The following is a 71,465-nucleotide window of genomic DNA, read 5'->3' as shown; positions in this document are numbered from 1 at the left end:
ACGTGAAATACAGCCTGGGATAATTACAGTAAAGAGTCAGGCATGAATGTTTATTTCATTCCCAATCGTACTAATGCATATTAGAAGGAAATGCATTCCTGTGGCCAACTCACTGAAGTCGTTGTTTCTAGGTAGATGAAGATGTCAAGCCCAGTTGCTAGAACAGCTGGTTTCCCGACTTGTAAAGGCTTCTCATGTCTTTTCAGGTGGTCCGACGGTCGCATTAGCATACCGGACAGATGATACAGCGTTCTCGCTTCCCTTTCACGGAATATTAAAAGAGAAAGACTGAGAAATGCAGCGACGGTCAGTGTTTATGTCTACCTCTGCCACTCCAGCGCAATTAATCATTCAACCAAACCATCCTCAAGTGACAGTAAAACCTGTTCTTGGTAAGGACTACATCACCGCGCATTTCATATGCTGCCTGTCATCACAAATTCCTGAGGCTGAATATCTTTGTCTTTTCCGATGCCATCGGTATCCTCTTTCACACAGTCATCAGAAAGACGCCTCACATTTACATTGCCGCGTGTATATTGCTGCACCTTAACGGCATGGGGGGAAGAAATATGCCATGTGCAGTATCACTGCCTTATATTAAAAAAGATACGTAATGTTTTAAAACCCATTGGAACCATTCAAAACTATCGGGTGATGAAGACAGGCCAGACCGTCTAGCCGTTGATATCAAAAGCAAAGAAGCCTCCATGCGTTGTCAACATCAGGAGTGGCGGATGGACCGTGTTTGCTCTGAATCGCAGGGCAACACGAGGGCCAGGCGTGATTGACACGAGGGTGGCACGTTGCCCGTGGCTGTTAGTGCTGGAGCAGCTGACGTGCGACGTATTACGTGTGACGTGAACAAACTGTGGCCGATGTGGGCCCGACATTTGGCTGCAGCTCGTGGTGCTGACTCCGGTGGCAGCACGCCCGCCATTGTTGGTCTGTGAACCTGTCACGACCGCACATAATTTGCAATACACGTGTGCATCACAGAGACGCGTCAGGAAGAATGATAACTCCAGAAGCACTTGCTCACATTTACATCTGTTTTTGGCATTGCCTTATGAAATGAATTGACAGAAATCGTCGACAATCACTTCAACCCGTTCCTTTTCCGGGAGCAAACGCGACGTTTTCTCGTCGTTTGGAGGGCTGGGGTTTGGCTAAACAAGCTCACCCTGTTCACTTATTCCACAAGAAAGACATCCGCATGTGAGAGGCACCATTTTAAATTGTAGACAGACTGTGACTGTGACTGTGAACTGAAAACTGGAGTCTGTGATTGTAAACTGACACTATAGACGACTGTCCATGCAGGCCAGTCCCCTTCGAGCGGAGGCCGCCTGGTTCCGTTCAGCGCGCGTGGCCCCGGTGTCAGGCTTCTTATCCGAGGTGATCGAGAGCCCATGTCACCGAAGCTCTGCTACCACCGTAAAACCGCCTCCACGAACGTGCAGGCTACCAGGATTTATCACCCGTTCGTTTTTAATTAGCTCGTGGTCAGCCGGGAGTCTGGCCATTCATGAAGCCCCACAGCGGTGACTGAGGCGCGGTGTCAGTCGGGATTCGGCAGCGCAGGCGAGATGGTCCAGACGGGCGCGGTCGCCGTCTCGTGGTTCGGCCGGAACTACGCCCATTAAGGCGGCGAACCTTGTTGTTTCGTCTCCCAGAAAGGTGTTTGGTTATTTCGCTGGTCAAAGACAGTCAGCCGGTAGCTGGCCACGGGATGGCCAGGCTGGCCTGGTGTGGCCGTGTGATAGGCTTATTTGATACGTTAAAATATTTATGCTAGTGTTGGAGCCTGGGTAATTGTAGGAACCAATGCCTGGCGAAGACCTCCGTCTCCCCTGCAAAACACTGTCAAATGTTAAATAAGACGATCGCTGAACATTAGTTCGTGCGATCCATGTGCGCATGGACACTGTTTAGATGGCATGCTTGCAATGTTGTAAATCTCCCAGACTCTACTCTGCTCGAGTATGCGTATGTTTACGCGCGTCAGGCTATGTACGCTATGGGGAGCATAACAGCACTGTCCTGCCGCATATACACAACATAGTAGTTTCAGTTCTTCAAGCATGACGCCGCTCTGGCACCAGCTGTATCATGCGAGAATACAGCTTCGCTCCCCGCCAGCGGCACGCCATGTCTTTATGCTTAATCCTGGCTAAGTCTTGACCTGGCTCACTTATTTAACAACTCTGTGGAAGCTCAGTTCCCTATGACCGCTGGCCTCGTAACAGCCGTCACACTTCCTCGGGCTAAAATCGGGGCTGTTTTCTTTTGCACGGTTTAGGAACTTGATAGTGTAGAAAAGCTAACGTGCAAGCAGCAGCCACGCACAAAAATAGCCTGAACAAGCGGGTACATATCGGTTGCAGTGCCATGGACGACAGTCGTTTTGAGAGCTTGTGCACCCTGGCACCTGCGTCTAGTCGGGCCTCGTTCCGTGATATCACCAGTCGGGGGTCGTAGATCGGGTTGAATGAGCCCGAGAACGTGGTGCTGCAAGTGGTTTGCACAGGCTGCAGGGAGGAAATCCACATTTTTGTGGAGGTTGAAAGCTGGCTATGGGAACTTCTTCCTGACTGCGGTGGGGCGATCATGGGCCGTTCCTGCTCTTTCTAGAAATTGCTAGCCGTATTTGATCAGAGTCCAAGTGCTTTCAAGTAAGATGGCTTTTCGTGTCCATCACATGGTGCCTGGGTTGCCGGAAATGTCACGGCTGGCATTAATTCAAAAAAATACCTTTAGTCTCGGTGATCTACAATTCCAGAGTTAGTACTTGGAAGATATTTGACACGATAAGAGTGATTTACGGTGCATTAGTTTCATTGCAATTCTTGTTTCGGAGGTGTAGTGGTTAGAGAGCGGGTCTTGACTATGAACGAGTGACAGACACATTGAGACCGGGGCACGACAGCCGTCTATGTCCACTTATCACTGGCGGCGACTCCAGCCCCAGTGCTGTTCCAGCAAGCAGTTGATGTGGTCAAATTTCCACAAAGAAACTGTTGAGCGAGATAGGCGAGCGTAAAACATACGACATGCTTGGTTTCCTCAGGCGTAAAGAAGAACACAGAGCCGTGCGACACAGAGCCGTGCAGTGCGCCACGGGTGCCTCGCTGCAGATGGTGGCACCGCTCCAGGCTGGCGTTGCATGTAGAGACCGCGACCCGTGGGCGTAGCCGGTGGCACCGGAGTGCCGCGGCTCGGAGCACGTGCGGACATCGGTGCACGTGTTCCGCGGAAGTGAACAAAAAAGAGAAATCCACCGTGGACGTGCGGGCTGCAGAAGATGCCCCCCCCCCCCCCCCGCCCACTCCACCCCACCCGACCACGCCGGGTGACTCAGGCGCCCTGCTACGGCCCTGGTCGTAGGACGCGTTGCAGAGTTCAAGCGCGGCACCGGAGTACGACCGTAGGGGATGGGTCGGGCCACCGTGTCACGTAGCTGGTCATAGGCGCACGGCTCTTGCGTCGCGTGTGGCCCTTGAGTAGAGCTCATCGACTGAAAGGCCCGCTGTCTGGTCTTGCGCCTCCACCGTTCGGATTACTGCGTGATTCAAATTGGCCTAATCTTACGTGCCCTCGCGAGTAGGCTTAAGCCTCTGCAAGGGCATCGCAGTTTTGTCAGCATCGGGTAGTGATCGAGCAAGATCTGTGGAGCCCATCCGAACATCTGCACTCAGGGAGGGGAAGGACGGCACCTGAACATGCTCCATCACCGCCTCAAGCCTTACAAATCGGCGTAGAAACGAAGGAAGGCATCAGCTGCCTGCTGCCGGCAGCTGGTGCCTCCGGAGCGGGGGCCGAGCCCGGGGCTGCGCTCCTGCAGCGGCTTGAGAGGGCTGCTGGAGCCCGACGGCTGCTGCAGGGGCTGGGATAGGGACAGGGGCCGGCGCGGGGGCCGAGCCCGTGGCTGCGCTCCGTCAGCGGCCGGAGAGGGCTGCTGGAGCCCGACGGCTGCTGCAGGGGCTGAGATAGGGGCAGGGGCCGGCGCGGGGGCCGAGCACATGGCTGCGCTCCGTCACCGGCCGGAGAGGGCTGCTGGAGCCCGACGGCTGCTGCAGGGGCTGAGATAGGGGCAGGGGCCGGCGCGGGGGCCGAGCATGTGGCTGCGCCCCGTCAGCGGCCGGAGAGGGCTGCTGGAGCCCAACGGCTGCTGCAGGGGCTGGGATAGGGACAGGGGCCGGCGCGGGGGCCGAGCCCGTGGCTGTGCTCCGTCAGCGGCCGGAGAGGGCTGCTGGAGCCCGACGGCTGCTGGTCCGCCGGCGCCGGGGACACAGCGTGATCCGCCGGCTGTAGAGCTCCCTGCAGACCGGCTGGCCCTGCTCGGCCCAGCCAGCGGGCTTCCAGACCTGCCGCTGACAGTGGCACCGCCATCACCACCGCCTCGCTGCAGATTGTGGTTTCGTCGGGCTTTATGGCTGTGTTCAGCGTACTTGTCTGGAGATAGTCGGTGACGAAGAACGTAAGGCTTGCTGACGCTTCCACTTACTTTCGCAGGTTGCGTTCGTGATATCAGCAACGCCGCGGTCATTTGTTTTGCTTTCGCTTGGATGTCGTCCATCCCAAAGTTCGGATGCTGTAACGATCACAGTTTTGGGTTCGGTATGTGCGCCAATGACATGATGATGAGAGGAGTGAATGAAGCGCAATGCAAATGAAGTGATATGTCGGCTTCGAAACGTAAGCAAACGAGAAAAATGGATGGCGCAGAATGCACATCGGCGACTCATCGTAGAAGGTCAGAATAATTGCGTCCTCCTGTGGACGAAAGATGGACCTGATACATGGCGTGAATATTTCGCACGTGGCCATAATGCGTGGATATCGGACACAATCAGGCGTGGACGTGGCCATGGTGCTCTCAGCCGCCACCTCAGTGTACGCTCGACTGCTTTGTCTGGCTGGTTAGGTCGACTCCAAGGCAGCCGCGCCCAGCAACCCTAGCTGAACCTTGAAACCGTCTGAGACTCGCAGGTAAAGCCGCGGCATGCTTGCCATGCTCGCGCGAACTGTCAGCATAGTTCTCCGTTTGGCCGCCAGGGACGGCCCTGCGGGCGGCGACGGCTTGTCTGGTAGCGAGGTCTCACCGCCCCTCCACCAAAATAACGCCGCCATTAAATACACCGGAGATTTATGTGTATGGGAAAGCATTTTGATTGCAGCTCGAGTAATGTGACCACATGCAAATGCTCTCGGAGCGGGCCGGTGTCGTGTCCGCGCACATACCCGGGTAAGTGCTGTATGGATTCCGAGCGAGCTTGCGCCAATACGCCGGCGAGCGCTACCAGTTTTTTCCTCGTCGCGTCTCCGCGCGATGACGCATGCGCACTGCCGTCGGCCGGCAGAGGCTGTAGCCGGCGGCGGCGCCGGCCAGCAGCCTGGGAAACGTGGATCGCCGCCACTTACCTGCCTTGTGACGGCGCCGTTGGGAATTATGACCGCCGACCGTTCGTGCATTTACACGATAATTAAACTTAATTCATGCCCGTATCAATTGTTGGCGGTGTTTGGGTCCGGCCGGCGGGCTGACGAATAATTGGCCAGTCGTCTCGGGGCCGCGCCATTGTTTCAGTGGCAAATTCGGCGCGCTCAGGAGGCGCCGCGACACTAAACGGCCGGCGCAGACGGTTTATGACGGGCCGGTGCTGGGGCGGGAGCTGCTCGGAGGTGGCGACGGTGGGAAGGCGCTGGTAGCTGGCCAGGCCCGCTCGGACCGGGCGCCGACTCCGTGTGAGGGGGACGCGGGAGCGCAGACGGCAGCAGGTTAAAACGGCTTACAGGCTCAAGGAGGCTGCAAGAGAGATGTGAGAGGGACGTGAGATCAAGACGGATCTAGCCGAGATGCAGCGTTTCTTTGGCAGACATCTGAGCTGTTTCGTGACGGAGACCCGGAGGCCGACGGATTTGCCTCTGGTATGCCTGCTAGGGATCACATGAAATACCAAAAGTGACTATACCCAGTGCCAGGTTAGCTGGCAACATCGTATCATTATTTACTTCATGCTACATAGAGATTTGAATCCACTTATCAACAGTCACAAGATGCACATGCAGCAAGTAAGACCATGGCATCTTACCTGTTTGCACGACATGCTTTGCTCAAACAACAGATAAAGGACGATAAGCGTTATGCAACCATTCTGCAATGCATCACATCCTAATCTGTTGCAATGCATCTGGAATACCCGACGTAGCCTAGCCTAGCCAAAGGTAACGAGAAGCCTCTTTTTGTGCAGCGCGATGTCCCCCTAACGTATGCACGAATGATGCACATCCCCGCAACCCACAAGCCATGGGGCAGCTGCCCACTAGGGTCGCTCGCGGCCAGACAGAACAGAACCGCCCGCGGCAGACGCCGCCGGGCCCACGTTGCCAGCCAAGTGCCGGCCGCCTGCGGTAGACGCCGCCGAGCCCACATTGTCAGCCAAGCGCCGGCAGCCCGCGGTAGACGCCGCCGAGTCCACGTTGTCAGCCAAGCGCCGGCCGCCCGCGGCAGACGCCACCGGGCCCACGTTGTCAGCCAAGCGCCGGCCGACTACGGTAGACGCCGCCGGGACCACGTTGTCAGCCAAGCGCCGGCCAGCTACGGTAGACGCCGCCGGGACCACGTTGTCAGCCAAGTGCCGGCCGACTACGGTAGACGCCGCCGGACCCACGATGTCAGCCAAGCGCCGGTCGACTCAAGAATGCTCCTGAGCCAACTGCGGCGCGTCTGAGCCAACTACCGGCCCGCTATCTGCCGGATTATTCGGCGGTAGATTGTATCGGGTACTCGAGCCGCCAATTTTTGTGTGGCCATTGCACAACAGTGGCGGCGGCATAAAGCATATCTTCAGCCGCTGGCGTCGTGACACATGCTCAGCCTAAGTGCACTCGACGTGAGAGGAGTCAGCTGCATCTATTTCCCGTGTAAACTTGCCACGCCGTCAGGGACCTGATCCAGACGACATCATCAGCAGCTTTGTCCGTGCGCCAATACCGTTGGCCAGCCAGTCTCAATGACGTCGGTAGTGGCTCAATCCTCTTGACACCGCTAGCGATTTTGTCCTCCGATTCCATGGATCGCCCGTCCGATTACCATCTGATTCCACCCGTGACGTCATGGACCCAATCCCCCGCGCCATGCCGAGGACTTATCCGTGTTCCGACACCACCTTAGATTCGATCCATCGGGCGCCGTTAGAGTTATCATTCATCAGCTATCACCGAAGCCGTGGTCTACCAAGCGCCATAATTCGCCTACCCACAACCAATATCGCTAACCATCAGATCCCTTCAGCGCCGCCACACCATGGAATAGATAAATCATTGGAAGGGATTCGATATAAATGCAGTGGAAGGAGCCCGATGCATTCCACATGTCGACTGAAGGACCAGGCTCCTTCCATGCAGTGACTACGAAGGACAAAGTCCCGCTCTCCGCCACAAACAAGCACACACGCACAGCCTCTCGCCAATTCGGTCGCTGCACTATTGAGTGTCAACTGGGGCACAAACTTTTCCGAGCGGAATGATCTTGCTGGATTTTCCGTGCGTGAGGGCCTCTGCATGTTTGGTCTTATCGTCGATCCATGCCGATTTGACAAGTGCAACATGGTCTGGCCGACATCCGGCTGCGAAGCATTGTGGGGGTGAGCCTGCACTAAGATTTCTTGTTTCCTAACTTAGCCGTACACATGAGCTCTGGTTCAGCTCAGCCGTCCGGTAGTCCTGGCATGCCGCTGGTGGGTCGGCAGGTCTGTGGACCCCAGCTGCGGCTGCCAGCCTCTCCCACCCCCGCTGTCTCCGGGGCGTTTTTACGCGGCGCGCACGCGCTTTTTCACCTGCTCCAACACCTGGTAAATACCCAATAAATAAGCGGAGCGTAAAAGGTCCGGACGGGCTCTCCGGCAATTAACGGTCGGATATCGGTCATATAAATCTTGGAAATGCCAAACATGCATCGGCTGAAGACGATCTCGGACCTATTCTGGGAATCTGTGCAACATTACAGCGAATGACGTCATTTGAGCGGGGTACAGAGATTCACAGGCTCAAAGCATGAGGTACGCGTGACGAGGCCATCTTACAATGCACAGCTAGTGCTGCCCATGCGAGCAAGCTGCCTAGATGTGTTGCACTTGCATTATGTATGCATTCTATCGCCTTTATATGTGAGCTAACACCCATCATGTAATGCATATTCAGAAGTTATCATGCTACAGGTATATGCTCGACTTCCAAGCATTGCTTGTTAGAGAGACGATAAGGGCGAGCCGATCTCATTTTCCCCAGTGGCATTTCAGAGTATGCTCTTTCGAAGCGCCTTGGAGGTCTCTCCTCTGCACCAGACGCCATATGACAGTTGTATTTAATTCTGTTCGGACATAATTCTACGTGAGCTGACCCGATGTGTCTTGTATATGTATCGTAAACAGCAATGCTCCGTAACTTATAACTTCTGACTGCAACAACTGCGCGTGATCGTCAAGTGCCAACTTGGGACAGCCTGCTTCGCCTACTGCGATATCGGTTGTCCAGATATGCGGCTTAACCTTATCTTGGGACAGTTGATTCGGTCTTGAAACAGATGGACGGAAACCGGAACCCAGAATTATTGTGAAATCTAACTGATGTGCTCTACTCACTCAGATAGCTTAGTGGATCTTGCGACCCACCACGTCGCTCATTCTGAATGACTCGCCCCACTATTTACTTTAATTTGTGGTATCGCTGGTTTCATATTGGTGCCATGTACCGCCAACGAACATTTACCGCTTCACAGTTGCTTTTAACAGACCGGTCTTAAAGAAAATAATTAAATAAGTTCTTTGCACCTAACCTTTGGAACCCTTAATGTTGACGGAAATGTAAAAGCGAATTAGTTTTAGTTCAGTGCGGCAACGGACATCAAATGATACCGTTGCATTCGCAGTATGCATAGTTTCCAGATCCGATGGATTCGAAAGAACGCGCTCCCCTCGCGGACTTAGTGCTGGGCTTTGGAGAATGCCCTACCCCTCGCGAACCTAGTGCTGGACTCTGAACGGCACCCTCCCCTCGCGGATCCAGCGATGGGCTTTGAAGAATGCTCTACCCCTCGCGAACCTAGTGCTGGACTCTGAACGGCACCCTCCCCTCGTGGATCCAGCGATGGGCTTCGGAGAATGCCCTACCCCTCGCGAACCTAGTGCTGGACTCTGAACGGCACCCTCCGCTCGCGGATCCAGCGATGGGCTTTGAAGAATGCTTTACCCCTCGCCAGCCTTGTGCTGGACTCTGAACAGCGCCCTCCCCTCGCGGATCCAGCGCTGGGCTTTGGAGAATTCCTTACCCCTCGCCAGCCCTGTGCTGGACTCTGAACAGCGCCCTCCCCTCGCGGATCCAGCGCTGGGCTTTGGAGAATGCCTTACCCCTCGCCAGCCCTGTGCTGGAGACTGAACAGCGCCTTCCCCTCGCGGATGCGGCGCAGCCGTTTTCACCGACCGGCCAGACGATGGCCAGGACGACCGACGCTGGCCAGCCAATCCTATGCTGCCGGAAGGTTGCTGTATCAAGCTGTTTTCATTACTTTTCTGGCTCGAGCCAGCGGCGTGTTTTTGTAGAAAGGTTTGGATTGCTGTTCCGCGGTGCTTGCAATGCGTGCGGCGGTGTTCCCGAGTTAGGCAACGCGCGAGTAATTGAAATGGGCTTACGAGTGGAAAATGTTCGTAAAAATACCAAACGCAGCCTAACCCAACGCCCTGATTTGAAGCGGCGATATATAATCAGCCCTTTCCGCGAGCGCAAATGACGTCATTTATGTCGGCCGGCCCGGTTCGTCACTGGACGGCCCTTGCACCGTTGGCAGCAGCCGAAGGTGGTGGGGTGCGTGGATGAGGCGTCAGTCAGAAATACCGCGAAATGTGAGCGGCTGCCGAGCAGCAGGCAGACAAATATACAGGCCCGGGGTGGGCGCATCACAAAGGAGGATCTGTTCGGAGACGACTCGCGAGCCTCCCACAATCTAGTTCTGTTCTCGCGCCGCGGAGCTGGCAAGTGGAGGTCATGACGGCCATGGTAATGTGGTGCTGGGACGATGTCTGACGGGAATTTACCTTGAAAATTTCCGTACGGAGGTGACAATTTTCGGTATATTGGCTATCTTTCGCGGGCTTGATTATGGTCTGATAGCCGTTATCAGTATCTTCTGAAGCAGGGTGACAATCGTGCCTTCCTGGCTGCTGCCTGTGGGGATCTGGTGTGAGCTAATCCGGGCTGCTCGGAAATGCAACGCTGTGTATTAGCCGTGTTGACCTGCAATGTATGATATGAAAATACATGGAACAGATGCAAATGTTAAACACGCGTTCACTTTGAAAATAATAAAACATCGTGATAAAAGACGGCGCACAAATCCCTGCTGATCAGGAGCAAATCAGTCATATATATATATATATATATATATATATATATATATATATATATATATATATATATTGTAGTGAGAGGAGATAAGCACCTCAAGTTTTATGACTTCTAGAATGCAGGGAACATTGCGATCGATGTAACAGATCTTCGGTGCCAACTTAAGCAAGCGACAAATCTGTTATATGCCGCCCTGGCCCCGGTATACCACAAGACAAATTTAGTAGGTTCCCACGGGACCCGTTAAAAAGCCAATACTGTTCAGAAATAGTGTAGCGACGACAGCATGTGGATCGCAACGACCGATGCTTTCCGTGCTTTTAACTCAAGCTTTTTTCTTGTTGCCAATCCCAATCCTCGAAGTGGATGTCTTTGGTTCTTACGCTACTTTCCAACGTAGAACAAACTTGCTCAGATTCGTGACCGCTGCCTTAAGAGAGGTCTCCTCATCGGAATGCTTTTACCGGATTAATCTCGCCAGCACAGGGCTGGACACAAAACCCCGGCCATTTCTCGGAGACCTCCCCTGAACCGTTCCAAGCATCGCCATGGCACTTTTGCCCAGGAAGTCTAAATTCCTCTTACATGTGTCCGGACGTTTCAAGCTCCTTTCAGTTCAGGTCGTGGCCTATGACCTTGATCTGAAAGCTCGCGAAATTACGGTAAATCTGCGCTTCCCGCCGCTCTGTTATTCTCCACGCGCCGCATATTCTTCTTCAACAGTTTCTTACCGTATTTAGTTGGCACATCATGCACGCCAATGATTCCGGTGAGTTTGCATAAGGCCACTGCAGGTTAATGTCACGTCAAAGATGCATCAGGCCAATTTCTGGAACCAGATGACTACCAAACTTGTTATATCAATAGCGGGAGTAAATGACGCATTTCAAAGATTACCTCGAGAACTTGTAACATCAACGTTACGGCAGGTCAAATCTTCAAGATCACCCAGAGAAGTGTGAAAACCTTACACAATGTACTTCTACAGAAGTGTAGCTGTGTATGATTCTTACACGCTCAGGGTCACCCAAAGTTAACGTAACGGTTTCGTATAACAATCTCTGTTGACCTCGTGTTGCCCCTGGGAGGCCAAAGACAGTACGCCCTGACTTACACCAACTTTAGTTTGCGCTCGTGTTTTTAAACTGTGTGGATACGATAAAAACGTGATTTGACGTCTTGTGACACAATCTAACAGATCAGTTGTAAGATAAACTGAACACTAGTTTGTTATAGTAGCCGTAGATGACATACCAAGCTGTTCGCTCATCGCCAGCACGTTGGACGCAAAACTGTCAGGGGTGTCGTACCCCACCCCACCCATACTATGCCAAAAGTGGTAGGACCCTTGACATCGGCGAGGGTTAAATGAGGGTCAAAACTGTTTGCCTCGGTTGCAATTGAGTCACTTCCAGTCATCAACTCTATTCTCAAGACACTGTGAATGTTTTGGTTGTCCTTCGCAGATCGATCTCGTGCTAAGTGGGAACGCTGTGAACGGCGACACCTAACACCAGTCAGGGCCCCATCTGTCATCCGCTGGAACGTGCGAGAAAAGTGATCTGCGCTGTGATATGGGAGGGACCACCTTGAGTTAGGATGTCAGCGGTATTCTCTTATCACATTGGACGTAGTTTTCCTGCACGATTCAAAATTATCTTCCCCGAAGTCTGTGTAAATCAACGAGTTATCCAAAGTGCAACCGCACTCTGCAGCATCCTCTTCCAATAACTGAAAGTGCGCTGTTTCGGATCATTTTGTGTTGCTGTACAATTAGTATTCCAAAGCCTAACAAGTATGCGGCAGTGAGGAAGAACCATCCCAATCTACATGCATTGCAATCAGCATGCACCGGGATATATCCTATCGATTACCTGCCGTTACATACCGAGCCAAGCCGACTATCACATAAGTCACGCTAGCCTGCACCCTCATCGCGCATTTATCCTGTCATTTCTGGGAAAAGCCGCTGAAGCTCACAACTCAACCTTTGGCAGCCTCTGAAACGCCCTAAAACCAAAATCCCACCATCGCTCCCGCACCCGTCCTCGGGAGCCAGTCCCCAAACCGCCCGGCGCGTGCGCAGAACATTGTTGCCACGCGCGCGCTGCGTTCGCCGGGCGTCGGTCGGCAGCCGGAGCGCAGCCGCGTCGCCGCCGACGGGCGTCGGCGTCGACGCGCCGACGAGTGACGCCGGCGGCCGTCGCCATCAGTGTTTGGACGGCGCGGCCGCCGCGGCCCGGCGTGCCCTCCGCTCACAGTTTGGCCGCGCCCGTATTTGTGGCGCGAACGGCGCGAATGGCGCGAACGACACGCGGCCGCCGCTGTGTTGGATCACCGAGCGACGGCTGTCCGGTTTACACGGCGGCCAGCACGTGTTCCGACGGGCGCCGGCCGCCCCGCTGACTGACCCCGGAGCCCGGGTGTCAGCCTGTCAGCGCCCCGCACGCCCCTGTTTATTTCCCCGCCAACGAGGCGGAGAGCGACGTAAATGGCCGCTCCGGATGGGGGCCGCCGCTGCTGAGGACATGGCAGAGTGAGGGGGGTTGGGGGTCAGACTGAGACCCCGCCCAGGTGCTCCACCTCCAGCTGCCGCTGCTGAGGACATGGCAGAGTTGGGGGGTTGGGAGTCAGACTGAGACCCCGCCCAGGTGCTCCGCCTCCAGCCGCCACCGCTGAGGACACGGCAGAGTTGGGGGTCGGGGGTCAGGCCTGAGACCCCGCCCAGGTGCTCCGCCTCCAGCCGCCGCCGCTGAGGACTCGTCAGAGTTGGGGGGTTGGGGGTCAGGCTGAGCCCCCGCCCAGGTGCTCCGCCTCCAGCCGCCGCCGCCGCAGACGCGGTAGGGTTAGGGGGTTTGAGGCGGACAGACTGAGACCCCACTCAGGTGCTCCGCCTCCAGCTGTGGACGCGGCAGGGTTAGGGGGGCATACTTAGCCCTCCCCCCCCCCCCCACAGGTGCTTCCCCTCCATCCGCCGTCGCTGAGGACACGGCACGGTTAGAGGGGATGGGGGGTCAGCCTGAGCCCCCACCCCGGTGCTCCGCCTCCAGCATTACCGACCGGCCTCTGGCAGCCGCAGTTCGGGTTACATCACAATGCATTCCTCCAGCGGGCTCGCAAGCGTCATGCAGCCGTGAAAAGAGCCTGCAGTTTTTTTTGGGGGAGGGGGAAATGTCAATATTGCTATTATTTCGTAATTTTCCAGCACTTGATTCAGCATGGATGATGTTGATGGATATGATAATCGCCTAATTGGCACATTCGTCGATGTCTTATACGCCAATACTTCTTAATTTGAGCATGGATCACCCGGGTGTTGTGCAGGAAGAGCTGGTTTAAATCCTCTTTGCCTGCCCGGTATCCTCGCCCGTCAACGTTTTCCTCTTCAGAAAGATTCTCTGCTGTCCGTGCCTAACGTGTGCATTGCATTTCGTACGGTCCGGCGGCAGCGGCACTCCCAGGCAGTTCGCAACCATCCCCAAAATCTGTGAGGACAGGCGTGCTGAAAAGTGGCATTCTTTCAGTCAATGCGCCCACGTCGTCCACGTCATCCACGCCCACGTAACAGAAGCCCGCTGCCCCCCCCCCCCCCCTTCCCCTCGCTGGCTCCTTATCTGTGTCACTCCCTGAGCAACTCTGAGCAGAGACATGGTCTCGAAGTTGGTCCAGCTCAGTTGCGTGGCCTCTACACCGCAGCGATTGCCCGCCCCCCCCCCCCCCCCCGGGCTCAACAGCGACTGCGAGGTGGCAGGAGAGCGTAACCCGCTTAGTGTCGCATGTCACCACGACCGGCGTCGCGACCGCCTTACGTCACTGGGTTTGCAGAGGCAGCACTGACGTTGCAATGATGCCACTCCTCACGCTCTCCGCTCATGTGCCAGGCCTCTCGCCGTCTGTACCTGTCGCACACGCTGTCGCGTCACACATGTCGTGCATGTGAAAATTTGTCACAGCCCGTCATTCGCTCTTGTCGCTCCTGTCACAGTTACCTCGTCGTTGACGAGTGTCGTTTGCACGCTGTCGCGTTTATCATGCAGCTGTCTTGCGGGTGACGCCCGCTGCACCTGTCACAGCTTGCCAGGAGCTGCAGTCGTTTGCCACCGTCTGTGGTCGTCTGCCGCCGTCCGCCGCAGGGGCGAACTGTCAAAGATCTACCCGCGGTCGGACATCGTTCAGGAGTCGGTCAGCTGATACACTTGACGCGTGCTCGCACCTCTCGGAAACTTCGACAGTGCTAACCTCTGAAGAATAACATTGATCTTGCCCGATCCTTGGACGCAACGGCCGAGACGCCGCATCCGAATGATGGGCGTTGACATGCGTGGATAAATGATCTGATGGTTTGCTCGCGGTGACCTTCAAGTGGACGTGTATGCCCAGCTTCCAGCACATGCGCAGATGTCAAGTTGCGTTCGATACAGCGCAGAGCACACCAATTGTCTTTGAGGTCGTCATTATTTTGCCGCCTTGACATCATAGCTTGCGCCAAGAAGTTTAATTGTCGAGACCACCTTTTTAAAGTGTTCAGATCATCCGCTCTTCCCAATCACAAACCCCAGCAGCGGCCGCGATGCAGCCGACCGCGGAGTCTCCCCGTCGAGGCGGGATTAGTTCGGGATTAGCCACTGGCGCTGCCCGAGTCCCTGGCATTCACATCGGCGGATGGCACCAGATGGCACTGGGGCGCTCGTGCTTGGCATGCCATTCCTCCCGCTGCTGTGGCCTTCCAGTCGAATCGGGTCCTTCCAGCGAAAAACGCCGGGCGCTCTGACACAGTGCTGACCACTTCCCCGCTGACATCCGTGCCATGACCGATGCGCTCCGACCAGAGACCACCGTGCACCCGTCCGGTCCCGACAAAAAGGGGTGTCCGCTCCTGACAAAGCGTTATTAATTGTTGACATAATTTGGCTTGCTAGCGGGGCGTGATTAATGGGCGTTCTGTGTGCCAGGGTGTGGCGTTCGTACAGCGCGAAACCGCAGGGCTTCTGGGCGAGGGTATTAGAGTCAAGATCTTCATGGCGACGAGGCAGACCCACTAAGACAAGACCTTTGTTAGACTTTGCAAAAATGAACGGTTTTGCTGGCAACAGCGTATCCAGGTGAGTCGAACGGAAGATTTTACGGCTTCAAAGCAAGGTGTTTGTGTAAAAGTTGAAAAGGCCTCACTATGGACCTCTACATGGCTGCAGAACAGCAGGTGGTTTCATCTTCATACAAATGGACAGGCGCTTTCCTATTCATATAAATCGTGCAGCAGCTTCATCGATCTAATAATTCAACATATAACGCAAAAAATTCACAAATCGCGCCTGAGCAAACTCATCTGCAGCCCAAACAAAGGTCCTTTAGCCCGTTCAGCGTAGAAAAGACGCCAAAATCGCATACATCACACGCGACCAGCAGCTTTTCAGCCCGCTAGCCCGCTCCCCCCCCCCCCCCTCCGTCCTTATCGCCGGCTAAACGGTACTCGGTTACGACACCCGTCACTTCGGTTCGGTACGCCGCCGTCTCAGTCGTGGCAGGACGTTGTCCGGCGGCCGGACCGGACGGCCGCGCGCCGTCGCGTTCCGGGCGGTCGCCAGCCCGGTCCGGGCCGCTTCGGGGCGTGCGTCGGCGCGCAGGATCGGATTGGGCGAGCTCGGCGGTGACGTCACGCCGGTCGCGATCAGTCTCGATTGCTCATTATCGCGCTCGCTGGGGGCGGCTGCAACCCGATCCGCTGTGCCGTGGCGAGCGTTGCATGACGGCGCCACTCGGCCTGATCGGGGCGGAGGCAGGAAAGACCTCGCGCGGGCCTTCTTCGTACATCGCAGCATCCTTCATCAAATTACGGACGGATTAACCCTGCCCCGGTGCACGGGATGCGTTCTCGGACCGACACGGAAAGCTCGCGTGAACTATGTCAAATTCCTGCAGGAGCAGCCGGGGTGGGCAATCCGCTTGTCGTGCACGGATAATGATGGTGCACAGCTCCTCCGTGCAGTGGAGGGTGCAAAAATTGGCACTAATTCGCCGCGTACATGCCAGTGACTCCGCCCCCGTCCGCAGCCTGACGAGCACGAAGGCGAAACGCCCTACACGAAACTAACGCATCTCAGCCCTGTCAGGTAACGCGTCGCTGACGTGGCAGGTACACTTGGAGCACTGCACGTGGTTTGCAAGTCCAATTCAGGGGCTCCGCCGGGGTTGAACCGTTCGATGTAGCATCAAGGTTTCCTGAGGTGCTTCCGTCCATGCAAGTCCCATATGTTTCCATCTTCAGCAGTGCATCGTTGGCAGCGCGCCTGACAAGTGGGCTGCTTAACCTGCAAAATTGCGGGGGACTTCGACTCTTGCTCCACCCCCTGCCCCTCACTCTAGCGGCGGCGCCACGATCGTCGACGCGGCGTGCCCGACGCAGCGCGGCCGGCGGCGCGCTCCGTGGCATCGACTGAGACGTCTGAGGGCCGGTCGGGGCGGACGCCGGAGGGGGAGGTGGAGGGGGGGGGGGGCGTCGGAGGTGTGTTTACCTGATGCCGGGTGACGGGCTGAGCGAAGCGCCCTGATGGGAAGAGGCACCGGTCTGGAGCCTGGCACGTGTCAATCAGACACGCCACGGGGAGGGGGAGGGCAGGCCCGGACGGGTGGGGAGGGGCTTCTGCTCAAGAGCCCCTGAGTGCTGCGCCAACCAATTTGTCTGGATTAGTGCGGTGTTTACGGCGCGCGCTGTATTTACTGTATTGATGCGGCGAACATTGCTAGTGTTGTGCCGTAGATGGTACGGAAGTATGTTGGGACATAGCCTCTCTCAAGAATAAATAGACATGTCACCGCAGATAACGTCTCGGTGTTCTGGAATTTGCGCTCGATGCCTACGTCAGGTAAAAGCAACGTCTGGGACCTTTAAAGCAAAAACGGCGGTGTTGGTGTGCGTCACAACTGACGTTTATCCGTTCGTCTGTGAAATGTATAGACATATCATCATGTTTGTTTCGACACTATTTGCTTTTGTACCGCGGGTATATTGGCCTAGCTGTACCCAGTGATCAAACCCTTAAGTTCGATTATTTCCTCATTTCACTCCAACCACTGCTAACCTGTGATAGTGTACGTTTCGGTGTGGTGTCTCGAGACGATTTCTTGAAATACAGGCTTAAAATGGGCTCAATGCGACACGACGGCTTCAGCAGATAACGACCCCCAGCACAACAAAAGCACAGGATGTTTGCCTGCTGCTGCCATTGCAGTACCAATCCTTATGATATTGCGAAGGTGTGAACTCCATGATATGGGCACCTGTGCTCATAAAAGTAGGCATGTCCCATGCACTTTTCCTTACTCGGAAAAAGTGGATAAAGGAGAGCACAAAGGAAGTCAACACTTGGTGATTGAGATGAGGCGCTTGTCCTGTCACGAGTTCAGTTGCTTGCTGCACACGGATCGTTTCTCTTGGTTCCAAAAGAAAAATGGCTTCAGATGGTTTGACATAAAAACCATTTGAGGTCTTGCATCATCTTTGGAGTAACCTGTCACGAGTTAGTTAGGGACCAAGTACACTAGTTTCATGTCAACTGCACCCCTCAGGTGTGAGCTGCACTTCTCCCAGAATAGCTATGGCTGCCGTTTATCGAAACAAACGTCAGTTCCATGCTAGGATGGCTGTTGGGCACAAATACTCGGAACGATGACATCGCCAAGGTAGAGAAAGACAGCCCTAACGGGTGACCGGTTTTAGGCATCCCTGTCACGGCGCCATTTCTAGACATCAGCATCAGTGACCGCTTTTTGGCCGGCATTCACGTTATGTACTGTCTGCTTGTTTAAGGAATGTCCGTCCTTTTTAAAACACGAGCAAGATTAACTGTCGTGCCTCTGAGCTTGGAAAATGCTCACCCTGGAAGCAGAACATGCCGAGATTGACTTCTTAAGCGCATTGGCTGTCATGCACCTATAACCACCGATTCCGTGCCGTTAAACACCATTGATCCTTTAAGCTTCGTAGATCAGACATTCGACATGTGCCTGGCACGCTCGGCCTAACCTGCGACGAAGAGCTATAAGTCGCACCTGACGAACCACTCAATAGAATCTCTCGGGTCTGGCAGTTATTGCCATCTAGTGAGCGGAGGCGAAAGCCAAGCTTGACCGCCGTGATTGACAGCTGAGCTTTTGATCAGGCTTCACCGTCGATCCATCAAGGCGAACTCGAAGCGCCTGTAGTTGCCACTAATATGATGGCGACACAACCACTATACTGAATGCAGAGATGCTGAAGTGATGTTATATGCGCCAGTCTTATCGTTGATTTCATCAGTGCAGTAGAAACAGCCGCATAGTAAACGAAAGCATGAGTGTACCGGGTGTAACGTTACTGTTACGTGTGGATTTAACTCCATTCCTAATATCTCAGAAAGTTATCACTGCGCCTATGGCGTTGTATAGGTCGAATAAACTCAACAATGACGCTTACACTCCCAACAATTTTTCTGAAAGTTTCGTTCCAGGTGCAGGTATCTAAAAGTAAAGCGTCAGAGCCTATCATGTAACGACATCTTACTGCTCGGCATTTTTCTAAACTTGTCATTCAATGCAAGATAACCCAGCGTACTACGCTTGCGCTTCGTCGTCCCAGAAAACTTACGGAAGTCTGACGCAGGTTCCTTTTTCCAGGGCAATTGGATCACCACTGTTGATGGACCCCAACAAGGTGTGCCGCCGGCTGAGGCGTCTCCGAGATCGCAGGTCGCGCATCTGTCGCCGGCAGCTCGAGGTGGTCAAGGAGGTCCACAAGGGCGTCGCCATGGCAACCAAAGAGTGCCAGTTCCAGTTCCAGAGCAGACGTTGGAATTGCAGCACGAACAGGCGCAGTCTGAGGAGGATCCTTCTGAAAGGTGGGGGACGATTGCAGCGCACGACACAATCCACCTTAGTATGCATGTTCAAGCTGTACCCTGCATCCTCCTACTGCGCCTTTTCATGCTACACTTACAACTGGTTCGCCCGCCTGGAGATCGACAGTAGCGGTCTCCTCAACCTGCTTGCCCGACCTGGTTCCCCAGCCTGCCTTCCCATCCTGGTTCCCCAGCCTGTCTCCCCCACCGGTCTCACCAACCTGCCTTCCCAACCTGTTTCCCCATCCTGGCCCACCAAGCTGCCAGACCGGTTCAAACATCCGCATATACAGGTACGCATGCCTAACCCCCTGCCATGCGACACTTGAGGTGAGGATTCGGGCGAAACGTAGTGCTGCCTCGGCATTTCTCCCAATGTCTATCTATGACCTTGATCTCTTAGCTCCGAAATGGTTTATGCTACGTAAACGGTCAGTGCAGAAGACACCGCCATGGAGGTATCAAACCAAGGTGCATGACGCTAATGGACGGGCCACATTGATTTGTGTACGCAGTGAAAAGCTAGGGCACTGCTCAATTTTGAAAGGTTGGCACTGCAAATGACGCGTATAAAGGACAAATTTATGTTTACGTTACCTGCCACGACGCCTGTATCTGCCGACTTCACGGACAGACTAGTTGTTGAGTGAATATTTGTTTATTGTCTAGTCCCCTGATGTCTGTGTATTTAGACCTGTCGCAGGTACCACCCATTGACCGTGCATAGTGACTCCCATTTCCTCTTTGGCTCAAATTTTTTCACCGATAGCATTTTCTTGCAAGAGGTGTTTTTGGAGGAAAGGAAGTTTCAAATGAAGTGTCTGCAAGTCCAGACCATGAGTGGGGTGTATCTCTAGCCATTCAATAGCTGAATCATTTACAAGACCAGTGACTGAAAGCAAATATTGTACACTACCATTATTCCGCACGACGCGCGATATTGCACTCACGCCTCCCGCCTTGTGCTTGCTGCCGACTGTTTGTCGCATATCTGGCATTCCGCGTTGTATGACCGTATCCAGATGTGTGGTCCGTGTTATACGACCGGACCCAGCTGAGTGTTATTCCTCCGTGTCGTATGACCGGACCCAGCTGAGTGCCCCCATCCACGTTGTTTGACCGGACCCAGCTGAGTGTCACTCTTCCGTGTCGTAGACCGGATCCAGCTGAGTGTCTCTCCTCCGTGTCGCATGACCGGACCCAGCTGAGTGTCACTCTTCCATGTCGCATGACCGGACCCAGCTGAATGTCACTCCTCCGTGTCGCATGACCGGACCCAGCTGAGTGCCCTCATCCGTATTGTGTGACACCCAACTGAGTGTCACTCCTCCGTGTCGTAGACCGGATCCAGCTGAGTGTCCCTCCTCCGCCCTGACCGCTGGCGCCGTTGCAGACCTGAAGGAGACGGGATACGTGAACGCCATCACGTCCGCGGGCCTGGTGCACGCCATCACGGCCGGCTGCTCCCGGGGACAGATGCTGGGCTGTGCCTGCGGTGAGAGAGAGAGAGAGAGAGAGAGAGAGAGAGAGAGAGAGAGAGAGAGAGAGAGAGAGAGAGAGAGAGAGAGAGAGAGAGGGAGAGAGAGAGAGAGAGAGGGCGGGGGGCGCAGGGCGACCCGCTCTCCCTGTGCATCATTTTCCTCATTGCAATCGCTGAATGAGATCGTGGCATTTATGGCCGATGCCGTTACATGCGAGAAAGGTCACTGAAGGATCAAAAACAAGCTACGTTACGGAGCATCACGAAGGACAACTTAGGAACATGTTGCTCGCTACCAGCTGGCAAATTAGCTGTATCAGTAGATGTACATCAGCTTTCAACGCAAGAATAACCTTTGCGCAAATATCTTCGTTATGGTTGCTCGCCATGATATCTAAAAACGCCTATGATGTAACCTGAACGCAGCTTTCTTGATCGGTGTAATTTGTCGTGTCACGAATGGTAATTAACCTGTAACCCAGTGTCATAACAAGCTGTTATCCGTCCCCCGACGTGTAGCTCTGATGAGAATAGTTGTTCCAGCAAGCCACCGGATTGTTTCGTCTTGTTTTCAGCTGTCCACTGACAGCTGTCATCACTCCTCAGATCTTTAACACCTCTAATCCGTGCAAATATCGACAGCCAACCACGAGCGTCGCTCGACACCTGTTAGGCGCGTCATTAATGCCTCTAATCAAGACCTAAATCAGGGTGTGATTGACTGACTGCATGACTGATTTGCTGATATGCTGACTGAGTCATTGAGGGGAGTAAAACACCTGCAAGCAAGACAGATAATAAATATACAACTCACAAGAAGACGCATGACGAATGGCTTAGCGCCGTCTGGCTAAACGTACGATCAAAGGAACGGCAGGCTCGATGCCTGCATAGCCAGTTAAATGCACAGGATGGAGCGCTTGACCGGGGAATCGCTGATTTCAGAGGTGCCGACCACCGTCCGCTCACCGTCGGTGCACCAGGACTGGACGTGGGGCGGCTGCGGCGACAACGTGCACTACGGCTACAAGAAGGCCAAGCAGTTCATGGAGGCCCTCTTCAGACGTCGTGCCGATGTGAAGACGCTCATCATGCTGCACAACAACGAAGTCGGGCGGCTGGTAAGGGCGCGCCGGTGGCATGAGTTATGTGACGGCCAATGCAGCATTGGCGGCCAACGATAAGTGCCGCGAAATTAGAGAAGGTGGTTTGTGGCGCTGCGCATGAAAACACTTCGAACAGAGCACAAAAAAACGGTGCTCGCGAGCTGAGTGAGCTTTCTTGTCAAGGTGTTTGCTTATAATTGCAGCTGCGTCGTACTGTGCATTGTGATTTCAGTGGCCGAGTATTGAGAGCGACGACTGATCTGAAACAGCTCCACCAAGTCTTGCTGTGTTCTTCGTTTGCGTCTCTGTCGTCCACCGACCAACACCTGAACGGGGTCCCGTGCGCTGATCGCGCCGGGCGGACCAAGCACGCGGACCTCTGACCCCGCTCTGCCCGCAGGCGGTGCGGCTTCATCGGCGCATCATCTGCAAGTGCCACGGCCTCTCCGGCTCGTGCACGCTGCGCACATGCTGGCGCAAGATGCCGCTGTTCCGCGACGTCGGCGACCGCCTGGCAATCAGCTACGACAAGGCTGCGCGCGTCATCCCCGGCAACGACGGCAAGAGCTTCATGCCCGCCCTCGACGGTGACCCGGCACCCAGCAACGGCACGCTCATCTACGCCGAGCGCAGCCCCGACTTCTGCTTGCCGAGCAAGCCGCAGGGCAGCCTGGGCACGCGCGGCCGCCGCTGCCACCGCGCCTCCGGCAACTGCCGCGAGCTGTGCTGCGGCCGCGGCTACAACACGCGCCAGTTGAACGTCACGCAGAACTGCAACTGCCGCTTCAAGTGGTGCTGCGAGGTGCTCTGCGACCAGTGCACGGTCCTGGAGACGTTACACTTTTGCCGGTGACCGCCAGGGGCGCTGCGGGCGCTGGCGGCGGCGCGGCGCTGTGATGCGGCCGCCGGTCGGCTGGCGGCGGCCGATCTGGCAGCGCTGTGATAAGGCGGCAGCGGCAGGCAGGCAGCCGGCCCTAGGCTGGCCGCGACTCTGTGGTCTGTGGCAGTGTGACTGCCCCCTCGCGCGCGCGTGTGCGCCTGTGGACGGACGGCGGATTGTTCTGTGACGTGCGAACGTCGTCAATATTCGTGGAGTACGATATGTAAATATAGCTGAATGTTGTTGTGCTGGTTCGATCAGACAGTATGCGGTATAAGCCTGTGTTCTTCGAAAAGTATGAACATAGACAAGCAAATACCGCCCGGCAGAACACAGCTATGCTTGGTTTTCGTGGAAAACCTCGGCTTGTTAGCAATGTGTACTTATAAGCTTGCCATAGCCCAAATGATTGACCACAAGCTCGACGCATACATATAATCTACTTTTCAAATCCCTTTTGCTCCATTCCATTTCACTTTGATTGAACATGCGTTGCATTCTTTTCGAACAGCGTGTTGTAATACATGTTTTAACAATTTCAGTATGATATACGGCGCCATCAACCTAAAACCCCACTTCAAGAAATATGCGGGCTGAACTGTTGGGCATATGAAACGTTTTTTTGTTGTTGAGCAAGTTACCGACCCTAATATGAGGCGATTTGTGCTTGGTTATAGGCAGAGCACTTTGACATCAGTCTCATACCTATGATGTCTAGATTGCTAAGCATGCCAAAACAATGCCACTATATTTCGGATGGTAATTCTTCGTCAGGTAACTAGCAACGAAACATTGGATCCATGAAACATGTAATAAGCTGCAAGTGTGAAATTGATTATCTACACACTTTGGCTCCTCGAACTGACTAAAGCATGCCTTTCGCGAAAAGGCAGAACGTGCATCCACTTTGTGCACGATAAGAAATACTTGAATACGCATTGCATGACACAAATTGAACACCACAAACGTTCTGTAGTATAATTTGTGGCGCATTTGGGTATTCCTTATAAGGTCCACGGTAATGTATGTTCTGTCCAGCAGTGAAGAGTATGTTTCGGTAAATTCGGGAAATGCGAACTCCCAAAAAGGGCGAAAAATCGGAGTTTGATAGTCACCCCTTCACTCCAAACTTTTCGCGCCAGGACTCATATGAACATGCCAACTGGGGGAAAATCCTCACCAATGGTCGCCAGATCTCCCTCAAGACAGCCGGAAAGCATCCTAATCCCCCCCAGTAAAACCTTGATGCTCCGGCAGCTCGCACCCGACACCAACGCCTCTGAGACGGTTCCGGCAGAGATCGGAGTCGCCGTGGATTCATGCATTCTGCATGGTGCCAAACACTCTAAAATGACACAATTGTTCTTACGTAAGAAAAGAAGATAAGCAAACGTGAGCGATATGCCGCTTCAAAAAAGCCAGACAGGCCAGATAGGACATGTCCAAATGTATTCCACACCATAAAATGACGCCGCATGATCTCAGTAGCATTTTGATGCGTCTAGGTATTTCAGCTGGAGTTTGATCGACATCGATGCGTGCCGAAATTTCGGCGAGGATATTACCAAAAGATATTATTGGTGCTTGTGACTGTTCCGCCGGATTCCATCCTAACTGGCTCAGGCGGGTAAACGCAATCTGTACAGGTGTGCTCTCGACAAACGTGACGTCGTGGAAGCGACATCTAGTGCAAGTGCAATCTCTCATTTTACCTTGCCTGTTGGGGTCTGTTGGCCTGGAGCCTGTCTGCTTCTCATGACGATCGATGTGTTCCTCTGTTCTTTAATGCAACGTCATAATGCTAACCCTAGATTTTGTAGATCTAGGATGTAGATGACTGCTCTTACGGCACTCTCTCACCTCCTATCGCTGCGGCTTTTCCAGGGGCGGAGATGGTAATGAGGGCAGCTTCCCATGTGTTTCCTTCTTTCGTTTTTACCGCCCGTGCTTTATTCCCCTTCGCTGTCGTGTATGGCGCACTGTCGAGCAAACTTCAAATTGCGGTTTGTACAAAGCATCGTGCATGCAAGTCTCTGCTTACCTATCATTATTAAGCATGGGCAACCTTGCAATTGTTTTTGTTCTGAGCACCCACATGCACCTAAGCTATTGCCGTAAGTCCCCTCGCACACATGTGTATCGGTGGCATACGGCCAGGCCGTCGTGCCATCCCAATTTTTGCCGTGGCTCCAAACGTGCGGCTTCATCTAAGCGTCCTTAAAGGGAAGGGGCACAAGTCAAATGTATTCAGAGAGCCTAGTTCAATGTGCCGCTGTGTGCAAAATTTATCTTTTAATGTTGTAGTAACACCGCATATTCCCGGTCCTATCTTCAACTGGACACCTGAAATGAAATTGGAATGGAATATGGAACTTTAAACGCTTATTCACATACATATTTATGCATGCCATACATCAGGTAGAAGGAGACAAGCGCTACCGTGACTTCCACGCGCGACACGACTGTCTCTTTGCACAGTAACTGACACCCGCCTCTAACAGTAAATCACCGAATCATGCTCTCGTCGCCGAGTTCGCCGCGACAAAAACAAAGACGTTAGCTCCATACTTGCTGAGGACGCGTGACCGCCTTTGAAGCACTTTCAAAGCCATGCGGTGCGGACTAAGGGCACTGGAATGCCTTGTTAAAAAAGCGAGCCAGACCTGTTATAACATGGCGTTCAAATGCAGCCGTGCTAAGGTCAAGCGAAGGCCTATGCTCCGTTATCGGTTGGCTATCGCCACATTTTGTTAAGCGTGCTGGAGATTCCGAGCCAGTCATGTTGTCTCTACCTGCGTTGTTGTACTTTGCGTGCTTGAAATCTCGAGCCAGTCATGTTGTGTTTACCTCCGTCATTGCGTTTCTTACTATCTTAGCACTGCCGCAAGGCTCGATACTGCACGGCTCCAGTCTGATCTACAATTCACATATTGTCGAATTCTCACTACCGCGAGATCTCCGACAGCGTCAAGTGTCGCTGAATATTTGCAAATGCGTTGCCCACGATCGTCCTCGATCCGCGATCCTCCTTGATGACGTATGCTGATGTATTTGCGCGAATCGACTTCATTTTGAAAATGTGGAGATTCCAAGATTCGTCGCTGCTCGCGCAACAAAGAGAATATGTTTTCGAACTACTTGACTACCGTTTAACTTTTTCACCATGCATATGATTAATGTTAACACTACAGCCTAAGAACAGGCCTTTTCACCAGCACAAGATGCGTATCAATCCCCAGACCGAGTTATCAACACGCATGTGTGCTCTTCACTTGCGTGCATGTGTGCTGTCAGTGTCAGGCTTGTACTGCCCACTGGTTAACCTGCACAAGGGCATGAAGTGACATGGAGACAAGGAGACAGACAGACACACAGTCAGGCGCACGTTTTTTAGATGACTTTTTATCATAGTCTCATTTGAACAAGGGACCTGTACAAAAACGTCGTGGGCGTCTATTTGCAGCTAGCCCTATCATGCACTCCGGAGTCTAAAACGCAAATTAGTTTTAATAAAGGTCGTCTGGCTCTAAATTTGAAAAAAAATTGAAAGCGGTGCAACGGTGAGCATAACGCAAGACCGGCAAAATGTGCAGATTTCGTTTTATGTTACCCGGAATTCCACTAGCCCAAATCCCTCACTCTGTGACGTGCTGTTAAAATATGCCCTGTACTAAACAACCGAGCTATTGCCACATGAGCTATTTTGCCTTTGGCAAAATCAAAATATCTGCATAACTTGCAGACTTATTCTATCCCACCGCGTTAATGCTAAGAAAGGAGAGCTCAGGTTTCGGTTCGCCAGTTGCTTCAAATACAACCGACCGTGACACTGATTTGCCAGTATCGATGCCAGTTGTTGGCACCGTTCCCTGCTTTCCGGGCACCGCAAGTGCGTAACGTGCTGGGTAGTTATATAAGTTACAGACTCATGGGCTCGGGAATATTGCATAATGAGAATGCTCACCATTTGCATGTGTTTTGAACGGAAATACTCATCCTGAAAATTATTTATGCATTTCACAGTCCTGACCTTTTTAAGACCTAAACCCTTCTAGTTTCTGAGCTAAATGCTCGCGAAGATGTGCGAAGATACTTGGGAGACTATTCCAAGGTCACCCAGGTATCCATGATGCCATTCTAGTCCTGCCATTCCGTTAGCCATGCGGCAATCGAGGCCAATAAAAAATGATTTTGGATTTGTTCATATCTGACTTTCGTGAGCACGCTTTCCAGTTAAACGACCGTCAGTTGGCTCTCAGCCAATATTTGTGCAAGGTGCGATGACGTCATCAAACCACGACGTGCTGGGAAGCGTATTTACTAAATAGAAAGATTAGTATTGTCTAGAGCAGCCCTTTCCATTCAAAAGTATACGAATGCTTATAGCGAGCTTGTTTTATCATATCTGATACTTGCTTCAATATATTCAAATGTGGAACAACCTCTTTAACAACATGTAATGTGGTAGGAGCTGGAAATGTTCTGAAAGAAAAATGCTTTAAAGTCATCCACATTTACTAGAAGCTTCACCATGATCATATTTACGTGTTGTTTCTTTTTCTGAAACTGGCATAGCCCTGCTTTTGCATTAGTGCCCAAAATTATGGAACACATGAAGAGTACCGAAACATACACTTCACCTTCAGCAGGAATGGTCGAGAAATATGCCATAGAGCGCGCTTGGGCACATAATGCAACGTTTCTATAGCCTGTTGACTATATTTCATTTTTCCTTATAAAGCACGCTAACGTGCTACTTTATGTTCACACGTTAACGTGACCAAAAATGTTGGCCACATTCCTGTTCCATCCAGCAGCGATCCTTCTGAACATCTTTGAAAACAGCAGGTCTCAAAAGTTTTAGTTAGTCCATTCTTCAATCGTAGGATGTCTTCGGTGACCAGTTTTTCTTTCTTTCCTTTCACCCATGCTGAAGGCATCCTGTGAAGACCATACTATTCAAAATGTTTCTATACCCGTATACTTCGTTACAGGTGCTGCTTTTTATCAGATGTACTTGGCGATAGCTGGAGAATGGTTAAATGACAACAATTCAATGTGTCTGGCACAGCCCATAGCCGAGCTGCATTTATGGTGGTTAAAGACGTGAGCATGTAACCAATGCTAAAAATGATTTCAAAGTAGTGGAAAACATTCTTCAGACTGCAAATGCCCAGAAATCTGGCACAGATAAATCGTTTTGCCGTCACACAGCGTGACTGTTGAGATTATCTTCGATGGTATATCTCGCATCGATCATCTTCAAATCGAGGCAATCTTTAGTCATGCTCAGAGAGGTTTCAACATGCATTGCAAGCATTCGACTTTGCATAGCTTGCATAGCAACGTAGCTAATAACGTATGCCAGCTCTGGGCGTAGTTGCGCGCGAAATAATGTAAAACGTCAAATTGCTCCGCTGTTTGGGGATGGCCAATGCAAAAACTCACATTACTTAGCCTCTCAAGGGTTTTCCTAAGTCTTCTGCAGGTTACGCTTCGTTCGTACCTGATGTGTCACTGTCGGCGTAAGTTTGGATACCTCGACTGGGGCGGATAGCGCGGTAACGCGTGACCAAACAGCGTCTTTGCATGGATATTTATTATCGGCTAGAACTTGTATAATATTATGCATCCAAAGATGTAAATGCATCACTTCTTCCCGTTAAGCTATGCCAGATAAAGGCAAGCCAAAGGCTGGGAAATGAGAATGAGTGGGAGGCTGGCTATCAGCGATTTCGATCAACGTCGAAATGAAGATACCTCATCTAGTTGTTTGCTGCATTCATGTTGCCAGCCACCGAAAGTACAGGTAAAGCCAACAAAACCTTCAAGCTCAAAGCAGCCGACTCAACTGCAGTCCTTCTCTTCTTACCGTTTTGATTCATGAACCTGTCAAGATGTCCCTTATTTAATGCCAACTCGAGGCACACGACATATAGCTCGAACATTCCCCATCTCAGAACTCCGTTCCCACTCCAGCAAGTGCATAAGTCAGATGCCTGAGGTCAGAGCCGCTCATCCCATCAGCGGCGACCCGGAACGGCCCCGGATGTCTGCAACAAGCCCCGACGAGCGACAGCCACCCCTCAGCCCCAGCGACGATACGGATCTCGCGTCGCGCGCCGACCTGCCGCCACCGCAGAATGCCTGCCGCGCGACCGCGCTGCCATCTAGCGAGGCGTTGTGACAGCGCACGCCCGCGATATCATCGCATATGAATGTCATAACAAGTTGTGCAAACAATACGTCTAAGTGCCGGCCAGCCAATCGGACCGGGCCCGCTCGCCGGCGCTGGGGTTTAAGATTCTATCGCGGGCTCCGGGATTCCTGTCGCCGTTCCCACATGCGACGGGCGGGCAGCGCCGCTGCTGGCACGCTCGGTGCGCCGGGAATCCGGCCGGCGCCGGCGCAGTGGGACGCTCCCTCGGGCGGCGGTCGCGGCTATTCGTGTCGATCGCGTCGCTTCTGCCGCCGCCGCGGACGTGGGAGAGAACGGATTGGCCGGCAAAGGTCACGCGGCTGCGGCAGCGCCGCCGTCGAAGATGGCGGCTCCGATGGCCAAGCCGGCCCTCGGGGATCGACGCTCATTGGCTGCTGCTCGGCGATGCTGTATCGCCGCGGGCGATGGTGATTGTGCTCCGAAGGGCACTGCTGATACTGGTCCCTGGTGGCGCCTCGCCTTCCCGGCAAACGAACGCGTGGCAGCGGAAATCGGGTCACTGTAGTCCGATCTGCTCATATCTCATCTCATGTGTGGCAGAAATCGAAGGTGCTGTGCAGAAAAGGTGCTGACCGAACCAAATTTGCTCAAAGTTGTTTGTTTCGGATCCCGCAACAGTCGCTGGTGCCAGCGATTGTTACGCGCCTTCTGGCAAGCAAAGCAGATGCGGGCCCTCCAAAGGGATTCAGTGATTGACTTGATTGTCATCGAAGGCTGTTTCGCGCACGTGGGGCAGGTACGCTCTTTCGGGCATTTGCATGCACTGGTATGTGCAGGACACATGACCATTCCCGCTAGCCTCCTGCGCCATGTCATGCCAGCACAGATTGCTGCATGCGCTGGTATGTGCAAATGACATGATCATTCCCGTCAGTCTCCTGCGCCATGTCGTGCCAGCACAGATCGATGTGTTCTTTGTTAGTGTCTCGTTTATTCCTCAACTTCGTTTATGTGTTGTGCGGAGTAATAGTGGTATTACACAGGGAAAAGTGTGAGCAAAATTATAACCCTTGCCCATCAAGTAGCGGGATAAGAGGCGGATAATCCAGAACGGCACATTGACCCGACCTCTCAGCACAAATGTATTTCACCTCAATTCTCCAATGCCTGCTTTTACCTGAGAATAGGATGTCTCCATTGAGTGTTTGTTTTCAAAACAAGGCAGCGCAAGCGATACACCCAGCAGTGAAACGACTTGGATCTCAAAATGTCAGGAGCAATGTTCCCCTGCTTACTACGAGTTAACAACACGGAATGATATCTCCCGGCGAGCTTAGAATCTCCTCTCTCCGCCCAGCAAAATGCACCGAAATAAAGATCTTCGGAATTAAGCCATGCCGATAAATTTTGCGACAAGAACAGAACGATAATAATTTGCCTATATGACTAGTTCACACCTTAACTTCATTCAGCCACCTTAATGATCAGTTCGGGTTGTAGCGAGGTGGCCTATCCTCGCTCACTGGCATTACTGGTGAGAACAACTCCCGTCTGCCAAAGGATATGACAGCGCTTTATGTTATAAAACTCGAACATTTTGAGTCGACGGAAAGGTACGACAGGTGAGATTTGTCTCGCTGCTACGCATGCGCGTCCGGTGCAAGTCTGTGAACTTGCCGACACGCGTCACTGTTGTTTAGGTTGACTTTATTAGCTTCTTTTGTAATAGAATAGGATAGCTTAGATGACCCGCGATCTGGGTTCACAAAATTGTTTCCATTTCGGTGTGTGTAGGCCCCGGAGCGCAGCCCCTGTTTACGATGGAGGAGGGATGTCATGATTTGCGGAGGGGGGAGGGGGTTAGAAGCGAGTCTCAGTCCCATCGACAATACCCACGCACTACAAGCGGTTTAACAGACCCACAATCGCTTCTGGGGACAGTGCCCAGCGTATCAATCAGCTATCGGTATTGCTTTGCCCTGGTGTCTTAAACAATTGTTTCAGCTACGTACCGCATATATTCCCTCGGCTATTCGCTAGTCTTGCTGCCAGGCAACGGCTGTGGATCCGCTGGCAGCGCCTGCTCCCGTTAATTGGCCCCGGCCAGCCAGTGCCGAAATGCTTGCTGAAGGTTTTCCGGCTGCTAGTTAGACCATAGAGTGCCTTAGAGATTAAAATGGCCAAGACCATAGAATGCTGAGAGATTCAACAAAATCAGTAAATGCACATATCTACACACATTGTGACGCTTCTGCAAGAATCACCAAATCTCTCCATGCCTGAATAAGCTATGAAGGCTTGAGTTTTGGAACCTTGACCTTAGTTTAACCTCGGTCAGCACAGTGACATGCCTGGAACTTCAGAGTGCCTCCCGGGTGCAAAGCGGATTCATATAAAGGCGCTAAAGCCTCGTGTCACTCCATTTCACATTCTGCTGAGCCTCAGAAGCAATAATGGAGATGAACTTCCTGAACTGATGAAATTCCCCTGCTGAGCTCGGCTCAGACCCTGTATTTTCTACATAAAAACTTAACTTTAACAGAAAGTCCACTAAAATTGTCATTCGCATTGTCGTTCCGGTGGAATAATGGGTAAACAAATATGATGTAATGGCGCTTGCATAAAAGGCACTTACATACAAAAGGTTTTAAGGTTTGCAATGAGCAGAAATGATACCAAATATTTCGCGGCCGTACATATTTGCTTTCTAAAGCTGCTGTAACAACACAACGGTGGAATTGGTGATGATTCGCAATGAACATTGACGGGAGCATAAGAAAATGGCAGCCGTCCCTGAGAAATAAAGGGTTTGCATTGTAGCATGGATACTACAATTCAATATTACCTTCCACCTTTCCGATCCACAATGTCCTAATATCCGTAGGCTGCAGGCACATAGTGCCCTAATCACCTCCTAATCCAGCTTTAAGCTGTAGGCACGGAAGACAAAGGCACTGGATGTGCTCGGTCAGTATAGTGTAAACCGCCGAGCGGTTTTTTAGTCCTAGCAGTATCGGACTGCGATTTGTGCCATGTACCCCTAACGATGTGAGGGGACTTCGTTATGGCAAAAATTTGGAATATGGTCCCATTAATGAAAACAGAACATGTGCGAATAATGTCTTTCTTTTGCAACGCACCAGTACTTAAGTCATGAACTCTATACCACGTAAAATTTGGCAGGTGTTCTGAGAAAGAAACATCCGAACCCAGCTCCATGTCCAGAACTGAGATGGTTTTGTTTGTATCAAAATATTCAAGCACACATCAAGCAAGTAGTTGTCAATGCACGCATACATGCAATCCAACGCGCTTGGAGATGCCATCTTATCTCAGGTATTTTCAGGCAATTCAGGTGTATACTTCAAGTGACCTAATTCTCCCATCCTCTTCGATGCATCTTGGATTCCTCCATTGATCTGATGTGTGGCGCCACCGAAAGTCTGCCGGACAGCGCGCTAGCAGGCGCCCGAGCGGCAAGATGCAGGAGCACCCTCGTTGATTTGAATGCGTTCAATTAATTGATTAGTTCCGGAGGTGAACAAAAGGCATGCCTTGCCCTTACCTCACTCGCAGCATGTGGAATCAAGGGACCGCCGCACGCACCAAGTGGCTGCCGGAGTAGCACGTGCCCGGGTAGGGAAGACAATTTGACACCTCCAAAGGTGTCTCCAACCTAAATTTTCGAGACCTTGACGAACACGTCCCAAACTTTGCCTACTTGTAGACAATTGAATAACCAATCTTTTGGTATCAAATCGTAAGATGTCCTTTATAAGATCACTGACCTACGTCAGGTCAAAGTCAGCCCATAAATATCAGAGAAAGCAGTTCATAGAGAATCGTGCGATATGATGTGAAAACAGAATGTTACACTTAGTCTGGCATATCTGAAACGATTTCTCAGATAGTTACGAAATTTAACTTAGGATTAAGACTAATTTGATGGACCTTTTGGTCATGTAAGAAGGTCCTGTTTACGTTAAGACCAAGCCACCGTGTTACTGCAAAACCATTTTTACAGGTCAGTTTTTACGCTCATTCGATTTCCTTGATCACAGGGACGTTAACAGATCTCTTACTATAGCTTCATAGAGGTCATGGTAGGTCAGTGATCTGAGGTGACGCCGGTCAATCATTTGCTCTGGGCAGCATGCGGTCCAACTTAGTCTTTGATGCTGGTTTTCATGTTGAATGCCAAAACAATCTCATAAGTTTTGTGCCACCTTGACCAACTAAAGGTCAAATAAGGTCACTTAACCTACATTTAAAACGGTTGCATGAGGACGTCTGGGGACATCTCGATCACCAATATTGAGTATGAACATGCTTGATCTTCCAGTTACTTCAAAATCGCGACGTAGGGATTTCAAAATTTGATACAAATGAGTTCACATGAAGAGCATCTTTTCCGCGTAAATTCGGTGTCTCTAGCTCTCTATCTTTAGAGCTCAGGGCTGAAATTACCCCCCCCCCCCCCTCCCCTCCTTCTTTGTCGTTCAACCGGGGTGCATGGCATTCAACCAGTCTCTGAGGTGCGCGTTAAAGAAGCAGCTCATTCCCAAACACTAACCGGCCAATACCAGCAGAATGACGCTAATGCTGTTGCTTGCTCAATGAGGGCTCCTATCATTATACAACGCGGCGCTGTCAGTGACAATCCGTCGCAATACCTTTGGTGCGAACTTTCCGCAGGGCCAGTACTGAAAACTACTTTTTTGAAACATCTTTATCATGAATAGCAATGGGAAAGTACCATCCATGGTATGACAATGTCATATGAACCAGATGGAGTTGCTGGAACATTGTCATAGGAGGCCCACGATATTTATCGGTGTGATCACTGCGAACTGCTTTTGAGAGTTTATCGTGGCATGTTTCTTAGACTGATGCGGCGCAGGCTACACGATAGGACATATTGATACGCAGTCCTATTTGAGTTTAGTTCGTCACTCGATGGCGCCATGCTGAGGGACACTCACGGACACTTAAAACGCTTCACAATTTTTTCAAACTTCTCAGCGTGCTGACATCAGCGAGATCTCGAATCTGATAAAAGCGGGCAACCTGCGTTTCATTTGCAGCAGCCAGCAGCCCGAAAGCAGCTTATCTTGTCAAAAACTGGTTCCGACGAAAATTTGGTGTCCATGCATGCTATAAGCTTTACAGAGCAATTTCATAACGACTCAAAACATTTCAAGTAATTTTATTTTGTTGAAACAATGTAGAATGAATTCTGGTAACTTAAACTTGCTTTCGCGTTCCGGAACCTTCTAGAACACCGTACATCTCCGAAAAGTATTGGCACGTTGCTCCCGCATGTTCACAACTGCCTGCGCCTAAAAAGACTGGAAGGAGATCTTATCTTATTGAAGTCAGGATACGTATAATATGGCAGTCCTATTTTTCTGATTCATGATCACTTACGTTTTGAAAGAATGAAATGGTCAGTGGACATTTTCCACTGTCCCAAGCCCCGTTGTGTTTTCATGCTTTGCGAATGTGTCGCACCAGATTTGCTCTCATCGATGACGCACATTCAGTGCATTTAAGATTAAAGAATGTGCACGTTAAATGTGTTATGGAACTATGATACTGAAGAATGTAAGAACTTTCGCATTATCCATCATGTTTATGATGTTCAGGTAGGCAGATAGCGCAGCACGTCAGTGGGTCAGATCAACAACAGCCTGTTTGTCAACGTGCAGCGCGGTTCTTAACAATGAGTAAATTAGCAGAAATATATGTCATAACCTGGTATCGTAAGCATATCAGTATTATAAGTGAAATACAGAAAAGCGTTTAGGAGACCATGCAGGTGTCAATTTGATCTCTGCAGAATCCGACATTTTGCGACAATTTCAAAGGGACTTTCAGAGGGTCTTTGGTCCCAGACCACTACTTTTTACAATTTTCTCAGCATCATCGCAAATTACCTCGTCCGAACATGTTTGATTATTTATTCGTCCCATTGAGGTGATCATGGGGCTAACCAAGCATTATCAAGTGAAAAGTGTCGGCAGTGAGAATATTGAAGAAACAGCCCGGTACCAAAAGTCTCCTTCGAAGTGCTCGTCAAATTTGCATCTCCGCACAAACCAGATCGACATCTCTATGGTTTCTGACCACCTCCGGTAGCCTTCTGCGTTTTTTAATGATCCAGTCCTTTTAAAAAACGTGCGCTGAGATCGTGCAACGTGCCACGTGACTTGATTAACACCATATACGAAACCCTTCCCACACCAGCGGTTCTTCCGAGGAGCGCACGCACCGAGGGCGTCTGAAAACACGGCCCCAACGATGGGCTTCCGTCGGAAAACCGCATCGTTTCCACTTGTTTGTCAGAAGTTCCTGCCGACTAATCAAATTAGCGACCACAAAATTAGCTAATTGGAAACCTGCGAGTCTCTCATGTATATTAACTTGTTTGAAAAGCAAACCCAAACGCAAGAGGGTCCAGCTTTGTTTCAATGCTGGTTCTTCAGCTTAGGCTGTCTATGGCCATGCGCTTAGGTAAATACCAGAGTACAAAACAGGATAGAGTGGAGGGTTGCACTTTACATGTGCACATTACTTGTGACGAATGTCCCGAAACGAGTATGTTGCTCCCAGACTGCATGGAATTGGCGAACTGGGCACTCATATATTGTTCGCTAGGTTCATTGAAACAGCACAACATTTGGAAACCGCAAATTAGCTCAAACTAACAAATAAGATCTTAGGAGTGTTGCCAGTTTCCATCAGCTCGTGCTACCTTAATTCCACGCCTCCATATGTCATCAGCGTTGAGCTCAAAATATGATGATCAGAGAAGACGCAAAGCATACGCTGCGTAATGAATCGCTTAAGATGTGAAAAGGAAATTAAACTCTACCACAACATTTTAAAGGATCGCTTACCTCTTTTAGATGTAACGAAATTCGTGTCAATGTTAGGCGAGGGTCAGTCTGACCACCCTCCTTAAAGCATGACAAACTTCTGAGCCGATAGTTCTACTCAAGAAAAGCAGATTACAGGAACATGAACCCTTTCTGACGCATAACATCGTCGCAAATTCTGTCACTCGCGTGCTAAGGAGAAAAGTATGACATAGAACAGACTCTGTTACGTCTTGTGTTTAATGGGCTTAGGCGATGCGCAGCATAAAATGACGGGTTCCAACACCCGTTATAAAAAAACAAACCACGCACATTGTATGTGTTAGTGGCGTTCAGTTCAGGGGGTAGGATTCGTTTCTGCTCGATGTTCCTCAGGCTCCGGGGAAGACGCAGTTTTTACCACTGGGGCACAACAAAATCGCAACGAAAACCGAGCTTAGCGCAACGAAGGCGTGCACATATTTTGGTGCATTGTAAAATAAGGTTGCATGCTCTCGATTTTCTTATTTTTACATGTCTATGTGCAATTTTGAACTGTCATTATTCAGTTACATACATATTAATGCATGTCATAAATTTGGTAAGGAAGCGGCAAGTTTTCCCAGGAATTACGATAGTCATACGTTCATTCTCAATCTACAGCAGTTTTCTTAGCTGAAAACTACAAACGCTAAAAGTGGCAAGAATTGATAAATTCACCGCAACTAAATGGCCTTAAATCGCCCAGTGGCACGCTCAGTTATGCTCAAAACCGGTTTGAAGTCACCTTTTTTCATTTTATTTCATTTTCATGGAAAAGAGCCAGAGAGATTGACACCAGTTTTATATCTTTCCAGATATTTCAAAAACTGAGATTTTTACAGATCGCTTTCTACCTATGCCAATGGCGAATGTATGCATGTGAAAAAGGGCAACTTTTGCCACGCACACTGAAAAACTATTCGAAAAGGGTCGACACACTTCTTTATGTCAAACTGTCAGATTCGTCATCTTATTTCATCTAAATATGTGTGACTTATTCTTGGATTTTGAGTGCCTTTACATCTCTCACATCGAAGAGGTTTGCAATATGATAGTACACATCAAATAAATCAGGAGTGACATGAGAGCAGCATGTGTAACTGCTTCAACCCCTATGCTTTTCATGGACCTTACTCGCTACATGGGCGAGCACTCGTCCATGATCCCTCGAATATTAAGGATGCAGAAGCTTTTAGAATAACAAGGAAAGGCTTTCCGCAGGATGTCGCCACCGTCGAACGCCCAATTCGTCGTTTACTTTATTGTAGTGACATTTTTCAATTTAGCGTCATCCTTCTACGTCATTAGATATTCTTTTTCTGTCAAAATCAATTCAAATCATTACTAGCATAATGAACTGACTTTCTGGAACAAACCATAGTCGTGTTTGGCAGCGGTATGAAGCACTGCTCGCCGGTGAAATCCTCCACCTGCCCTCGCTGTGGACGTCACGGGACGTTTGCTCCGAGAGGCGATAAATTTGCGCAAGCACACATTTTAGAACTAGTTGTGAGTCTGACGTCAATAGTCCACGACGACTGATGCGTTAATAAATAGTTAATCAAGCACACAGGCAAACATCGTCTGTGAAACCCGGCCATTGGAGTTTGCCGCGACTAACAGCGAATGGCAGTCAAACGCCCCCCCCCCCCCCCCCCCTGTACCTGTACTTGAGGTGGGTGGAGGTGGGGGATGGGGGCTGCACAATGTGCTGCAAGTCACGGAAGCCCTCGACCTGAACATGTGAGACGCTTGTGGAGGATGAAAGACGTTCAGCAACATTTTTCTACATCTTACTGAGTGTCGATGTGAGGGTTTGTGTCTGCGTAATGTCCGGAGCACTGAAAGTCTCGGCATGTGAACATTTCATGGAAACCGAGGTCATCATAAATAGTTCAGTTTGAAAATTGCGTCCGTTGGCCAAAAAATGCCTGAGACGTGCTTTTTCTTACTTTGCATCAGACGGCGTCGTTGTAATGAGTTCGCACGGGTTGTACAGCGGTGAATGTGCGAGTTACGCATTAAAAAAAACGCCCACATGCTCCATGTCGCGGACGACTTCACCTTCGGCGACAAGGCTTCCGTTCGTTGCTTTCCACTGCAACGTCCAACAGCGAGCTCCTCCCGACAATCGTTATATTTTGAATTGATTATCGAATTTAGCGCGGCATTCATTGTAGATAATCGGCGTCGGCTTCACAACTAATTCAAAAACTTTTGCGCAGGTTTATCGCTTCATGGAGGAAACCTCACGTGACGTCCACAGCGAGAGCAGGTGGAGGATTTCACAGAAGACATCTAGCTTCATTCCGCTGCCACACATGAACATGGTTTGGTCTTGAAACGTTATTTCAATATTTTGTATTAATTTGATTAATTCTACGTAAAAATGGATATCTAACCACGTTGAGCGATGAAACTTAATACAGAAATGCTACTTGAATCCAGTAGCCAACAAATCATGCGCTTGATTACGGCAACACCCCGCGGTAAGCCCTCCCGTGCTTTTTAAAAAGTTTCTATGTCCTTGATATACTATGAACTTCTTATATAGCACGATCATTAAAATACATGTTGATCATTGCGGTCAAGAAAAATGTGAAGATGCTCTAGAGATTGAGTCACGCATCCTTAGATGAAGTAAGATAATGAGTCCAGGCAGTTCAAAATAAAGAATTTTGTCGCCCCTTTCGAATGCTTTTTCGATGCACTGTTACCGGCTCCGGCACTGAAAGGGAGTGGAAATATTTCATGAATCACCACAAAGATTGAGCCCGTAAGTGCAATTTCACTGCAGTCCGTGCAGCCATTCATGCTGTGCGTCTGGCTTGCGAAATCCGGGCATACATACAGACAGGCGTCCGCACTTAATGTAGTATAGTAGACAAGTGGTTTCCGCTTTTGAATTGAATCTCTGGACATCATTCATGGTCAAAGCTCTGCTATGTAGAATATTGCAGTTATCGCCTAATCATTCCATGGAGCCATCATGTAATGATCAAAACTGACTGGCATACGTCGCTGATGGTGTGGGTCAACAGCTACATACAGCAAAACATCGCTTAATCCTGTAAGGCTCAATCTGATAACTCAGTTATAATGGAGAAGTTAAGTGAGTCCTGGTCCAAGCTATAGATCTCATATGCGACCACCCATGTTCCATTTTACTCTTTTTACTCTCGCACGTCGGATGTGGGATCGACTGGTGGTAGCTGAAACACATCGCAACGGAATGGTCTACCTTGCCAAGTGTGGCAGCCGCCCCGAAGTAGGCGGAAGTTAAAACGTGACACCCAGTACCAGGAACTGGGTGCTCTGTGTGCGCACGCAGTGGCGCCGCATCGCCTTAATATGAATGCGTAATAGTCAGGAGGTCCCTAGGCATGAACATTCTGAAATTTGCTATTTTAAAAGTTGTGAAAATCCTTCATTAGGCCACTGTAACTTACATCGACTAAGAAATGCTCTTTGCATATGTATGGAAAACTCTTGTAAAGGATTTCGGGAGCATGGTAAGCCGGCGCAGGCTTTATATCGTATTGCCGTCTTATTAATATTTGATATTTGTATTCAAGAGGTACATATCGTCAGCGGGACCAAGCAGCCGAAAAAAACTCAAAAGGGTTGCAAGATGATGTCAGCTCCAAGACCAAAGGTGCTGGGTGATTTTGAATCAATTGATTAGGCAGTAATATTACACACACCGTTATATTCTCCTGTCTTCAATATAACGCGGCTGCCTAACCGAGCTTGACCTGGCACGATTGTACGGCATGAAGATGAGTCGTGCCTCAGCACCCCGTTGAGCCTTCGATGTGGCACTATCCCAACTGACAACGAAAATGTCCATTAACAAGCACATTCAGCACCAAACGGCGAACACTTTATAGAAAGCGTTCTTCATCACACCCCCTAACTGCCCTCACCGGCAGCCCATGAGGCGCACCACCGTCCGACGGCCGTCAGCCACCTCTCCGAGCCCGCCTGGTGGCGCCGGATCTCCATCCGCTGCGCGCCACCTCTCGACGGGCGTCAGCCACCTCTCCGCGCACGCTGGGCAGAACCGGATCTCCTTTCGCGGCGCGCCACCACCCGACGGGCGCCGGCCACCTCTCCGCGCCCGCTGGGTGGCGCCGGATCTCCATCCACGGCGCGCCACCACCCGACGGGCGCCAGCCACCTCCGCGCGCGCGCCCGCCGGGTGGCGCCGATCTCCGTCCGCGGCGCGCCTCGGCCGGCACGGTCCCGACACCGACCCGTCGATGGACTTTCCTGTTTACCGGGTATCGCGCCCTCTGTGTAATTGATAACGACCGGCTTGGCGGCGGCCGGGTGTGATACAGTGACGTAACGGCCCTATGATTACAGCGCGCACCTCTTCGCCGCACCACCGCGCCGGAAGCGGTCGCTTCCGGTCGGCGCGCGCCGGCGGCTCGGTCTTTTGGTGGCGCCTCGCGTTACGGGCGCGCGTCAGAATCGCGGATCAGGCTTGATTCGTGTTGCGGCAGGACTGGACGGCGAGGGCTGATGGCCTAATTGTAGAGCAGGTGATAGCCGCGCTGTACCAGCGCTCTGACTCACGGCAGGTGAATAGGCTGGTTGGTTCCAAGTAGAAGCCACGGCCGCCTGGCGCCGGTGATGACTTATGGCGAGGGGTTCCGACACTCAATTTCTTGTGCTGCTGGTGTCCGCCACAAATTAGGATTGTGGTCATCTTGGCGAATGGAGGTCCTGCGTTGCAACACAGGGCTCAATCAAGCTAGGCCTGGGCTCTGTTGCGCCCTCGTGCAATATATTGTGCCCTGATGTGTTATTTGATGCATGATTCTTCTACCTCACATTGCTCAAATGCTGAGCAAGTCGTTTGGGTAAAGTTAGTTTCGGACCTTGTAAGTAATACGAGCATGTATCGGCTTCCCCAGCAAGCCTGGCCATGCACGATTTCTTTTTTTCTCGCGATGATTGATGTCGCTTGAGAGAATCGACTAAAATTAACTGCCCGAACGCATGGTTATGTCTTTTATAAATGAATAAAAAATCAACAAACGGAACAACTTCATAAAAGAGCATGTAACGGCAGGCTGTTACGCATTCCTTTTTCTCCGGTTGGCACATAACAGCACGAGCAGCTCTCTGGTCTCTGAAGCGAGACCGCTTGCACCCACACCAACCAGTCCTCGGAATAAAGCATGCTGTGGTATCCTGCCGGTCCCATGCACTTCTGCGCCCGCCAGAATTGCATGCATTCGGAATATTAGGAATACCAGATGTCTTTTTCGTGCTTTTACATTCAAAATCGGGCAGTTCAATTCCAAACCTTCGTATTAAGGCAACTTTTAGCCGACCAATCTATTCTGGTATCTACCCCACAATGAAATTGCATAGCATCAACACGCGTTCAGGCATGGGGATGAGTCGTTTTGGCTGCACAGATGAGTTCCCTTCTGACAATTGGTGTAGTTTCCTCAATTATATGCTTCGTTCCAAAGGCCGCATTTCACTGCCTTCTCGGCAGTCTGTAACCACATAAACAAGTGTCATTGTCCCTTATCGCAGCTGACGCCAAAACAAGGGATCTGAGCACCAATGACAAAGTGATTGTTAGTTTTGCCGTCATTCGTAGTGAAGCTGTGAAATCTCCCACCCAATCTCACGGTGCCTTTTTCTTTTGCCAGCTGTGTTCTCTTAAGGTACAATGTTCTTTCGCGTTTCGCTGTTAACGACGAGTTTTGCTTTTAAGCCAGTGACGCTGACCAGTGTGCTGCGACCACGCCTGTATTACGGTGAGAACGTAAGTCGAGAATATAGAGCACAGATGCGTGTCGCCGTGAGTTGAAAAAGTACAAGCGTGGCGCTCTGTACGTTGTTCTGCATTGTCCAAGTCTGGGAAGATGTACTTTGAAATAGCACACTTCTTGCTCCGTTGTGAACATAAGCGTACACAATTTTTGTATACACACAAACCAGGTGGTGCCGTCGCTGATTGGCCTCGTTGAGAATGTCGCTCAAATGTTTTCATCAGTTTTCGTTGTGAGAGGAAATCAATGAAGAGAAAATTGATGAAGAAAATATATGAGAAAATTGATGGGAATGAATCAGAACGAGTTGAGACAATCAATGTGTTTTTTTATTAAAATTTATGTTTTTTTCTGTCTCGTTCCGTTTCATTCCGCTTCGTTTCGTTGCAGATCCGCACGTTTTTCTATGTTTGCAGAATTCTGCTACAGCTGTGTCGTTACAGGCTTAACTTCATCGTACTGCGTCCGATGAAGGGAGCTGTAGGGGAATATATTAATGCGGTTTTGAAGCATTTAAGCATTCTCTTGCTGTTCTGTTGTTCTCAAATCGCCTGCACTGCTCCGAAAGCGTTTGTTTTTGACGATGATGTACCAAATTAGTTCGTTACAATGTGCCCGTTTCCTATTTTTACTCGAGTCTGAAGTGCTTGTTAGCGAATCTTTGAAAATCTTTCACAACCGATTTACATGGGAAATGTATATTCATGTTGATATATGTACATACAAACATCCATGCATTCACACCTGTACGCAATGTCCTCAATGAATCTAGCACTCATGCGATTAGCTATAGACCATCAAAAATAAATACAGGTATCTTGAGAGCTACAACTATTTGGCCAATTTTTACACTGTGTTCAGTTTGGCCGTGTCCAAGCTTTTCTGCTCATTTGGCACATCTGCGTAAGAGCCAGACACACTTATACCAGTCTATCTTTAAATAATACCTACCTATATCACAGTAATAACAGCTCAGGCACCGTTAATTAGAACAGTTTAACGAATAAATTTTTGCAGCCTCGAGCGAAAACCATTCAACTGTGACAGACATGAACTCAACAAAAACGCGTAATGTCATGCTAAAGTCACCAATTAATGTCATCTAGTTGAGGCCAACGCCGAACTTAAGGAAAGCCATTGCATCAGCAGCAATGCGCAGATGAATGGAGGTGAATGCAACGTCACGATCTCGCTCGGCGTGGTAGCGAAGTGGCCGCCCCAACATCCACTCTGATGACATCTATGCAAAAACCATAGACATCTCAGAGATCATTGGACACGGGCTGTCTCTTTCATAATCGGTTCGTCGAACAGCGCCGCCAGGGCGCCGAAGGCGAGCGGCACACAACAGAGAACCGCGGCTCCGGCCGTGGCGTCCATACAGCTGCCCATTGACTAGATTCGTCCGCCGCCGGTCGCGCGAGAACCGTGCGCCCACGTCGGTGCCGTCGGGTCCGGGTTCTCAAATGTTTCATGTACGGCCTGGCGGCCCTCAGGGCCCTGAAGTGACCCCCGGTGACCCTCTGGCGACGGGCGGGCGCGGAGATGCGCGGATCTCCAAGGAGAGCCGGCTGCCGGCCTTCCGACGGGACAGAGCTCGGCTCCGGTGCGTGTGGAACGCTGACGGCGGCGGCGGATTTTTGGCAAACACCCCACCGAGTACGGCGGAGCTCCCAGCACGACATCACCCCCCCCCCCCCCCCGCCCCTACGTCCCCGAGTTGCGCACGAGGCCAGCCGCGGCACGCGCGCCCTACAAACAGCGGTGCTCCACCTTCTTGGTCCTGCACACCTTGCACTTGACGTCGCAACACCACTTAAACGTGCACTCGCAGTGCTCGAGTACCTCCTTGATCTCCGTGTGGTAGCCGCGGCCGCAGCACATGAGTTCGCAGCCGTCGAGGCCGCTCGACGTGTCATTGCAGAGCCGGCCCACCGTGCCTGGGAAGCCCAGGCGCTGGTTCTTCTGGCAGAAGTTGGGCGAGTCCTCGTAGTAGACGAGGTCGCTCTGCGTTGGCGGCTTGTGGTGCTGTTTCAGCGGCTGCAGCTGGAAGTTGTAGCGCTGCCGGCGGCGCGAGCGCCGCACACTCTGCACGGCGTTGGAGACGCGCACGCGCGTGGCGCCGTCAAACTCGCCCTTGAGGTGGTCGCCGACCTGGCGGAGGGACGGCAGCCGCATCCAGCAGGTTTTGACGGCGCAGCTGCCGCTCATTCCGTGGCATTTGCACTGGCGCACCATCTCGCTCGAAACGGCCTGAAACGGACGGAGATCGCGGTCATTCGCAAGCTGAGGTGGCCGCCTGGTGACTGATGGGAGTTTGGAAAGCCGTCCCGAGTGGGGTTTGTCACCGTAGACTGCTGGGGGACTGGCCAGGTGAGGAGTGGTGGTAAACAGCCGGGGAGCCTGAGTCTCATTGCTACTGATTATATGGGCAAGGCGGCCTGCGGTAAGACAGGACTTTTGGTTGCTTGACTGTCGGCAACGTGGAGAGTGCGCTTAAGTGACTAAGCGTAACGTAAAGCAGCAGGGCTGTTGATACGAAAGTACAAGAGAATGGTAAATTATGGCGATCCCTGCCTTAAATCGCAAAAACTGGTGGTGGTTGCAGTCGAGAAATAAGCATTAAAACAACAGGTAGCTGCCAGCGAAAAGCTAGAAAACACCGATGAATGTGTTCACGTACTAGAAGCCATTAGAACTGGCGTCTAAGGACCTCGGCCTGTGAGGGCCACCCTTTGTAAGTGGTTTTCATGGGGCGCTCAAGGGGCTGTCACACGCTCTATTGCGTCACAGCGCGCTCCGACGGACCCCCCAGCCGGGCCTGCCCGCGCCACACCGTCACGAGCGGCCGCGGTGGCGCCAAGCGTCACACTCGCCGCGTCGCCCATCTTTTTCCGCGCTCGCCGCCACTAAACGGAGGGCGGCCCGTCAACTGCCGCTCTCCGGCAGGGGCCGCCTGACAAAAGAAGAAAAACGCCGAGCGGCTCGCGTGACGCGGAAACGACGCGCCATTTTTGCGCGCGGCGCGTGATTTACGGAAAGGCTGCGCGTGAGAGGCGACCCGGGGCGGCGCTCCGCTCTGTCTAGGCGGGCACGTTGAACGCAGTGTGCAGTCTCTCTCCCCCTCTCACCTCGGATGCGCCCGCTGCCCAGGCTCAGCTCACACCCGCCCAACGTGTCATTATCTGCTCTAAGTGTGAGGCGTTCCATCTCGGCCAGGGCGATTTATGACTAATGCAGTTCTTATGCAAAACGCAGTGCCGTTGTTACGAGGCGGATAATTGAAATTAGCAGCCTCATCTGGTGCGCTATCTGCGGCGCGCGCATTACGTGCGCGTCGCGGCTTCAAAAACCGAAGTCATTTCGAGGACTTTGATGGCGAAGCTGCAGAGAGCAGTCACGGGAAAATGACATGTAAGAGTGCAACGCGTGTTCCCAGGCTGTCCGAGCAGGGTGGTGGCGACAATGAGTGATGCGATGCAGAGCTCTCAGCGCTGGATTGTTCGGAAAATCAGCGTGGTTTGTCTTCGTTTATCTCCGGCGGACGGCACGGCTGGCAAAGACCCCGCATGACTGGCCGGAATTTCGCAAACGAACGGACCATTTGCTCCACAACAGGTTGCAATCATATCTCCACGCCCATCGGTGTGAGAAAGAATTCAGGCGAATATTTTTCAAACGCATTAAAATGCATTCTCATAGCGGCGCGGAGGTGTAATGATATGTTGGCCGGTGTAGGGCCATCTCGCTGATCACCGTCGGGCGCACCATCCATGATGCTGCAGAACTGGACCTTTTGTCCGCTTAATGGCGACTAAACGGGTATTTGGCCGCGGTTTGGTGTCATTAATCCACAGTGCGCTCGGCCGCCGGATTGATTCCGGCGTAATGCACTGTTTACCACTGTGTAATGCACGGATTTTGCGGCTATCAGACCGTTGGCGGCGGCGGCTTTAATTTCGCCAAGCCGCTGGCGGTGGAAGCAGCCGGTGGTCCCCTGGGACCATTATCCTTTTGTGCTCTCAGCCCGACCAGATGTTACGCAAATATTGACTCTTTGTGTGGCGCGGAGTATTAATTACAGCCCATCCTCGGTGACCGGCGGTAAAACTATACAGTCATGATAATGTCATAATTTAGCCGAGCGCTCTGGGGCGGCTTGGCCGCGCCAACTCGGCCACAATTGAATTAATGCCGCCCCGGCAGTAATCATTGACTCTTGAGCTCCGTCTGAATGCCCCAAATTACACGCCATAAAGTGCCGGACGAACACGGGCGCCCGTGAATATATAATTTGACCCGCTTGCGTGCGAGGTACGTGTTAACCATTGCCGGTCTTTCCCTGCGGAGGGCCATTAATAAAAACGCGCGCGATACCACACACGCTCCCTCGGCCGGGGCGCCGCCACCTTGAAGGTAATGTCTTAATGCGGGCGGCTGGGCGCCGCAGCGGAAATTTAATAAACTGGGCCGGCCGAGCGGCGCCGGCGGCGCCCGAGGATGGGCTGCCCACACCTACCACAGCGCCGCTGCCGCCGCCCAGCGCCGTTTTTGCATCGGCCGCCCCAAATGAGCGGCTGTCTGACCGCCTTAACGTCTCTTTAGACCGCTATTTTTACCGATTTGCACGCTTCTCGGCCGCTGGTCCCGGCACAGATAGAGATGAAGGCCGCACAAAGGAGGTGGAATTCCTCCAATGAAAAATACACGCGGTGAATGTGAGAAATCACGGCCCCCAGTCAAAGGTGCGGACCGAGGGATCGTATATTTTTACAATGTGTTAATTCCCGGTGAAACCTGCTAACATTGTGCCGGCCGGGTCGGCGGTGGGCTCTTATTCAGCGGCGGCCGGTAACGAAATCGTTTAATGGCCCGGGCTGGCACGGTGAGTAAGCCCGAGCGCGCCGAGCACATCTGAATCATGAGCCCCTCCTCAAGCCTATGACGTCACTATGTGTGGCAACGGCGGACTTTTTTTTGCCGCCGGCGGCGGATGCTTCTGGAGCAGCCGGCTGCTCAACGCAGCGCGTGCGCTAACACCAAACGGCGACTCCAACGCGCCAGCGCGCGACTGCGCTGTGCGAACAAAAGGGGAACACTGGGTGACTGGCTTCTAGCGGTTAAATCACACTGCGCTCTATTTGTGCATAATAAACCACCCGTCATACATCACGCTGGTCGTCCTATTAACCTCTTCACCCATGTTACAATAACAAACGCCGGCATGAAAAATAGCCGGGCATGCATCGTCAAACTGCACCACCCCTCCAAGGCTGATCTGGCGGCGGCTCTGCACGTCAAACTCGACCCACTCGACAGTGAGTCTCCACTTCTGACTGAGCAAATACCGAGCATTTATACAAAACTTGAGCGGCCGGAGAGGACACACACGAGAGTCGAATGAGCGGGTGATTACTCGCGCGGCAGCGTGCAAACACTGAACGGCCGGCCTACCCCTCCCCCCCCCCCCCCCGACCGGACTACATTCGTCTGGCGGCGCATGGCCGGTACCGACCGACCAAAACATGGCACTTAGCGGGGCGGCCGATCCAATTGGCGATGGCGCGATAGCAGCGATGCCGGCCGATCTCTCCGGCCGTGGAGTTGTCAGATCGAAGCGGCGCGTGTGTAGGGCGGCGGCGCGGCGCGGCGCGGCCGGCCCGGCCCGGCGCGGACCGGACCGGACCGGACCGGACCGGCGCGGCCGCGGCGCAGTGCGTCCCCGGGCCCGTGCGCGGCCGGCGCGCCACGGTACGCGTGGACGATGTTGCAACCGATAGATGGATGGCGCCGCCGCTGCAGACGCGATGCGCTATTGTTCATTCACAATGACTGAGCACGCTGCCGCCGGCGCGTCGGTATTTTGTGACAAATGCTCCGAGACAAACGACAACCAGCGCCGGATCAATGTTGGGAACGTCGGCGCCGGGTGTTGTAAAAAGCAGCGCCAAGATCGATCCAGGTGAAACGGGCGCCGGACAGGTTTCGCGGTTGTTGAATTTCCCATTCATCAGTGTCGGCGCGGCGGTCCGGGCGCGCGCTCCCACATCACGCGCACCATACCTTTCCATCACCTGGGATTCTTCAAATGCGTTTTCTCTGAAAAAGCACTACGCGAGTCGACGGGCGGAAAAAGTGGGCTGTCTGGGAATGGCTCGGGGGTCAAGGGCGCGCTCGGTCGAGCTGACCAGAACTCGGACGGGAGTTATGATGGCGAGGGACAGGAGTTATGACATACTTTCCGGCCCGGGCATTTATCATCAAGCGCTTTGGAGACGCCGGGACGACAGTCGCATTCACGCAAGCATTTGCGGCTCGATGGGCATATTTCACTGCGCCATCTTTGGGGAGACGACCAAAAATTGGCGGCCGACTACGCAGAGGTCCTTTAACTGTATATTGCGCCTATGACATAGAAAAGATAGTGCTACCGTTCGCACACTTCATCTACCATGCGGTTGAATGACACGAGTATGTTTCATATGTCAACCTTAAGGCTTGCTGTGACGAAATCGGAAAAGCAAGGAGTGCATGAAACACCATATGTTGATATATTTTGCTATAGGAACTCCTATAGAAAAGAAGTCTTGATGGCAATAGGTACGCTGTAAGAAACGCACCAGATAATATATGCATATATATATATATATATATATATATATATATCCGTTCTGCAAGAACCACCCCGAGTTCCCAACTATCCAGCTGGGGGGGATTTGCCTCCCCTGGTGCCCAGCTCACCCTGCGTCCAGCCTCGTTGTTGTGGATGTTCATCATGTAGCGCATGTCCATGCCGCGCTCGCTGGCGTCGACGAAGCGGCGCGAGAAGCGGTAGCCGAACTGGATGTTGTCCGAGCAGCCTCCCCACTGCCAGTCGCGGCCGCTCGCCTGCCGGTGGTGGTAGCCGCAGGCGCACGAGCGCACGCTGCCCTCCGAGCAGGAGCGCGACACGGCGTGCGTCACGGCCGCCGACGTTATCGCGTACAGGAACGCCGTCTCCCGGCACGCTGCAACGAGTCGATCGGGTCAGACGCGGGTCAGCCGCGGACGACCTGGCTGGCTACCGGGCAGGCCAGCGGAGATGGTCACAGTTGACGGGTGCGTTAGCAATCTGGGCTTCGGCAGGCGCGACTTAGGTTGGTTCCTAGTGTGTCAAGCCTGGGGCAGTGCTGGGTCAGGGGCTCATTGTCTACAGCTTGCAGGCGGTCTCCAGAAGGGCCATCAGTTAATTAAATCTAAGAATGACAGACGCGTCGCAAGTGGGTATGCCGTCGCGGCTGGGCTATTTTCGGGTCACTGACAGTCTAGAGACGGGTTGCTGACCGTGTCTGGGATTGGAGCAGGTCAGGGGGCGGGTCGAGGTTGAGCCACGCTTGGATCAAAAGGCCATGCAGGAGATCAGCGCCATGGGAGGCCCCGCCAATCCGACTCTCCATCCGTGTTGACAGGTGAAGGCAGTGCTGCATGCTGCAAAAGGCTGTGAGCGTCCTAATTTACATCACTATGACTTCAGTGAGAGAACAGGAAAGCAAGAACGGCCGATGGATGAAAGGAAGACGGGCTAAAATAGCATGGAGTGCCAGCGGCAACGCAAGGAAAGATAATCACGTGACAAGGAAAATCCCGGTGGTGAGGATTGTTTTGCACAGTGACATGAAACGACGGCATCACGCATACTGATTAATAGCCTCAGGCGTTTGGGCATCAAAATGAGCGTAGTTTTTCCCTATCAAACATTACCGCACTCCCCTATAGCCCCAACGCAACATTTTAAAACAGCTTATGAGCTGTATTAAGCCGATTTCGTGAGGCGCGGTCTCCACACTACCTTAGACCGACTGGCAGCTTGCCACTCGGCCACTTCCGCGCTGTGACCACGACCTCAGACCACCGCCGGCCTCCCACCCGACCACTTCCACGCTGTGACGATCTGAGACACTGCGACGCCCGACGTTCCCATACGTCAGGCGCGGGGCCTGATCCTGGTAACAGGTCGGCACGGGCTGGCTCACAGGGTCCTTGCGGGGCGGCCGGTGGCCCTCTCTGTCTCAGCGCCCACGTCTCCGCCCATCAGCAGCCGGCCCCGGGGTCTGCGCGGCTTTATAGCCTCTTAAACTCTTCGATCTTATCTAATTAGATTAGAGGAATGACGTTAACATGCGGAATTTCTCTCGCTGGTTGCATCCATCGGATCGCGTTATGTCAGCTGATCGCGTCCGCGAGCGGCCGAGCAGCCGGCCCGACCGGCCGCGGTTCAAAACAACTCGGCTCCGGCTACAATGGGGCCGGAAACGCGACAGAGGACGGGTATGTTTCCAAATTCGGCTGATTATCTATTGTTCCGTGTCCATTTTCCGTCGTAAATTAGCTGGAATGCGTGGAGGAGATGAAATAATTGGGGGTTGTGTCGGGACGGTGCGGGCTGGAGTCCATCTGGCGCACGTGCCCCCTCCCCCCCCCCCCCTCCTCCTCCCCTCCAGGGCGTCACCTGCACTGTCTCGCAGGCCTGCCGGGCTGCCTCTGGATTAGTAATATCGTGGCCGGCCGGAGCAGGTGGGCAGTGGTGAGGCAAATATCCCCCCAGTCCATCTGCCGGCTGTAATCCAGACGCGGCTAATGGCCGACCGAATACGCGTGTTAAAAGTGGCCAAATGAGTGTGTGAAAAGGAGCCAGTCCGGGGAAACGTGTTTATCCGGACGTTTTAGGACGTCTAAAAGCTCATCAAACATTCTGCGTGATGGCCCCTGGTAGGCGAGATTCCTATTTCGGATGGTACGTTCGTTAGCGTTTCCATCAATGACCATAAATTACACGAATTCCTATCAAAACAAACACATACGGCCTGGACACGGGAAATGACGTATCGCCGAAGATCTGGGAACTAGATCGATTTGTTCCTTCACACTGTAAGCCTTGTTTTCTGTTATCGGCCGATCGACCATCATTTATAATGCCCGTGTCACTGTGATCGGCACCCGCTGGGAAGCGGACTTCTCGATCTTCACAAGGCATTTGATCATCTATCAGGATTGCCTCGCAGCTTGTCAGCACCAGTCGAAACAAATGTACTGCAGACCGTGGCGTGAGTGCATTCTAAAGTGGATTAGCGTTGCATGGCCGCCAAATCGTTTTGTCGTTGCGGAAACATTATTTATAGCCTGGGAGCGGTGTCTGTCGGGGGACGTCGTCGCTCCGAGCATTTTTATTAGCCCGCTCACATCTTATCGCAGAATACCGCAATGATCTCAACGAATGAATGACTGCTATTCAGGACGGCAGCGTGCTCCGACCGATGCTCGGTATTCAATCAAAGTGCTCTCCGCGGCGAGGTAATAACTATTTACCCTGGTTCTCTCTGGGGTCGAACCATTGAGCCCGCTCTCACCCACCTACCCTGCCTCGCATGAGCCGACCACACATCATAATTAGCCTCGCATAGCTTCAAAGGGTTTATCGCACCACCCAGGTGGCGGCGGGGCTCTGTTTTTGTGCGGCGCAGTCTTCCAGCGGTTTTGGATTTACTCGTACGGTGTAATTGACTGGCGGCGCCGCCCACCGGTATAAATTACTGCTCTCGCCGGGCCGCTCCCGCGCTCTTCCCGCTCTGCCGGCGGGGCATCACCTGGCCGCTGGGCCGGCCGCCACAATGCCCGGCGTCAAAGCGCGATTGGTCACGGCGCTGCGCGGCGGCGTCGGAGAATCGCGTGCGCCGCTCGACGCCGCCACGTCTCCATCGCCGCTGAATGGGGCCGGCGCGCTGTGACATCGCGGGCGCTGTTTGCGCGTCGTCGTCGCCGCGGCGGCCCCTCTCCCGGCGGCGTGGGGCGGTCGGCAGCTGCGGCCGGGGCGGAGGCGGCGGTCGCCGCGGCGGCGGAGCGAAGACGCGGCGAGCACGCGGCTGCGACCACCAGCGATTGGAATCTGGCCCTCGCCGGGGATAGCTACGCACACGGAAAGCGTCGGCATTAATCTCGTCAGCGGTGAAAGGACTTTCGGCGAAGCGGGCCAGTTTCGTGCCTAACTTTCGGTAAGCCTGCACAACGGCTGCAGCTTGTGCGAAATTGGATACGCATTGACAGGCGCTATTGCGTGCGAGATCAGCATATGATTCAGTCAAAGCTGGCATATCCTCACGCAGTCAGTGTGTCTGCAGCAACTTATGCATCAGCGGCGCTGGAATGCCGTGGAATCCTTCTCGCACAGACCCAGTAATTACCTGAAGCCCCAGGAAATCGCACCGCTGTAAGCCAAACGAGTCGCGACTCACCGTCAGCGAGCATTAGCGCAGAGCCCGTCGCGCGCTCGCACCAGGCGTAGTCGGGCCGGGGTCGAGCTCTGCCAGCATTACGTCAGTTTATTACCCCCTCCCTCCCGATGGTATCGCCAGCGCGGTGTGCACTTGTAACCCGGCTAATTCAACCGCGCCATTAGACGGCGGGCGTCATTTATCGCGGGCGCTATTTGTATGAGTTCATCTCTTCATTCGACGGTCACGGCGCGCCCATCACGGCGCGGGTCGGATCCGTTTCGGCCCTGCTCATCGATCAGCGACTGGCGCGCGAAGACAATGAATAATGGCGCGTTTTGCAATGCGGCATGACCGGCTTGACCGCCGACCCTTGCGACCGGAAACGACGCACAGCGTGCTCTCGGAGAGGCCGCGGCGCCGGCCCGGCCTGGAGGCCGGCGATGCCGTGGTCATCGCCCCTCCGGTGTGTGCTCTGTCGACTCACGGAGTGCACGGCGACGCTCAGAGTCGGCCGGCTGGTGACGTCACGTCGCCATGGTGACGTCACGCGGCGGTGCGGCCAGCCGTGAGCGGTTCGTGACGCCGCTGCGCCGGCCAGGTGCAGCGGCGCTGTCTGGGCTGTCGTCACCGGGTGCCGCCCTCGGACGGCTGGGTCGGGGAGTCCACCAGCGCTGCGACACACTGCTATGTCCCCCGCTGTAATGCGGATGCCTTAGAATCACTCGGTGTGAGATCTACATGGCAGCCCCGTGGCTAGCTCAGCCACGCCCCTCCGGCATCAGCTGCCCCTCTAAATGGGACCGGTCGGCGCTCGAGCTATCCCCGCTGATCTCCGAGCGTGCGGACGCGTCCTGCCCCACCCGCCTGCTGGGTTTCGCGCCCGCCGCCGACGGCCAGCCGTCAGCAGGGCGCGCCGGCCACCAGAGCAGCCGCGCGGCCGTCTCGCTCGACACTAAACACTCTGATTTATCCGATGGCGCTGCAGCGCCGAGCGTGCCGCTGGGCCTGACCTCGGCCGCCAGGGCCGGCGCATTGTTGTCGGCGGCCGGCGGCCCCGTCCGGCGCGCCACCGGCCCGGCCCATTGCAGTAAAACAATTACCCGCGGTCGATTCTCCACGGGCGAGGGCGCACACCTGGCCGGCGCCGCTCGTCACCAGGGCAGTGCGCCGGCCAGTGAAGGCGAGGCCGGCCGGAGCGCGCGCTGCCTCGGCCACCTCGCGCGGCGCGCGAAACCCGCTCAACGTCGGCCGGCACAAAGGCGGCCAGCCACCGCGCGCAGCTTCGCCCTCGCGAGCGCGTACGAAATGGCGCGTCGGCGGCGGAGGACGCGCGCCGGGTCAGCGCCAGCGGTTGGGTCACGTCCAGGTGTAGTGACCGCGGCTGCGGCCGCGCCCAGCAAAGGTTTTTGCAGTCGGTTGCCACGTTCGTCCCGCTCCTCGACGCACGGTATTGCTGAGTGCATTAGCCGGTAATGAAACGATTTTACAGGGTCGCGGCGTAGCCGGCGCCCGAGCTGACAGCGGCCGGCGGCCGGCCAGTTTTTGAGCCGGCCTCCGCCGTGCGAAGACCGCCAACCCCTTTGGTGAGCCATGGGAAGCATGCGCGGCTGGTGTCCCACGTTTGTGTTGGAATCTCGACGCGGACATTCCCGATCCGACAAAGGCTTTGATTTATTCACGTTAAGTGCGCGCGCCGGCCAAAAAGCGCATTTCTGACGGACTGGTCATTCCAGCGGAGCGCGAATGCGACATCGCCTCGGGCCGGGGCAGCCCGCCACCGCGCCGGCGCCGGACGCCGAAGAGAGGTCGCCCGCCGCGACCTAGCTGGAGATGACTAACACGCCCGCGCGCCGACCACAGGCCGCGCCGCGACCTCCGCCGACGCTGCGGCCTTGCGTGGCATTTCCGCGCGAGCGCGCAGGAAATGGCGCGGCGGCGGCGGAGGATCCCCGCCGGGTCAGCGCCAGCGGTTCGGTCACGTCCAGGTGTAGCGGCCGGCTAGGTCGGCCCACCTGTCGGCGGTCAGAGGGCCGGCTGGGGGTCCCACGTGTTCCCACGGCTGCAGCGGCGATGGGCGACCGCCGGCGGAAGCAGGCGACGGTGCCCGGCTGGGGTCGGGGGACCGCAGAGGGAGGAGTGCGGGAGAGGAGCGGTCAGAGATGTGGGGTGCTGCGGAGAGCCAGCCGCGGTGTGGTGACGGCGGGGTGTTGCTGAAGCATGATGACTGGATGCCAAGCCGTGCAGCTGGGGTGAGGGTCTTTCCAAGAGGAGAGAGATATCAGGGCGACCGAAACCTCAGTTCAGCAATCCGTCGGACGCACGCTTGTGTATGGTTTCCTTTCATGATTGTAAGTGGGCCATCTCCGTGAACTGGCGCTGACTCTGTGGACGTCCACCACAGTCACTCAGGGAACGTCCATTCTGAACCGATTACTCTCCAGCCTACTGCCACTTACAATGAGTTTGTGATGGTCCCCGCCAAAATATCCATCCCCAGTCCCTACCTTGCGTCAGCACCATCTCCCATACGTTTCTCAGCCCAACTAATGTGCCAACACTGCGACCCCTTTGCCTTGCCCTGAGCCCGGCTCAGCAGCGTGACACTCACCGGTGTTCACAATCCGCCCGAACAGCCGCCTCCCGCGCATGCGCTCCTGGGTCGGGCAGTTCCAGCGCCGGTCGCGGAACTGGTGCTGGCACTCGGCCACCGCCTGGCGTGTGCCGCTGGCCACCGCCTTGATGACGCCCTGGTTCTCTCGCGCCAGGCGGCGCTGCTTCTTGCGCAGGGAGCTGAACGGGTTGAGCGGGTAGAGCGAGCCCGGGTAGCCGCCTCGCATGCGGTTGCTGCGTAGATCGTTGGAGGGCGCCGGGTCAGCCTCGCCGCTGCCCCCCTCCGCCAGGTGAATCACCCCCCTGTGGGCGGAGGCGCCGGTCAGTCGGGGTCAGGGGTGACGGGGCTGGCCGCCGCCAGAGTCGCGTTACGGATGAGGGCACGGGGCAGCCGTGAGTGGCGAATATTAGTGGTCGTGAGATACGTTTAGTGGGTTGAGTTGGCGGGACGAATGACGGAATGAAGGGGATTTGATGACGTCAAACAGTCCTAGGTTGGAATTTTAAGGCTCGCTTAGGTTTGCACTTCAGACAGCTTTGATATCCACTATTGACCTGTGGTCGGTGTATTTGCCTACAGCGTGCAGTTGGCTTCATGTCTTTATTTGACCTGGTGACTGAGAACTGGTGTAAACTCTCAAAAACGCTCCAAAACTTGAGAAACCATCGTTTGCGCACGGTATCATGCGGCTTTATGTACATATCGAGCCCCACTTGTGCCAATACGATAGTCCGTTGTCTCCCCCATCGGAATATGCTAATCCTGTATCGCTACCATGATGGGCCATCGAGATCTGGACCTAGTCCCACTCATGTTCTTCGGGCTTTCACAAATGGATAGCATAAGGTGGAATGCCATACGTTTGAATGATAGAGGTGGAATCGTGACGATATTGCAGTGTTCAGGAAGAGCCTGTCCGAAAAAAACAGCTTGCATGCCAATGTCAACACTTTAAGCGGCACTGCTATAGAATTAGGCTCCATGTTGTTGAAAACTGCATGAGACCACAGTCGTTGGCTGGAAAGAATCCGTTTCTAGCAAACGTGACGGTCTGAATGGACCGTTAGAGCTACGTTCGTCCGCAGTTTAACTAAGACTCGTTCAGACCATGGCTTCGCTAAGAAAGTTCCTGAAAGAAATGAAGGGAGCAGAGATATCCAGAAGATAAAATAAGTAATACGAAAATCACGTGCGTTCTCAGAATATCTTCAGTGAACCGTCTCAAATCGCGAGTTCTCGTGCGCAGCGTTACGAGTCGCTAAACCAAGAGAAGTGCTCACAGAGTAAAGCCATCTGTCTTATCTCTCACCGCTGCCTGAGCCGGCCACCTCACAGCTGACACCTCCAGCCTGGCGTGTGGGCGCGTGTGCTTCTCGCTTGTCCACCCTAATAATGGGTCATTATTACATCACAAGTCGACCGGTGGGTAGAAAGGTCCGAGTATTCCGCGTCTGGCCTTCAAACCCCGCTCAAAAACCCGGATCAATGCCGGCCAATCAGTTAACTCTCATCGCCTGACATCTTAATGCAAGTCGTTTGCTTTTCGCGCCGTCGGTTTTTCGAGGCAGGTGACTTCTTGCGACCGTCCAGCTGCCATAAATTACCCCTTCCCGGCAGCGGGACTTCCTCGCCATTTGTACCGCAGCCGACACAAAAACCCAGAGTGGACTACTAACCTGGAATAAATCGCCATTCCGTCGATCGGTCGTTTTTAGGGGGCGCGACGACAGGCGGGCCATTTGTCCCTGCTAATGAAGCGAGGAGCCGCGCCACCCTGGTAGTGGCGCAGTAACTCTAGCGTGGCGGAGAGCCCCCATCGCCCTCCGACGCGACGCCCCTGCCGCCGAGCAGCGCCGCCAGGGTGGCCAGCGGTGGGGGGCGGCGGCGGTGGACGGGCCGTCCAGCTGCTCGCGGCCGGTGGGCCGTCGAGATGGTATCGGGGGGACCGCGGGTGCGCTGGACTGGTGAGGACGGCAGGAGCGATCGTGTGTGTCGCTGGGTTGTCGGTGACGAGGAGAGGGTCGCTGGGACCTTGACATTGGCGCAAGGCAGTTTTGACTCGTTTTCACCTCAGCGTGATGCATGCTATACAGTTTCTTGTCCATGCCAGTTGAATGACTGTGTATTTATTGGCAGTGGATCGTGTTCTGCATCATCTGATGTAAATATTCAGTTACAAACGCATAAGTAATTTACACCGCAAGGTAGAATACAGATTTGCGTACAAAAGTAATAATTATTTTTTCTTAGATTTGTGTGGATTGATGTCCTTAAGAACAATAACTATCCTCATTTCACTGTGTCCTAAGGTTCTTGGTATTCTCCGGCAAGCTACAGAAATCTCAAATGTAAATCCCGTCCCGCTGCCCAATCGCCAGCACGTGGCCAATCGGAGCGAGCAGCAGCCACAACTTGCGCCACCCGGACAGTGTCAGCTCCTGGCAGAGTTAGTGCCACCTTCCCCGGCGACCGTTCAGCATCTAACGCCCACCCTAGCCGAGGGCGTTGTTTTTTACCCGCGTGATCTTATCGTAATGCAGAATACGTGTTAAGTGACGCACGACATCCTTACTGCTGCCGTCCCAAAGTCCTGCTAGGCCCCAGCGAGCGTAAATCCATCCGCTGCAATCACGCCAATCAATTAACCCTGGCAAGTGCTTTGTACGTATTAAACGTTGTTTAATTTAGTCGGGGAGTGCGCCCGGCGCGACAGATTAGTCACGATACTGTTCGCCGGCACTTGGCCGAACATTAGCTGCTGAGCTGACCGGAGCTTTAGCGTCACGTCACCGGAGGAGCGTCCCTGTCAGCGGGACGGCTGCGCTCACCGCCGCCAGCGGCGCACGCTGCCATGTTTATCGCCCTTGAGTCCCGTCACTCTCCCGCTAGTGCGCACCACTGTAAACAAATCAGTGCCGAAGTTTGACGGCAGAAGTTTTGCGCCGCCGTGCCGCCCGCGGTCCGACCGCGGGCAGTTTAGCATACTCAAACAGGGCGAAACGTAAGCCGCGGCTCGCGCTCGCTACTGTTTACTCTGCTCATAAAGTGTATCATCAGCGTTTAGAGTCAACCGGTGCTGTTTTGACAGGTCGGGCGACGGGTTGGAGGCCGCCGGCCGCAGCGCCGAGGGCAGCCTCGAGCTCACACCCCGTCGGCGGCGCGGAGGCGGCGGTGGCGGCGGCGGCGCGCGCGGCCGGTGGCCCCTGCCGAGGGTGGCGGCCGCCGGCGGGGGGCGCGCGGCGCTGATTTGTTGTCCGGCCCGGTGACAATGGGGACGCGGCGGTGACTTACTGCCGGCGCGGCGGCCGCCGTCTGTTTACAGCGTCGCCGCCGGATAAATCAGGGCTCGACACCCATGGGAACAGAGCGGCCGCCGCGCGCGGCCCCTGGCCCCCGGCCTCCCACCAGCGCGGCGTCACGGCAGTCATGTTCGACGGTGCTCGCCCGGTGCTTACACCGCTGTGGAATTCGGTACAGGGGATAATGTATGTACATTTATTAATGAGATATGAAGACGTTAGAGAAGTCAATTTAGCCGCCCTAGAGTAGACTGTGGCGTCGCATGTGCAGAACCAGTGCAAATAAATAGAAACCGTCAACTGTCTCAGTGAACCAATTGGAATATGGCCCACGCCGGTTCATTTTTGTGCCGCGACTCCGTGCGGTTCGTATGAAAGCAATGGTATCAACAATGAAGTAAGCGATACAAGTATTGCAAAGACTCCCTCAGCTGCAGTAATCTAAATTGATCTGCAATTGCACCTACGCATGATCTGACACGCATACGCAGCGAACCCATGACTCCGTCAAACCGATGGCAATGGTGAAGCAACGGCTTTTCAAGCGAAGCGAAGGCCTCGCCAGGACATCACAACCCCAGTGGAGATGTTGCGCCATGGCAGCCAAAGACCGCAGCGGAGATGTTGCGCCATGGCAGCCAAAGGCCGCAGCGGAGATGTTGCGCCATGGCAGCCAAAGACCGCAGCGGAGATGTTGCGCCATGGCAGCCAAAGACCGCAGCGGAGATGTTGCGCCATGGCAGCCAAAGACCGCAGCGGAGATGTTGCGCCATGGCAGCCAAAGACCGCAGCGGAGATGTTGCGCCATGGCAGCCAAAGACCGCAGCGGAGATGTTGCGCCATGGCAGCCAAAGACCGCAGCGGAGATGTTGCGCCATGGCAGCCAAAGACCGCAGCGGAGATGTTGCGCCATGGCAGCCAAAGACCGCAGCGGAGATGCTGCGCCATGGCAGCCAAAGACCGCAGCGGAGATGTTGCGCCATGGCAGCCAAAGACCGCAGCGGAGATGTGGCGCCATGCGCCAAAACCGCAGCGGAGATGTTGCGCCATGGCAGCCAAAGACCGCAGCGGAGATGTTGCGCCATGGCAGCCAAAGACCGCAGCGGAGATGCTGCGCCATGGCAGCCAAAGACCGCAGCGGAGATGTTGCGCCATGGCAGCCAAAGACCGCAGCGGAGATGTTGCGCCATGGCAGCCAAAGACCGCAGCGGAGATGTTGCGCCATGGCAGCCAAAGACCGCAGCGGAGATGTTGCGCCATGGCAGCCAAAGACCGCGCGGCTCCGCTCCTCAGCATGGTGGCAGCGCAGCAAAGGCCGGAATGCCGGCACTGCAGCGCCAGCGGCCGTCTTCCGTGCGTGAGGGGCCGCCGCGCCGAGGCCCCACCTGCAGGAAAAGCCGCCGCCGGGGGCGGGGCGGGGGTGGGGCGAGCGTGCTGCGCCGTCAGCCGCCCCGTTCGCCACAGCCCAGCTGCAGCGGGGCCGCCGGGCGCGGCCGCCGCCATTGCCGCCCGACGGCTTCCGGCTGGGAAGCGGTCGGGCTGTGCGGTGCTCGTGGACTGTGGCGCTGGCAGCGCCGCAGCAGGCTGAGTGGCTCCGACAGCTGAGTGCGTGATTGTTGCTCTGACGATCTGATCCTGCCTCTGTGATGAACAACGATCTCGCTGGCCGCAAGATTATGCTGTTTTGGTCTAAAGTCGATCAGTTCGCTGAGGTGATCATACACCGACAGCAGTCTGCGGGCCTCGGACAGCAAGCTCGCTCCTATGACCCTGGAAACAGGCCGCCATATAGGGGGACAGTCTGCATGACTATGACGTCAACGGAGGCACAGACCACTAGTGTTATATTGGAGCTGCCCTGTAACACATGTGTAGCACCCTTAACAATGCGCTAACGCGTTTTCGGTAGAGTTTTCTCCCGCCCTGTCAGACGAGTGCTCGGTGCAAAGAACTTGCCACTGTTGTTCATACGACAAGCCCTAATAGCTTGCTCCCCGCACCACTGCCCTCTCCCTGCGGACTTCTCCCTGAGCAGATGGGACACGCGGTGGGCCCTGTCGGCGGACAGCTTACCCCGGTAGGGTTACCCCCGCTGTGACGTGTTTTAGCCGGGCCAGCCAGCGGCTGATCTGGCCGCGACATCCGCCGCTCAAAGCGGCCCGGTCCCCACGGGGCCGCCGGCGGCCGTCCCCCGCTCGCGCCGAGTGCACCTCTCATAAACTCGGTCGCACACACCTGGCGACCCGCCGCGCTCAGCTAACAGAATTTGAAAGCGACGACAGGATGATACAAAACAGATACATACATCAGCGGGACAAAGCTGGTATCGGCACCCGCATCGGGCAGCCTGTGTTATTACCGGCCGGGGCCGCGCCAAATTAACCCCCTCTAATCCGCGCGCGCAGAATGGGAGGCGACAATGGGGCCAGGCGGTCTGCGCCGGCCGCGGGTGCGCCGGGCTCGCCGCGCCCGCAGGGAGCCGCTGGCTGGGTGGCACCAGCTCGGAGGGCAGCAGAGGCGAACCTAGACTCCAAAGATGTTTATTTGGGTTGGAAAGGAGGGTTTTAGCTTTGGTGCGGTGCTGTTCCAGCGGGTAACTCATGTCAGGACTGGTCACATGTGGTCTTTAATCTTGTTTAACAACTGGTAAGCGAGCCACTCATGGTAAAGTAGATAGAAAGTCGGAGGGCAACTCGGCCTGGTGGAGGTCTCGTGTCTACGGGACCGATGCTACGAGCCTGGCTCTTTCAGACACGCCAGCTCACCTGTCTATAATTTTACAATGGTTCGTAAAAGGAGTACTCGCACTCTCGATAGCAAATCTTATGAGCATGCCTCGCCGAGAGCGTGAGATCTTGAGCACAATGTCTCACGGTCACGCCACCAAGACAGGGCCAGCCCGGCGCGGCTCACCAGGGCGTGCCCAGACGCGCCGCCCGCTGGTTGACCGAGTCCCAGCAGAGGGCTCAGAGGGCTCAAATTGTCGCGACTGCCGCGCCCAGCAGGCCATTACGGCGCCGTAATGGGGCGATAACGGCCGTTAGCGTCCCGACGGCGGCCAGCGCGGCGCAGCGGCAGCCGGCCGCCACTGTCCGCCGGCCGCGCGATCAAACATCGGCGCCGGAAGTGCGCTCGTGACGACTCGGCCGTCATCGCGCGGCCGAACGACGGCAAACACGGTCCTCCGTTAAAGCCGATAATCATTTCCTCCCGACGGCGGCAAGGCGTGTTTGCCGGCCCGGTGTTTGAGGAACGTTCGGCGGGCGCCTCGGAGGAACGCTTGGAGAAACGTTCGGAGGAACGCTCGTAGAAACGTTCGGAGGAACGTTTGGAGAAACGTTCGGAGGAATGTTTGGAGAAACGTTTGGAGGAACGCTTGGAGAAACTTTCGGAGGAACGCTTGGAGCAACGTTCGGAGAAACGCTGAACAGGTACGAGCTCGGTGAGAAAGCCCACGGGGTTTTGGCTGGAAAGGATTCTGCTGAGTGGAGGGCGTCGAGTGGGTCTCGCTTGCTTCTTACCACACGAAAAGGGGCAACTGTGGAAATGAGCTTCTCTAGCAGTTCCTATTTACAGTCGCTGACGCACGATGCGGCTTATGGGAACCGGACGCAGCAGGAGGCAAAAGTTGGCAAGTATTTATCGGACCCCAGGCCCAAGTAAGCCCAGGCGTCCGAAGAACGCCTAAACTTCTATACTGCGGATACTTCCCTTAGGAAATCAAAGGGCAGCAGCGTTGAGCGAACTTTCACGAGGTTTGCAGAGGCTTATGGAGCCCCTGGATCGGCCAATAGATCTTCGTGGATCTGCAATGTGCCACAAGTGTTAAAAGACCTAAATTCGAAAAGAGAAGCGAAGTTGGAGCTCCTAAGCAAAGCTTCGTGGCTTTTCCTGTTGTGGGATCTCTGAAAAAAATCTCCCCTTCCCCTCCCACCACGGCTTTACGAATTCCTTCCTACGTACCTGGCTGTGCGTGACGGGCGTTTTTTACACAGAGGCATATATTTGCAAATGGCCAACTCATGGGAGGGCTGGGCATGTGAAAATCGCTGAAACTGTACCCATTTTCATACCAGTTTTATTCATCCAGGTACTAACTCATCGCCCTCGCAAAGTTGGCGGTATGGGTGTAAAGGCTGTGGCGGAAAGCCCTTAAATTAAGTATGAATGTACATTCCTGCTGACTTATCTTTTTTCTCTGATGTACTCTCGTATGGTAGGGCGGCACTCACTTATGTGCGAATAGCTCGCCCTACCTTTTGCACACTTCCTTCGCAAGAGTTTTGGCAAGAGCAAGTTTCTGCTGGTACGAGTTCATTCATGCTTCGCTGGCGCGCTTCAAATGTCACTCACACAGCCCGGTGTCGTCATCCGCCCTGCTGGCTTTGGTCTGGAAAGGACTTCCGTGCCTCACATCGGCTTGCTTTCAAGACGTGTCGCTCAGCGGTCGTCCCTCCGTGGAGACCTCAGTCGCCGCTCAAGTTTCTGACTCTGAAAGGCCGGCAAATCCCCGGGGGCCAACTTGACCAAGAGGCTTGCTTATTTTAGACGGTATCGGAGCGCCGCATCCGATCAAGCGTCGCGACAGGAAGCGGCGTCCGCCCCCGGGCGGGCGGAGAAAACTTCTCGATCAGACCTCGTCATCCCACCGGCGAAAACTGACGCTGCGTGGGTATGTCGCTGAAAGCCTTCCGTGCCCCTGACGTCCCCTGGATGCTGTTAGATGTACGGTATCCCGCTGAGTAATATGGACAAAATTAAGCTGGACGGCTCACTTTTGTGGCCGGTGAACTTTGTCTTGAGTGGGATCCGCTGGGATTCGGCCGACGGCTGCCAACTGCTTAGCATCCCGTGGCCTGAGCTTCCGGGAAACGCGGGGCATTTCAAATTGAAATATTTAAATCTAAAATTTGGATGAATGGAAGACTTCTCGCTAAATTTCATTGATACCGTACGCAGTATTACGTTATTTTGGATTTCGAGGAATGAGACTGTCGGAAACTTTTCATTGATGCGAGGAGGTGGCAGCTTCCTGATGCGCGAATGGTTCTTCTTAACTTTAATTTTTAACACACTTGTTTCGCACGAGTTTTGGTAAGTGTACGTTTCTGCTGTTACGAGTTCATTCATGCTGCTTTGGTGCGCTTCGAAGCTGATGCGTGATTGGCTAGGCCGATTTTTCAGTAAGGTGCCTCCATCTGATGATGGATGGCTTGTTTCAAAGCCTTCCAAAGTGTATGTGGCCCGCTGCTCCTCGGCCTCCTCTCTTATATCTACCTACATGTATCGCCAACGTAAACACTACCGTTATCCATCGCCTCTGTACCAGAGCCCATAGCCGTCTTCTTGCTCTACTGCCTTAACCTCTGCGCTTCTAGCAGCCGTTTGTCTCGCCGTCCTCAGCCCACAGTTTTCCCACCACACCACCCCACAGCCTTCCTTCAGCCTACAGCCTCCCCTATCCCATAGCCTCTCCTTAGCCCACAGCCTCCGCTCGGCCCACAGTCCCCGCTCGGCCCACAGCCTCCCTCAGTCCTCAACCTCTCCTCGGCCCACAGCCTCCCCTCGGCCCACAGCCTCCCCTCAGCCCACAGCCTCCCCTCGGCCCACAGCCTCCCCTCGGCCCACAGCTTCCCCTCGGCCCGCAGTTTCCCGCGGCCCGGGGCGGAGGCGGCGCGGCACCACTCCGGAGGTCCGGCGCCGGCGGGCAGCAGCCAAGTGGCCGGCCAGGGTATCAGCGCCGCGCGGTAATGAATCCAACACGGCCCCCTGGCGCGACGCAGCGGGCGCGCCGCGGGGGCGCCCGGCCTGGGCCGCACCAACGGCCGGCCCTGCCGCCCCGCTGACGGCGCCACTGACGGACGGTCGCTCCGCGCGCGCGCTGATACACTGGGGAGACTGCGGGGCGCACGGCCGATACACTGGGGAGACTGCGGGGCGCACGGCCGATACACTGGGGAGACTGCGGGGCGCACGGCTGATACAGTGGGGAGACTGCGGGGCGCACGGCCGATACACTGGGGAGACTGCTGGACGTGCGACCGATATGCTGGGAGGCGGAGATGAAGAACGAAAACTACATTCCATCAGTATTCTGCCTCCATCATCTCTCCAGTGCACTGGGGGGGGGGGGGAGGGGGAGGAGGTTGAGGAGGTGGTGAACTTTTGGTGTACGTTGGGTAGCTGATTCGCGCAGGGAAGGGACTTCATATAGAAAGCCAACTAGAGAGCAGGTGAAGCGGCGACCGCAGCATAGTTGGGAAGCTACCATTACTCTGCGTACGCGAATGATATGTTGGGAAAGCTGGGACGCATAAATGGCACGCTGGGGGGGGGGAGGGGGAGGCGGCTTCATGTGGGCCGAACATGGTGATCTCAAACGATCTTCAACTCGACATTTCTGATTGACGCGTGTGTGGACTCCAGGCGAGAGCGTGAACATATTGATATAAACATCCTGCGGAAATTTCATGTCCAGGACCCCAGTTTCCGCGCATGAGTGCAGAACCCTGTGCAGCTATCTCGAGAGCAAGTCCAGAGTGAGAGCGAGTCGTGTGTATACACATCGCTAATTGGAACTTGCCCAGCAATTCAAAGGGCCAAACATAAAAGTAGGAGGGTGCGGTGCGCCTTGAACGATAAGTGTTCTGTCACCTTTGGTGCGATAGTGATGGTGTAAGATCGCACAGTATAAATGGCCGACCACGAGTTGAACGATAATTTTAGTTTTACAATTTCATGGCTCAATACTAGTGCTCACAACAAAACATAAAGGTATTTTGGCCTTGCACACCTATAGGAAGTGACTGCGGATGCCAGCATGCTGAGGACTTACTGCGTCGTGTGCGTTATAGGCTTTGCGTCATGCCCGTTTTAGTGATATATATATATATATATATATATATATATATATATATATTTATGTTTCATAAAACGTGCAGATCCGTGTGAGCAGTTTTATCAATATGTTTTGTGAGCATTGGTGATGAGATGTCAAATAAGCTGTGGCGAGGATATCGACAAAAAGTGGTGTGTGAGATCGTTTGACATAAAGACAGGACCACAAAACGGAGTCAAATTTTGGACCAGTACTTCGCCTGAAAATATAAATTAACCTTAGATTCAAAAGGTTAAAAGGTGGGACAAAAAAAGATAGAGCGTGAATAAGATGTGCGCAAAGGCATATACGGGACAGCTTCAAGCATTGTAACCGAATGTTAATGTTCTAAACCGGAATTAATATTCTTTAAAACGAAGTGCATCTGCTTGTACACGCATGACTCGTCATGAGTTGTAGGTGGTCGATCAGACTACAGGCACTTTCCATGACTGTTTTCAAAAGCTTAAATGTTCCGCATGAACCAGCGATTTAGAAAAATTGTTTTCACGCAGCCAACATTAAGTTCACTTTTTGTCCACATTGATATCTGTTTTCTTCTGTCACTTGTATTCTGTTTTCACCAATCTTTTGTCAAATTTCAGCTCTGTCAACATTGCAATACAATTTTTTCGTGGAACCTTGAAGGAAGAGAGTTCGTAAACTTAATGTCGATCAATATGCGGTTTTCAAAGCATTGTGATTCTCTGAATCTTGGCTGCCAGCTGATGCAAAAGACTTGGAAGGTGCCTGCCTATCGGTGACCGCGCCCATGACGTCACCATGCTTGAAGTCCTGCGGAAATTTCGCCGGAGTTCGTAGTTACAGTTTTGTCCTACCTTGAATCTATGTTTGGCTCGATCCTGCCTGAAGCTTCTTTGAAGCATAGTATGACCTGGCTACTTCGACAGACAAGCATCGTCGGGGGCCTTTGACAATACTAATCGGAAATTTTGGACATCACAAAAAAACACATTGGCGTGCTTATGCTGTGTTCTTGGTAATCCAGGTGCACTGTATGAAATCATTTAGAGTGATAAGCGCTGCCATATAACATTATGGATGATAAGCTTATATCACAAAGGTGACACTATCCCTGAAACGTGGTATCGCTCAAAGCAAAACACCGTCGGCCGCAAAAGGTATGTAGCATATGTATTTTTACGAATAAGTGACCGGGAGTTACATAACTTCTAACCTATATTCGTTCAATGCAGCCAAAATGTCGCCCTGTGTGAAGGGATGCCATGTACCTGAGTCAAGCAACTGGGCATACAACAATTGTACGGATATGACATGATTACTACTGGATCTGCACGTTTACAGCGAAGTGTCGCCCGGGCCAGTTAATGGAGAACGCGACCTGGCGCTCTCCTGAACTGCCGGACGGGAACGAAGAGCGCAGCATCTTATGTCGTCAGCTCCAATCATGTCAGGCGCCGACAGCCCGCTCATCTCCCCGATCTCCAAGTCCCCCGATCTCCATCCATATTCCACAGGGACCAGGCGAGCCCTGAGCCGGCATCCGACCGGTGTCCCGCGGACGGCGCGGACGGCGCGGCTGACGCTTCCCACGCTGTGAGTGCCGCCGGAAGCGCGCCGCGCCGCCGCCGCGTTCCGAGAACGAGAGCAGACCGCCGTTCGCTCATCAATATGCCAATCCCGTGAGACGGCGTCAGCCTCGACCGAACTCTCGGCGGCCGGAGTGGTGGCCTGCCGCGGCGCGGCTCCGGCCCGCACGGTGGTGTCGGCGACATTTCCTGGATGCTGCCGCGTCTCACCGCCGCGGCAGCATGTCGTGACGGTGCCGCGCGAGTGACGCGTGACGTGGTGCGGTTCCGACGGGTGACGCACGCCGGGGCGCGTGTGCCGTGTGACGCATTGAATTTTCCCGCTGCAGTACCAGCGAAGGCGGCGCAATATTCCGCGTAACGGAGCCCTTGCATAATGAGACGTCCCGTGCGGGCAGTCTCCTGCTTTTCTTTCCTGTCCAGACGGATGACGTCAAGTCTGCACAAATCAACCGCTGTTGCGTTATGAAGGGCAAGCCTGCTAAGCGTACTGCGCGAGTCTTACCAGCTGAGAACATCATTTCAGGCAGACATATCTATAACGTCTACGACCCGGACAAGACTGCACGGAGCACACGCCCGCCGTGATTTATTGTCGTACCCATGCCACGCAAAACATTATTAATTCCAATTATTAATCATAAACAACGATTAATTAATCAAAACATGCGATCTGTTTAATAATCATAGGGGATGTGTTGTTTAGACAGCGGGTGGTGGGAGGCCGAGTGGCTCTGCGCGCAGGGATCGCCACGCGCACGACCCGGACCGATCGGCTTATTTGCCGAGCGTCTCGACGGACGAGCTCACGCAGGTCGGTGTAAACACACGCACCCGGGAGCTCGCGGGGCGGCCGCCTTGCCGGCCGCGCAGGTCCCGCTGCCGGGCTGCACGTCACTAATCACCAATTAGTCGGCGGCGGCGCTGGCGAGCCGGCGGCGGCGCGTGCGTCCCATACGGACGCCGCTCGGCTTCGCGAGCTCGGCGCTCGCGGCGCTGCTCGGCGCCCCGAGCTCGGTCGGGACACCATGTCCCGACGCGAGACTCGCCGCCGCCGCTGCGCCCCAACAACAGGGCGGCGGCGGCCGGCGATAATGACAAAGCCGGCCGGCTCTGATGCCGCCCCCCGCCGGCCGGCTTATCCGGCGCATCGCGGCGGCCGGACACGCGGCACGTGACCGGCCCGGTGACAGCCGCGCCGATCAGCGCCGTCGGAGCGGCGGGCGCGCGCGACGGGCGGCGCGCGACGGACGCACCGCGGCCCGTGCCGGCGCCCGACAGGTGTCACAACGTGTCCTCCAGGGTCTGCAGGGCGGCGGTGGGACGGTGGCGACGGAACGGCCACTCGCACCCCGTCCAGACAGCCTGCCGCCACCGGACGGCGTCGCTGCACAGTCTGGCACGTCGCGGTGGGAGGGACGGGTGGAAGGCGCCGACTCTTAGGTGACGCTGGTACGGTCAAGCTTGGGTTCGGTGGAGGTGAGCACGGGCTGGAGATAACGCATGGATACGGAGGCGGTTCGTGAGGCAGTCCAGCGCGGAGCCAACCACATACATAACGGGATCTGTTTTCAATAAACACTGATCTAGCATTGGATTTAGCTCGAATTCCGGCGTCCTTATCAGTACCCAGTTCCACAGATAGACACTCCCGACAGACCTACACTGCACGCCCGAACCCGCACCGACGGCGCCGGCGCTCGCCTTGTGACCACACCGACCTCAGCTGGGCCGCCCGCGTGTTGCAGGGGCGGCTCGGACACGCGGCCCCCGGGGCTGCCGGCCGGCAGCAGCGCACCGCCGCCTGGGACGTGTCGGCGGCAGACACCGGCGGCGGCGCGGTCATGCGGTCGCCCGGTCGCCCGCCGGCAAACGTAAACGGGCAGCGAGACGCGTCCGCGTCGCGTCTGGCGGCCACCACCGTGTCCGTGTGTATCGGCGACCGGCGACTGGCGCGACTCTGACTCACGTGGACGCCGTGCAGGCGGCTCCGCACGTGGGGAGCGGGGTGGGAGCGGGCACAGACGGCCGCACGTGGCACTGATGGGGGTGCACAGAAAGCTTGCACGTGGGGAGGGGGCCCGGACATTTGCATGGGTTGCGAGGAGAATGCAGAGCGTGAGCTGGCGGGTGTAAGGAGGGGCAGTCAGATGCAAGTGTTACTCATGAAGGGGTGAAGCCAGCTTCCATGTGAGAAAGACGCGCATGCACCTGCACATGTGGTTGGTGGTGTGAGTAAAAGCTGCAGGGCTGGTGGTGTCGCATAGTGCAGGAGGTGACGGAAGAGCTCGAGGGCATATTCATTAACGGTTAGTAATCTCGAATAGGGGCAAGAACGGGGAACACGGCACACACTGAGTCGATGAACTGAGAATCGTTGTGTAGGGAGTAGGACGGCGCCCGTCGCACGCGACACCATGGTGGGGTGGGACGCTTCGGTCGTGTCCCGGATCGGGACGGTAAGGGCGTGACAGACGCAGCGCAGATGGATGTGCTCTCCTGCCCTGTGACGGCGCGCAAGGGAGCGCGGACAGCGGCACACACTGTCGGGGCGTCAGCTCCCCGCGTCAGCAGCAGGAGCAAGAGGGCGGCGCGGGATGGAGCAGGACTCCGCCACCTCCCAGTGGGCGGGGGGCGCGGGGCTGGACGGCTCGCCGGGCCGGGCGCCGGGGGAGGTTGCGTCCGTGAGTGACGTGCGACGCAGTCTGTTTATCAGATATTTGCGATCGAATCCGTAGCCTGCTGAGACGTTTATCGCAGCGTTACCGAGCGTGCGGCGCTGGGTTAAGTCACGACCGCACCCGTCTCTCAACGGCCCCGTATGAGGAATCGGTTAAACAAACGATGCATCCACAGCGCGGAGAGTGGCGTGACGGGCGCAAACAGTCGCTTGGCGACCGGCGCCGGCGTCGGCTCACTTACCACCACTTGCTGCCCTTGCCGGAGCTCCTACTGGCGTCGGCGCGCGCCAGGCTGGCCGCGACCGTGAGGAGGCAGAGGGCGGCCCACGCCGCCGCCGAGCGCCACATCGCCGTCCAGACGTGTCCCGGTCAAGCTCGGGTCAGCCGCGCTCCGGAGCCGCCGCCGCCGCCGGCACTGTCCGCCGCAATTGTCCGCCTCGCTTGTCCGCCGCTGTGTCCGCGCCGCGCCGCGTGCGCCCGAGCAAAAACGGCGGGAGTACACTGACGGCGGCGGCGGCGGCGCGGCCGGCAGAGGGCGGGCCGAGCCGGCCCGGCCGCGCGCAGCCAATCAGCGCCTCCGCTCCTCAGCGGTGGGCGGAGTTTGCACGCGGTCGCGCGGCGGCCGGGACACGGTAATTGACATACCGCTGTAATTGTCGGTCGCGGCGTGAGAAGACAGGAAGCCGGGCCATCAATATATTAGCGTCGGAGCGGCCTGCGACTTGAGACCCTGTCGATATTTGACGCTACTAAACGCGCTGAGCGCGTCGGTCCCTAGACGGCCGCGTCAAGGTGCCCTCCTCGAGCAGTCAGCCAGGGCGCCTGTTGGATCCGCCATGACTGATCGCTTCGTGTGAGCTGGTTGTGAAAGTTGATCCCATTGAAAAAGCAGAAACTGAAAGGCACGGTTCGAGCGATGAGTGCATGCATAATTGAACCGAAGCAGCTGTCTCTCATATCGTTCGCTGAAATGGCATCTTGATTCAATTCAGTGGTGGAAAATGAAGGAAAGCCTGTGAAAAATGAAGACAAACTAAATGCATACAAATTCAGGAATTCCCTGATATATCGAATTGTATTAGATATCACAGAAGCATAACAAATGTGACTCCAGAAAACCACAACAAAATTTTTGTGATGAAGGTGACAATGAAAGAGAATTGATCCTATAACGGGCAGTCTGGGTTACCTCTCAGTTGTTGGCAGATAGGGATTGTAGATTAGGATCTAACAGTAGCTTTAAAATAAGTCACACAAAACCTGTTTTCCGGGAGCCTTGGAGAATGCGTTTCCTGTCTTTGTCTGGTCAGCCATGCCCAAGGGCTTTCTCGGCATCTTTTGTGAGGACAGGCCCAGAGCTAATTATCTGATCGTTTTCAATAGCAGCTATTCTCTACACCCGGATCACTTATGTCATTTGATTTTGCTCTCGCAGTCAGAACCATTAACTTTACGACAGGAAACTGACTAATTAAATTCCACTATATTGTGCACCCAGTTGTATATCGGTCCCGACGGAGCTATTCAATACGGACAAAAGACGTTTATGACCTCCGCGTGAGCGGGTTCCTCCGCGCCTTGTGATCGGTGCTGAGCAGTAATCACAACGAATATAAAAACCATGACTTGACAACGAGTATGAATTTGATTGCAAAGAAATAAATGACAGCCAGAAGGCGTGAACCCGGAATGGAAAATAGCTTCAATGTGCGTACTGGAAATTCGGAGGCGTGGATGTACCCACGCCCCTCATATTTTTTTGTTTGTCAATTCAGGAATGGGGGCCAAACTAAAATCTGAGGAGGCAAGACAGACTTAAAACCGCGTTTGTAGATGGAAAACGCGAAAACGTGCATGGTGCAAGCATAATTGCAAAGGGCAAAACCACATTTGGTTAAAATTGGGGCGACATGTCCCCCGCTTGCTCCATCTTAGTGGTTACACCCATGCTCAGGGAGGTTTTGAACGTTTTGAAGCAGTGCGAGAGCAAACTGTGGTGACGTTCTCAACCTAAATGCCGAATTGATTATAAAGAAATGCAGTTGCACCTGGAATATCTTTAAATCATGCAAACAAGCCGGCTTTGCCTACCAAAGAATGTTTGATGATATTAGCGGTACAAAGTGAAAATGAGCAAGTGAAATCTGATAAATAAATTCTAAACAATGTTTTGCATTTCCTCCGGCTGCATGAACAGATTAACTGTTCACTTGACACATCACCACCAAACGAATGTTTTTCACTGTTGGAACCCTTCTGTTAGCGTGTAAAAGATAAAGGACCGCAGGGACGTATGGATCTCAACCCGTGACACCAAGATAGCCCCCTACCTCCAGGCAGGTCGGGTCACTAGGCTGCTTGACCACACGCAACACAGTTGTCCTTCAGGCTTGGCTTTGAACACGGTCCTACACGACCCCATCAAATAAAAAGGTGATCACTAATGCCTCTTTCCTAAAGTGATCCTAAATAAGGGAAAACAGCGATCCTCTTGTCACGACCAAACAATGGTGGTCGCCGAACAACGCCAATGCACGCTGCCAATGCAATTAGGATATGTGCTGCCGAAAGGGGGC

The 71,465-nt window shown here is 54.0% G+C and overlaps 2 protein-coding genes across 2 annotated transcripts in view; one reads left to right on the top strand and one right to left on the bottom strand.

Annotated features, from left to right (window-relative positions):
• The window catches only part of LOC119106462 (protein Wnt-6), a 26,336-nt gene extending 3,619 nt beyond the window's left edge, over positions 1-22,717 (top strand). Inside the window, exons 2-5 of the mRNA XM_037230105.1 lie at positions 19,057-19,277; positions 20,671-20,772; positions 21,703-21,878; positions 22,264-22,717. Of these exons, the coding sequence (XP_037086000.1) occupies positions 19,057-19,277; positions 20,671-20,772; positions 21,703-21,878; positions 22,264-22,716 (952 nt within the window). The 3' untranslated portion in view covers position 22,717. The remainder of the gene's footprint in view (positions 1-19,056; positions 19,278-20,670; positions 20,773-21,702; positions 21,879-22,263) is intronic.
• Positions 22,718-43,317: 20,600 nt separating this feature from the next.
• Positions 43,318-69,336, bottom strand: LOC119105920 (protein wingless). Its single transcript, XM_037229482.1, has 4 exons — positions 69,131-69,336; positions 54,459-54,763; positions 48,342-48,607; positions 43,318-43,853 (listed from the first exon to the last, which is right to left on the bottom strand). Exons 1-4 carry the CDS (start codon positions 69,235-69,237, stop codon positions 43,353-43,355), a joined length of 1,179 nt encoding a protein of 392 aa, XP_037085377.1. The 5' UTR covers positions 69,238-69,336; the 3' UTR covers positions 43,318-43,352.
• Positions 69,337-71,465: the final 2,129 nt, after the last annotated feature.

This window comes from Pollicipes pollicipes, unplaced genomic scaffold, assembly GCF_011947565.3.
Source record: "Pollicipes pollicipes isolate AB1234 unplaced genomic scaffold, Ppol_2.1 Scaffold_6138;HRSCAF=7277_pilon_pilon_pilon, whole genome shotgun sequence".
Taxonomy (NCBI): Eukaryota; Metazoa; Arthropoda; class Thecostraca; order Pollicipedomorpha; family Pollicipedidae; genus Pollicipes; species Pollicipes pollicipes.
Note: the sequence above shows the minus strand (reverse complement) of the source record. Positions and strands in the feature narration are given on the sequence as shown.

Bases quoted from the DNA above. Each gene is read 5' to 3' on its own strand.
- LOC119105920 (XM_037229482.1), bottom strand. From the start codon at position 69,237: ATGTGGCGCTCGGCGGCGGCGTGGGCCGCCCTCTGCCTCCTCACGGTC. The intron at 54,764-69,130 runs GTAAGTGAGCCG...CTCCGCCCACAG, and splicing joins GGCAAGGGCAGCAAGTGGTG to GGGGGTGATTCACCTGGCGG. The intron at 48,608-54,458 runs GTGAGTGTCACG...GACTCGTTGCAG, and splicing joins CGGGCGGATTGTGAACACCG to CGTGCCGGGAGACGGCGTTC.